General features: G+C 39.0%; 1 pseudogene; it reads right to left on the reverse strand.

The window, feature by feature from the left end:
- Positions 1–30,106: 30,106 nt before the first annotated feature.
- On the reverse strand, positions 30,107–59,646 carry LOC137036193 (sacsin-like; annotated as a pseudogene).
- Between the last annotated feature and the right edge of the window lie 2,548 nt (positions 59,647–62,194).

Raw genomic sequence — 62,194 nt, forward strand, 5'->3', positions numbered from 1 at the left:
ATGAAGACTTTGCTGCTGGGTGCATTGGCCTCCATCAAGAGGGTAGGGGACCTGCAGTCATTTTCGGTCGACGAATCGTGCCTAGAGTTCGGGCCGGGTGACAGCCACGTGGTACTGAGACCCCGGCCTGGCTGTGTGCCCAAGGTTCCTACCACTCCCTTCAGGGACCAGGTAGTGAGCCTGCAAGTGCTGCCCTCAGAGGAGGCAGACCCAGCCCTGGCTTTGCTCTGTCCAGTTCGCGCCTTGCGACTGTACATAGACAGAACTCAAAGCTTCAGGACCTCAGACCAGCTCTTTGTCTGTTATGGAGGCCAGCAGAAGGGAAAGGCTGTCTCCAAGAAGAGGACGGCCCACTGGATAGTGGATGCCATTGCCCTGGCTTACCAAGCTCAGGGCGTGCCCTGCCTGCTCAGGTTGCATGCTCACTCCACGAGAGGTGTCGCATCCTCCTGGGCGCTGGCTCGTGGCGCCTCGCTGACAGACATTTGTAGAGCTGCGGGCTGGGCGACACCTAACACGTTCGCTAGATACTGTAGCCTTCGTGTCGAGCTGGTCCCCTCCCGTGTTCTCGCCACAGGTCAGAGGCACGGAGAGGCCCCGGCTTAGTGTTAGCTTGCTGCGCTACATGAGCTTCTTTTCTCCAGAGAGTCCCTACAAGGCAGACCCTGTCGAGTCCTCCGATATCCCTTCGGCAGTCAACGTGGCGGAGCGTCTGGCGCCAGGCCTATACTCCATTGTATCCTTGAGAACCGGGTTTAGGCTGGGTTCCATATGTGTGACCCTAAGGGGATCCCATATGGTTGGTTCCACGGTTGCTCCTAAACGAAGCCCGTGTCTTTCCCTCTGGGAGAACCTACCCTTCATCGGGTTGGAGTCACCCCAGCTTTTCCATATGTAGCACAGCCCTACAGGGTTAGTCCATATGTACTTCTCCACATAACTCCTTCGGGGAAGGATGTGGCTTCCGCAGCATTCCTTTCCCAGCGTAAGGGTACGCTTTCCCAGCGTTATCCAATAGTCTCACTGAATGGGTTTTGGGGAACAGCAGTGATCGACACTCTCTGTGTTAGCCCTGTCCCACCATTCTCAGGCAGGGGGTTCAGGTGGCTTACAACAGAGCGCTGGAAGGGGGCAGCTCCTGTGGCGCTTTGGTAGGGATTCCTATTCGTCGGTCTGCCCGACGTACGTCGAACGTGACCGACTGAATGGGAACGTCTCGGTTACAAAGGTAACCCTTGTTCCCTGAAGGAGGGAACGGAGACATACGTCCCGTCGCCACAGTCGCTGTACCCCACTGATGCTGCTGCCGATCCGGTTCGGCTCCTCAGCGAAAACCTGAAGATGCAACGCACCTGCTGCTCATTATATACCCGAGCAGCTGATGCATATGATTGCGTGCCAATGTGCACTGGCTCATTTTAGTTACACTCGAAGTAGATTGGCCTCTCTAGCGAGATTCCTATTGGTCGGTCTGTCCGACGTACGTCGAACGTTCCCTCCTTCAGGGAACGAGGGTTACCTTTGTAACCGAGACAATATTCAGCATAATAGTTTAATAGTTATATTTGAAATGTATATAATAGTTATAATTTAATAGTTTAAATTTATATTACATGCAATTAGCTTAACTTTAGAGTGCTTTTTGACCCACTTAAGTAAATCTTAATATGTGATTTCATAATTATTGTCTTTGACATATATGGTTAGTGTACTGCTGAATGTACTGATAAGCATTTATGATAAACTAGAATGTACAGAACTAGAATGTCATTTCTATTAAAACTTGAATGTTGTGTATTTAAATATATTTGTAAATACACATTTGTAATAATTAGTACTTTTAAAATTAACTTTAAATGTAATATCAAATAACACACTACAGTTACAATCAAGTACTTTACATGTTTTTTAGCCTGTTAGTAAACATCAAAATGAGTACTTTAATGTAAAATTTTTACTATTACAAAGAGCATTTTTTAAAAGTGTACTAAAGTTTGTTAAAAGTTGTCATGAAAGTATACTCTTTTTAAACTTATTTAAAAAAAAAAAAATGAAGATCACTACAAGTGCACTTTTAATACAACCAAGCACGCTTATTTTTCAGGGAATGTGGTATTTTTGAAAACTCATTGGTTTTTAATGTGACTGAAGAGTATTGTCTGAAATTTTGATGTTCCAAGATGGCGGACGCGTTGGTGTATCTGGAGCAGTCTGATGTGGTATCTAGGATAGATATCTATGCATACAAAGTTTCTACAATGAGCTTCATATTCACAACCAATTTTAAAGAGCTATTTCACCCAAAAATTTAAATCCTTTCATGATTTACTCACCCTCTTGTCGTTCCAAATGTAATCCATGGAATAAGAGGTAATGTTTAGCAGAATGTCCAGAGTACTAGAGAGACAAAAATGAATTCATCCAGTTTTGGAGGTTAGTAAATGATGACTGAATATTCATTTTTGAGTGCACTGTTCCTTTAAATGATGAAGTGTGTTGGTAAGTAATGGAGGAGTGTGGTGAGACATAATGATAACAATCTTTCAGCACTCACTCTAACTTACACTCTCTTTCAGTCTTGTGTAAAGTCAAGAGGAAAGCAGGGTATCAGCCTTTGTGACATGACATGTGCTGTTCACTTCCTGTCTCCTTGTGGAGCTGCTGGCTGGCAAACCCACCTGGTACAGACAGCTCTTGCTGGCACTGGTCTGCATGACCACGTCCAGAAATGCTGGCATTTCACTCTCGCACACTATTACACCATTTGCATGTGGCTGTCCAGGAAATGCATAATTTTGGATGGCCGTTCACACTGACAGCAATTCACTACGTTTGCTGGAGGTTTGCAAGTCACAGTATACTGTTAGTAGATGTTTCTGCTCGACTGCGGTGTGCGTCAACTGTTTGTGGATCATGTTCGATTTACTCATTTTGATAGTAGGGTCAATGACATGGCACTCATTTTTTTATGATTTCTAATGATTGTTTGTTTGTTTGTTTTTATTCAACTCTTACAGTGTTTTTGGAAACTAAATTCTTTATAAACATGAGTTCCTAAGAGTAAATTGCATCTGTTCAGCCAGGAATGCTACAGATGTGGTATTTTGATTGGATGTTATGTATTTACGGCATTGTGCCTATTAGAAATACATGATCGGTTTTAATTTGGTTATTTTAAAGTGGGGATTTTGTTCGCATATCCCCTCTGTCACCTCACATAGCCCCAGGGGTATGCGTACCCCAGTTTGGGAACCACTGCACTATACAATAAGGTCCCATTAATTAACATTATTATATTAGGCAATATATTAATAATGAATAGTAAAAACAAAAAATTCATTTTTAGCTCATGTTAACTAATGTAGTTAAATAATGTTAAAAAATGAGTCTCACTTACTTTTTACTGGATGGCTAGAGCACATGACATTTTAGAGTAATTCAATTTAAAAGTCAAGTCAAGTCACCTTCATTTATATAGCGCTTTTTACAATGCAGATTGTGTCAAAGCAGCTTTACATTTATAATCAAAAGCACTGTTGAATAAATGTCAAGGATACTGTTGAATATCAATGTCAAGTCAAATTAAATTAAATTAGGGCTGCACGATTAATCGTATTTTATCACGATAACGATATCTGCTTCTCTCGATTGAATTTAAATAATCGTCACGATATTGGCCCGTTCTATGAAAATGAACATAATTTGGAAATATTGGAAGTAATATTAGGAATTTCGCTGTTTTATCTTTTGAAGTTCCTAAAGGTTTTACCAGTTTTCATAATGTTGATCAGCTAGAAATGATTTTTCTTTGCTTTACGAATTTGCCGGGCAATTTGAATCTGGTTTGTCTTATTGCAAACGAATTGTGTTGCTTTAAAATCTAATGTGAATACATATTACAAAGCGCTCACCAAAACCATGTTTTGTATATATTTACCATCTAACGAAGTTATCATAGTTGGTTAAATTTAAGTCTTTGTGCCACCTACAGGCCTTTTGGGTGAAGTGTAGGTTGGTAAAGAACTTGCAAGATAGCCATAGTTTCATTACTCTTTTGATAGAATAAACATGATTAATAATTGTGATTATAATTTTGAGGAACTGTGACACTGGCTGTCGTGTTGATGATGTCTTCACAATGGATGATCTAGTCGACTCGATCTCTGCTGATACAGGGCTGCGTTGTGGTCGTGTCAAGGCACCGGTCCTCGGTCTCATCTGGAAACGGCCCCGAATCCGGTTGACTATGGTAAACCTTGGGATAAACAGAAAGACTAATATTAGCGTAGATGCCATTCTTTTTCTGATGTAACAAGTACATCTGGTGTTATAGGAAGTGTTCCGGTTCCGGCTGAACTAATTTATGCAGCCTAATAATCCTTTAATGGATTTGAAAATATAAAAATACAATGTGTTATGTGTATGCCAGGTTAAAGAGATGCGTTTTTAGTCTAGATTTAAACTGACAGAGTGTGTCTGCATCCCGAACAATGCTAGGAAGGTTGTTCCACAGTTTAGGTGACAAATAGGAGAAGGATCTACCACCTGCGGTTGATTTCGATATTCTAGGTATTATCAGCTGGCCTGAATTCTGAGATCGCAATAAACGTGAAGGACTATAATGCATTAAAAGCTCGCTTAGGTACTGGGGGGCTAAACCATTTAGTGCTTTGTGAGTAATTAACAAGATTTTAAAATCTATACGATGTTTAACAGGAAGCCAATGCAGTGACGACAGAACTGGGCTAATATGGTCATACTTCCTAGTTCTAGTAAGAACTCTAGCTGCCGCATTTTGTACGAGCTGTAGTTTATTTATCAAGCGAGCAGAACAACCACCCAGTAGAGCGTTACAGTAATCTAACCTTGAGGTCATGAACGCATGAACTAACTGTTCTGCATTGTTCATTGAGAGCAAATGTCGTAGTTTATATATTTTTTTAAGATGGAAGAAAGCGGTTTTACAGATGCTAGTAACATGGCCTTCAAATGAAAGATTGGTATCAAAGAGCACACCCAGGTTCCTAGCTGACGACGAAGACTTAACAGAGCAGCCAACAAGTGTTAGACAATATTCTAGGTTATTACGTGAAGAAATTTTTGGTCCAAAAATTAGAATCTCTGTTTTTTTCTGAATTTAGTAGTAGGAAATTACTGGTCATCCAGTTTATTATATCAGCTATGCATTCTGTTAATTTTGTGAATTGGTAAGTTTCGTCAGGGCGTGAAGAAATATAGAGCTGAGTATCATCAGCGTAACAATGAAAACTAACGCCATGCTTCCTAATGATATCTCCCAAGGGTAGCATGTACAGAGTGAAAAGCAACGGTCCTAGTACTGAGCCTTGTGGTACTCCATATTTAACTTGATTGATATGATATCTCATTGTTTACTACTACAAACTGATAACGGTCAGATAAGTATGATTTGAACCATGCCAATGCAATTCCACTAATGCCAACATAATTTTCAAGTCTATTTAAGAGAATTTTGTGATCGATAGTGTCAAATGCAGCACTAAGATCCAGTAACACTAATAGAGAGATACAACCACGATCTGATGATAAGAGCAAATCATTAGTAACTCTAATGAGAGCAGTCTCAGTACTATGGTACGGTCTAAATCCTGACTGCAAATCCTCACAGATATTATTTCTTTCTAAAAAGGAACATAGTTGCGATGAAACTGCCTTTTCTAGTATTTTTGACAGAAAAGTAAGATTTGAGATCGGCCTGTAATTGACTAATTCTTTAGGATCTAGTTGTGGTTTTTTAATAAGAGGTTTAATAATAGCCAGCTTAAAAGTTTTGGTACGTATCCTAATGACAAAGATGAATTAACAATATTAAGAAGGGGATCTATGACTTCTGGAAGCATCTCTTTCAATAGCTTAGTTGGTATAGGGTCTAACATACATGTTGTTGATTTTGATGATTTAACAAGTTTGGACAATTCTTCCTCTTCTAAAGCAGTAAATGAAATGATTTTTTCCTCAGGGACACTACAATGCAATGTCTGACATGGTACTGTAGTAGACGGTTGCACGGTTATAATTCTCTCTAATATTAACAATCTTGCAAGTAAAGAAGTTCATAAAGTCGTTACTGTTGTGCTCTTTGGAAACATCAGAAGTTGAAGCTTTATTTCTTGTTAATTTAGCCACTGTATCAAATAAATACCTAGGGTTGTGTTTATTTTCTTCTAAGAGTTTTGAAAAATAGGCAGATCTGGCAGTTTTTAAGGCCTTTCTGTACTCAGTCATTTTCTCTCTCCACGAAATGCGAAATACTTCTAGTTTTGTTTTCTTCCAGCTACGCTCCATTTTTCTGGCTGCAGTTTTTAGGGCCCGAGTGTGCTCACTGTACCATGGCATTGGATTAAATTCCTTAATCTTTTTTAACGCAAAGGAGCGACTGAATCTAATGTGTTGGAAAAGACAGAGGCAATAGTTTCTGTTGCAATATCGAGGTCTTCTAAGCTGTCTGGTATGCTAAGGCGATGAAACTGCTCAGGAAGGTTATTTATAAAGCGATCTTTAGTGGTAGAAGTGATGATTCTACCATATTTATGGCAGGGAGACAGTTTAGCCTCTTTAACTAAATGTAGTATACACGAGACTAGATAATGATCTGAGATGTCGTCACTCTGCTGCAGAATTTCAACGGCGTCAATATCGATTCCATGTGACAATATTAGATCTAAAGTATGATTACGACAATGAGTGGGTCCTGACACGTGTTGTTTAACACCAATAGAGTTTAGAATGTCTGTAAATGCCAATCCTAATGAGTCTTTTTTATTATCTACATGGACATTAAAATCACCAAAAACAAGGACTATATCAGCAGCTAGTACTAACTCTGATAGAAAATCTGTAAATTCTTTAATAAAGTCTGTATGGTGTCCTGGTGGCCTGTATACAGTAGCCAACACAAATGTCAGCTTACATAATGATACGTAAAGCACCATCACTTCGAAGGAATTATATTTGAAAGACTTTTGACCGATACTGTAAATATTACTATAAATTACAGCAACACCTCCCCTTTTTCCTTTCTGTCAAGGATTGTGTCGATAATCATAACCTTGAGGGCTAGACTCATTTAAAGTAATGTAATCGTCCGGTTTTAGCCAGGTTTCTTTGAAACGCAGCACATCTAGATTATTGTCTGTAATAATATCATTTACAATAAGTGCTTTTGAAGAAAGTGATCTAATATTTAACAATCCAAGCTTTATCATTTGTTTATCATTATTATCTCGATTTTTTATTTGTTGAACATCAATTAAATTTTTTTCCATTAAATGGGTTTGGAAGTTTTTTGTTTTTATTAATTCGGGGTATAGACACAGTCTCTATGTGATAATATCTAGGTGTAAGAGTTTCTATGTGTTGGGATTTATCTGACTTCTGTAATGTTAGGCAGCTAGCAGATGGTCGGTTTAGCCAGTCTGTCTGCTTCCTGACCTGGGCCCCAGTTTGTCATGTTTCAGCTCTAAGACTATGTGCCATATTACTAGAGAGAAAAGCAGCACCATCCCGGGAGGGATGAATACCATCTCTTTTCAACAGGTCAGGTCTGCCCCAAAAAACTTTTCCAATTGTCTATGAAACCTATATTATTCTGCGGACACCACTTAGACAGCCAGCTATTGAGTGATGATAATCTGCTAACTATCTCATCACTCCGACGAACAGGAAGGGGACCAGAGCAAATTATTTCTCCTGACATTGTACTTGCGAGTTTACACACCTCTTTAATGTTAATTTTAGTGATCTCCGACTGGCGAAGTCGAACATCATTTGTGCCAACGTGAATAATAATTTTAGGGTATTTACGATTAGCATTAGCCAGCACTTTTAAATTTGCTTTGATGTCAGATGCTCTGGCTCCCAGAAAACATGTGACTATGGTGGCTGGTGTCCCTATTTTCATGTTCCGTTTAATAGAATCGCCAATTACTAGGGCACTTTCAACAGGATTCTCAGTGGGTGCGTCACTGAGTGGGGAGAACCTGTTTGATGTTCTTAATGGAACGGAAGAGTGGTGTTTTCCGCGACTAGTCCGCCTCACCGTTACCCAAGTGCCCTGCTGCGCGGGCTCTACAGCCGGAACCGAACAATGTACAGAGTTCACTAAGCTAGTCGCATCCAAAACAGTATCTGAAGCCCCTGCATTCTTACTATCCTTGATTAAAGTTTGGATGCGTGTCTCTAATTCTGAGATTCTCTCTGTCAGCCTGACTATTTCCCTACATTTATGACATGTAAATCCCTCATCGCTGACAGAGAGGGCTATGCTAAACATGTGACAGATGGAACACGATATAACACTGGGAAAGGATGACATAACTCACCGTGTTTGTAGACTGATCCGAGTTGCCACAGCTGTTTGATGAACGCATTGGAAGAGGAGCGTGCGAGACTGATGACAAGTTAAACAAGCTAGATGCCAACGCGTTGTAACAGCGATTTAGATTCAAAGATTACAAGCTGGCAACGTCAGATTAATGTGGTGGGCAACAGTATATATATAAAGTAATGATAATATAAGCAACAAAAAGTACGAGATTCAATAAAAGTAAGAGAAAACAAAGCTAAACGGAGATACAAAACACTGAGCAGCGAGGCATAGAGGCAGACAGGAGCAATCGAGCAGGGAGCAATCGATCAGGGAGCAACTAAAACAAACTTGTACAGCAATGTATAAAGGTTTCATTATATAGAACGAACATAGATACAAAGTGTACATGTACACAAATGCATTTCTACTACATTTAAAAAAAAAAAAAAAAAATTCTTTATATTGGACACACTTATGTCACATCATTGCTTATGTCACCTCAAACTCCAACTGGTTGCTTGGTCCCTGCAATTTGCTGTCAGTGTAAACGCCCTCAAGACCGACACCCCTTCAGTAGGTCATATGTACACTGGTGTGGTCTGTTCTTCTTAAAGCAGTGCATTTCCACTGAAATAGTCCATTGTCACTCTGTTTGTCATTATCTGCTGACGTAAGGCTTGTTCTCTGTAGTGCACATTGTTCTGCTTCAGTTCCACAATGTGTAACAAATGTGTTTACAAATTCACTACATAAGAACACATTTCAGTGACCATGTGTAGATACATAAAACTGCATACACTTAAACTGTAGAATTTGATTCTTCTTATTTGGATACTGTGGAGCTGAAACAGTCTTGGCTATGATACATTTCAATCTCAAAAGCAGCAGTGTTTTGTTTCCCAATAACTTTTTTCTTCTTTCCTCTTCTTCCAAACAACAAGAAACGTCAAACGGCGAGGATATGATCCAAATGCTTCTGCCATCTAGTGGACAGAAGGAACGCTCCAATCTCCAGAGCTTCTGTATTCTGGCATTAGTTATACTTGAAAATATTATACATAATAGTGATGAATTCAACCAACAATACCTTAGTTGTGTAGCCCCACCCCCTTTTATAAGCTCCACCCTTCTCTCTCAGAGCCAGTTTATTGATATATCCCCCTCTGCCCCAACAGCCAATCAGATCATTCTTACACTACAGAAGCATGACAACACAACAGCCTGGCCTTGGCACCTCTTTGAAGAGTTTGCATGGCTGATGCCCATATTCAGCAGAATACAGCATAATGACCTTTGAAGAATATAAATGTTGTCAACACGGTCAGACCCCCATCATTTCTCAATTGTTTATTTGACAGAAGTAATTGAGAGCTGCATGGCTTAGCCTTAGAGAGACATGTTGAGTAGAATTATGGGATGGATTTGATTCTACATATAAATGGCCAGAGAGTTCATACAAAAGTAAAAATTCTGTCATTATTTAGTCACCATCATGTTGTTCCAAAACTGTGTGACTTTCTTTATTCAGTGGGGAACTAAAGAGGATGTCAAGCAGAATATGTTGGCAACTCTTTGTATACTGTGAAAGTGAATGGCAATAAGCTCTAATAAGGTGAAAATAACACCGTGAATGTACCATAGTACACTCTGGCATAAGGCACAGCAGAACTACACAAACCAACCTTTATGTAGAAGACACCAGAATGGAGGGTTTGAATACACAGACCAAACGATGGAGCTAAACGAAACACAGGTGATCACAATGGGTTGCACAGAAACAAATGGTCACGCATTAGGAAACTAGGTCAATCTAAACAGGGACAAGGAACACTAAAACTAAACCAAAACTGAACATAAACATGACAAATCCATTCCATTATTTTAATTTAGTAATTTAATCGTGATCTTGATTCAAAAATTAAGTTGTGGGAACAAATTTTGTGGCCGCGATCTCTTGTTTCCACATGTCATGTGCAGGGCTCCATACAAAATAACTACATTTTAGAAAAATCTTAAGGCTACATGATGACAGAATTTTCATTTTTTGTGTGAATTATGTCTTTAAGATGAATAACATAATTTTGTTCTGTCTAATTCATTATTTTTGTTGTTTTTTTTTTTTTATGTTTGTTTATCGTGGAGCACGTTTGGTGTCCATTTTTAAGTAATGTTCATGACTAAATTGTTACTTTTTTTTAACGAACATTAATATAAGTGAAAGTTGGTTTCATACTGTATAAATCATGTTCATTTAATAGTGTGTGTATGTTGTAAGCTGTCTGATATTTGTCATTCTTTTGCTCTGGTATGGGGCTGTGCAGCTAAATATAAGTGAACACATCTATAGATGCTGCACATCACCATCCACTCTGAATGAGGAGGTGACTCTAAGCCAAAGATCTAGGGTAAAAATGTAAGTTTAGGATGTAATTCACAGTGATATTGTTTCCCCTGCTCGGGCGAGGTATTACTATGGTAACTGATCACCCCAAATACATGCAATAACCCTGATCAGTCCTTTAAATATACCTTGTTTCATCCGCTTAACGTAATTGCAATTGTACGCCCAATCTGTTGGTCCAGACATTGTTCAGACCTTATTATATGGCCTTTCTCGTCCATCTCCCTCAGCTGTCAGTGCTGCTAACCCTACTGGAAATGACTGCTTTGCTGCATGAATTCTCTATAGCGGGCATATTACTCTGTAAGTATGAAGGACAAGTGCCCAACCCCATAGGAATATGTATATTATATACAGAGACTGTGCTGTGCTGTTTGTGCATGTGAGCTACAAAATTTTATTTACCGTACTATGCAAAAGAATTTGCTGCACAAAGTGAAGGGTTAAAACAGTAAAATGCCACATTGAAGTATCACAGTTGACTCTGTTTTTTAGCCATGATATGATAGTTATGCTGAGCTTCACATATCAGGAAAAATAACATATTTGTTGCTCATTATCCTTTAATAAAAAGGAATGAATGTATTTCCCTTTGTTAAATAAAAATAATTCCCAGGTTTTTCACATTCAAGGTTTCTGCCTTTCAGGTGCGATTTTGGACACTTGCCTTTTATATTTTCTCTGTTTTCCATCATCTCTGTTCATTAGCCTAAATGTTCCTCCATTTACCTGCTGCTGTTACTCTGAACTATAGAGAAAGTCATCAAAGTAAACAATAAAATCAACAGTATTTTGCACCTCTGCCTGTGGTCTCTCATGTTTATTTAATCTGGGATATTTTCCATGGTTTAAGATGGTGAGTTGTGAATAGTCCATCATTGGTTAATGATCTGGAGAGTGGAGTGCTCTTTTTTTATTTTATATTTTTGTATTCTGAGTTGTTATAACAGCAGTAAGGAGCTTGAGTGCGGACCTAGCATCGGCAACAAACACGATGCCTCCAATGCTTGGAACTGAACGGGGTTAGGAGGTAAACACATGGTTGCTTGTACAGTCTGGCCTTAGTGGGACTTAACCTTCTACTTTTTGTGCCTGAAACATCAGGGCTACTTAGGCTGCTGCTCAGAGTCCTGCACTATCTGAGGACGGGGTCCCTGGCACCTTGGAAAGTGGTAGCTTAGAGCTACAGGAGCGCTGTCCTACCTCGGGTTCTGCCTTGGGCTGGGTAGGTGTAGACACTGGCTTGGCATGCTGCTGAGTCGACGCTGGCCTGGGGAGACGGAAAGCAGCAGTAGAACTAGCCCTCTTGGGAAGGAAGTTGCGCATAGCTTGCGATGACTTCTGGGCAATGGTAAAATGCTCTGCAAAGTCATCCACCGTGGAACCGAATAGTCTCGGGGAGAGACGGTTGAGTCAAGAAGGACTGTGTTGCCAGTGTCCTTGATCTCCGTTAAGTTTAACCAAAAGATGACACTCAAGGAACGCCAAATTCAAAAGCTTGTCTGATCATTTGGGCTGTGGATCGCAGGGCGTTTATCAAGATTAAAGTAGTATTTGATTGCGAAACATAAACTTAACAAAACACAAATTTCATATATATATATAAGGGACAGTAAACAGTTAACATACATGTGTACATAATTTTATTATAGACTACAGTTTGTATTTCCAGTGGCAGATTTAGGCATGAGCGACATGGGCAACCTCCCAGGGCAGCTGTAATGGTATGTGACCACAGGCAGAAGAAGCCGGTTTCCAAAATACTCAAAAGGATTAATAATAACTCAATAGGTAAGCATACACATTCAAAACATAACAGTGACAGGACAAAGAGTAAACAAACCAAGGAGTATTTATACAGAAACTTATGAGGGGACTCATGAGATAATTGAATCAGACACAGCTGGAATTAAAGAACCAATAAAGATGGTAACCATGGAAACAAAGTACTGGTGGGAAACTGAACAAAGGAGCACAGGAAAGAATCAAAATGCAAACTGAAAGTCCACACACGTGACAGCGGCATCTTGACGGGGCAGCATGGGGTGCCCACGCAAAAAGGAAAAAGAAGAAATGCACAATCTGGGTTTTACCGCTCATTTGCACATCACGTCAATGATATCATGTCACCATGTGGGTCATAAACCTGGTCGGGACTCGGAGTGTGCAACCGGAGAAGTACTCTCGCATAGTCACAAGTAATAAGGAGTGGGAGAAGTAGTTTACCTCACCTCAAGAGTGGTTTTAAATCAACACAAATTGAAATTGTGGTTAAGAAAAAAGGTCTAAGCCATCAGGAGCCTTAATTATGAAAATAAGGAGAGGAAACTATTTATAATAAAATTTCAATCATGACAACTCTCTGAAGATTGTTAGCATGGTAATTGATATGATGGCTTTAGAGGAACTCTGAAGTGCACTGCAAACTGCTATAATAAATGTAACCAGCCATTTAAATGTGTGAGCAACAAAGCTCATTGGCTGCAGATGTGACAGCTTTATTTAGTGATGGCTGATTGCAAAACACTGCTTCAGGAAGCATCGGAGCACAAATTGATCAGCATATCGAATCATGATTCGGATCGCATGTCAAACTGCCAACGGCTGAAATCACGTGACTTTGGCGCTCCGAACAGATGATTCGATACACTGATTCATAACGATCCGATGCTTCCTGAAGCAGTGTTTTGAAATCGGCCATCACTAAAGTCATTATTTAGGGTTTGTTTTGGCGCACCAAAAATATTCTCGTGGCTTTATAATATTAATATTGAACCACTGTACTCACATGAACTGATTTAAATATGTTTTTAGTACATTAATGGATCTTGAGAGAGGAAATGTCATTGCTGGCTATGCAGGCCTCACTGAGCCATTGGATTTCAACAAAAATATCTTAATTTGTGTTCTGAAGATTAATGAAGGTCTTACGGGTGTGGAACAGCATGAGGGTGAGTAATAAATGACAGAATTTTCATTTTTGGGTGAACTTACCCTTTAAATATTTAAAGAAAAATACTGACTACACACTTGTTTGTAAGGAAGTTTGGGAATTATTAACACATTTTTGTATTTGGCTGTCATGTCATGTGACAAAAGAACGAACAACTCAGAGTCAGACCCGAAGACAGGAGGTGAACTAATCATTTCTCTTTCCAGTACAGACAGCATAGCCTCTTCTATGGGGCTGTCACGGGATGAACAGATTAAACCATGGTGGGTAATCTTTGTAATTAAATCAGAAATAGACATTTGATATAGAGTGCAAAAAGCAGGATAATTAAACATTTTTAAAAAGCTATTATTCATCTCCTGTATGTATTTTAAGTCTTTGACATAGACTACAGTCGACTCGTGAAATATCCACTCCTGTACGTCCTTTACAAAAATATTAGAAGATCTCTTGTCGGTGGACGGACTGTAAAGCCACAAGATCTGTGATATAACGACAAATGGTGGTAATGAACAAATTTAGTTTGTGATCTAGTAAGAAGAAGAAGCTGCACTGCTTCACTGCATTATAGGCTCATGACTCCTTTGAATGCAAAAAGGAATGTAGCTTTTGGTCGTTCTTCACTGCTACTTGCTGGAAAAAGTAGTTAGCTACTGTCAAGCTACTGAAAAATGTAGTTAAGTTAATAGTGTCACTACTTGTAGCTAGCTTTTTTCTGTGTTATATGATCAAGCTCTTATTCATGCAAATGCTTTTAAACCATTCAAGCATGACAAAACAAAAGAGAACACGCTGTCTGTGAATGTCCTGCCTGTGACACACACACAATGTGCACCAGTAGCTATCGACCTCTCTTCTGCGCTTGAACAAACCGTAACACACAAATTATGGCAAAATGTCAGTTTTATCAAGTGTCCTCATAAGAGCAGTCTCAAATGAGTTAAATTAAGTCCTGATCGTAAAGATTTGTGAGAAAATGGGACGTGTGTCACATCTGCGTCGTGTGCAGCAGCGGCATATCTTAAAGGGTAAGTTCACCCAAAAAATGAAAATTCTGTAATTAATTCCTCACCCTCATGTCGTTCTACATCCGTAAGACCTTTCATCTTCAGAACAGAAATTAAGAAATATTAAGATATTTTTTGATAAAATCCGATGGCTCAGTGAGGCCTCCATTGACAGCAAGATCATTTACACTATCACATGCCCAGATAGCTACTAAAAACTAATTTAAAACAGTTCATGTGACTACAGTGGATCAACCTTAATATTTTAAAGCGACGAGAATACATTTTGTGCACCAAAAAAAACAAAATAATGACTTTTCAACAACATTGAGTGATGGCCGATTTCAAAAGAGTGTTTCATGAAGGTTCAAAGCTTTACGAAGCTTTTGTTTCGAATCAGTGGTTCAGATCGCATATCAAACTGCCAAAGTCACGTGAACTATTGAAATTGCAGACATTACTATTGATATAACGAAGCCTCGTTTACTGAAATCAGTTATTGTTGATATTGTTGAAAAGTCATATTTTGTTTTTTTGCCGCTCAATAAGTATTCTCATAGCTTTATAATATTAAGGCTGAACAACTCTAGTCACATGAACTGTTTCAAATATGTTTTTAGCACCTTTCTGAGCATTGAATTTGATCAAAAATCCCACGGTTTGATTTTCAGTTTTTTATAAACGTTGTGTAAGTTAGCCTATTTGTTATTTTATATTAGGCCTAGCATAGAATATAGCATATATTCTTATTCGTTTTGTTAATAAACGTTTTATGTTTAATATAAGCGAGTTTATCGTTGCACTGTTTTGTTGTGTTTTTCAATAAAAATAATAACCACCATTCAAGCAATTGCTGCTAATTTGACATACGAGAGATGATATGCATGTTGAATGTTCCCTGTGTGTGAGGAGGACCAGCCCAAACGGGCAGAGGAGTGCCTGATTTCAAAAGCAGAATCCAGATTCCAGGACAATTGTATTTTCAAGAGCATGTGAAAATGTGTAATGCATTTCATTTCACTGCATTGCTATTGTGGCTGTAAAAAATGCACAAACCCAAGTTTTGTTTGGTTTGTTCTTTTTACATCAACATGCAAATCTTTGATAAGTGTTTTATCCGGAGACGAAACGGCAATAAGGAAATGGAAATGTGAAATCTTTGTTTGCAAGAAAGCAGTACTGAAGGTGGGCTGTAGTTATGCTGCTCCACGAATTCACAAGCTTATGCATTCCCAGCTAGAGTTTCATCATGAGCCTTAACCCTGTAAAACCCAAATATAGAAGAAATGAGCAAAACATTTTTTGACCTCTCAGATATTGTTTTAGGAGGCCTCTGATGTAGAAATTAAAGATTTTTTTTTTTTTAAATACATTTTAGTATGTTTTTAGGGAAATGTTGTAATATTGCAACGTTGGGCCTAGTTAGGAGCAGAATTTCTGTATTTGTACTCACTTTGTCTGAACAGATATACAAAGCATTCAAGCATTCATTTGCAGGGTTGATTGCTTACTTAGCCCCATAACAGTATATATCATGAGTAATAATCACACAACATATTTTTTATGAATAAGCATTTATTAATAAAAATATTGAAAACAATTGTATTTATAAAACTTTTTCTTCTATTAGTTTCAGTGTGGTTTGAATGAAGTCTGTGTTTTGCAGTGATAGTCCCTAAGACAGTTCTTTTCATCTGAGAAGCACAGGCGAACATTGCACTTACTACAGTGTATTTGTGTATCCATTATTGCAGCATCTGCAGCGTCCTCACTTCGTCTTTACTGGGAAATGGAGTTTCAAATTCCACATACAATGTATTCCTGTGTTTAATTATGGTATAAGCTAAACTAAGTACTAACTTAGTTACAATGAATCATCTAACAGTTTAAGTTTCAATCTGTGACCATGTGAGAAGTGCAGTGTCCTTATGTAATGTGTAAGGAGCACAGGCTATTTTGACTACCACTCTGGCCCAACGTTGTAGAATTACAACATGGACTTAAAAAGCTCCAAATCAAATTTGATGAATGTTTTCCAATATAACTAAACATGTATGTGTTCTAGACATTGTAATAAACAAAAAATATGTAAGGAATTTTACTTACTTGAAACTTGATGACATCCAGTCATGTAAAAAAAAGGAGATGAGCTTGATGCGAAACCCATTACAGTTTTCTCAATTGCTAACAAGCGTTTAGCAATACTTAAAATACTTTCTAAACTCTTAACACAACACACCTACATCACACAATTAGCCAAATAGTTAATTTTCTGCCCAAAACCATATTTTATTAAATAAACACAAACTCCACATTTCAAAATGCTAAAAACCTTTTTCAACACATAATAACTATCAAAACACAGTTTGGTAAGATGGTCGATACAGTGGCTGACTGACAGCAAAAGAAATGGCAAAACTCCAGAAAAAGTCCATGGAAAGTTCTTTATTTTCAGGATCCAAAGATTCAAGTGTCTATACACAGCAAAAGCCAAGGCAACATGTCCAATGGATTGGGCAAAATAACAGGGGAGAAAAAAAAAAAAAAAAAAAAAAAAAAAAAAAAAATACTTAAAGTACAACTCAAGACAACAAGAAAACAAAAACAAAAAAAACTAAACGGTTGGCTACAGACCCAACATACACCAGTTCTCTTGTTCAAGCATTTCCACGTCTTTTATTCTCCTGGCCCCCTCCCTTAGTATTCAAACAGACCAATCCCAACACTCCATTTGTTAATCAGGACATTTCACACTTCACATAGACTTTCAACATCACAAGTCACATCCAAGAGAAAGTTCTCCTTTAACCAAAGGCTTCTCTCCATAATAATTAATCGACGTATACATGTAAAAGACATTTTAATCCACATATCCTTGATTGACTAACTCCTCCCCTTCAGGATGCCATAAAACTGGTTTCCTGTTCGCGGGCCACTCCTTTTTGGGCTTTCCAGGAACCGGTAAGACACAGAAATGAAAAGCATACATTAATATTCACACATTTCTTGATTTCACCACCTTATTGAGTGTTCCACATTACCAGCAGTCACCATGGAATGTGCACCTTCCATGTTACTTCGTAAAAACAAACAAAATAAATATCTTAAACATGTCTAAGGTGTTTTCATTTTAACCATGTGTGCTACATCACATTTTCCCCCTTCTTCCCCCTCCAGATGGCCTAAATTTGGCAAACGGGACAAATAATCTGCAATAAGATTTTTCTTACCTGGACAGTGCTAAATTGTGAATACATAGGGCTGCAGAGTCAGACACCAGCGCAGTATCCTTGAGTTACTGTTTTGTATGGTTTGCATCCACTTCAGGGCACGATGGTCATTCCGTAACATGAATTCACGCCCCAGCAAGTAATACCGCAGAGAGTCCACAGCCCACTTGATAGCAAGTCCTTCTTTCTCAATTGTTGAGTATTTCCGCTCTCTCTCAAAGAGTTTTCTGCTCAAAAATAAAACTGGTCTCTCCTCATGATCCTCTCCTTGGACCAGTACGGCTCCCAGGCCCACATCAGAAGCATCCACCTGTACAATAAATCTCTGAGAGAAATTAGGGCTCTGTAACACTGGTTCATTGCATAACAAATCTTTCAAGGCATTGAAGGCTTCTTCACACTCATTCGTCCAACAAAACTTAGCAGGACTCTTTTTAGTCAAATCAGTCAAAGGTGTAGCCAGTGATGCAAAGTGGGGAACGAATCGGCAGTACCAGCCAACTAAACCAAGAAAAGATATCACCTGCTTTTTAGTTTGAGGACAAGTAATGTTTTGGATGGCCTTAAGCTTTTCCACTTGTGGTCTGATCTGTCCATGCCCCAGCAAATACCCCAAGTACCTCACCTCCGTCTGAGCCCATGAACATTTGCTGGTGTTGATGGTGAGCCCAGCTTCGTGAAGCCTCTTCAGAATGTCCACAAGATGTCGTAGATGTTCTTGCCAGGAACCACTGTATATCACCACATCATCAAGGTATGCAGCTGCATACTGCTCACATCCCGTAAGTACACGGTCCATCAACCTTTGGAAAGTGGCTGGTGCTCCATGTAATCCAAAAGGCATAATAGTGTATTGGTATAACCCTGAGGGAGATCGAAAGGCAGTGTAGGGCTTGCAAGAAGGATCAAGGGGCACTTGCCAATAACCTTTACACAGATCTAATGTAGTCATAAAGGATGCTTTACCCAGTCTCTCAATCAACTCGTCAATACGAGGCATCGGATAAGAATCAAAGCACGAGACACTTAAGTTTTCTGAAGTCAGTGCAAAATCTAACTCCTCCATCTTTTTTAGGGACCAATAGTATGGGACTTGACCACTCACTTTTCGATGGTTCTATAACCCCCATTTCCAACATGGTCTCAACCTCAGTCTTTAACTGTTCCACCATCTTCTCTGGAATTCTATAGGGTTTCGGTCGTATGGGAGCAGAATCTTTCAGGATGATGTTGTGTGTCAAGATCTCGGTCCGACCCGGTCTTTTCTGGAAAAGAGAGGGAAAAGATTGAAGTACCTCAGTTAGTTGCTGTTGTTGTTGGTCATTCAAATTTGAATAACATTCTGGGGCCTTCAGCAATGAACGAACTGGCTCCATATCAGGTTCATCCTCTTCCTCCCGTATGGCCCTCACCATCATCACTTGACCTTTGACATCCTCAGGACCTTTGAGATCAGACACCCTCTCTTTAAATTCTCTCAAGAGATTAACATGTAGGACCTGCTTAGGCTGTTTTCTTTCTGGACACAAAATCTCATAGGTCACTGGACCCAGTTTCCTGGTCACGACATACGGCCCCTGCCATTTGGCCAACAACTTGCTGGTACCTGATGGTAATAATAGCAGAACTTTTTGTCCAGGTTTAAAATTCCTTTCCCTGGCATGAGTATCGTACCATACCTTTTGTCTTCGCTGGGCGGCAGTTAAAGTCTTTTTAGCCAGAGTTCTAAAGTTCTCCAACTTGTCCCGCATCTGTAAAATATATGAAGCGATACTGCACTGGGCTGGTTCCTCTGCTGTCCACCCTTCTTTGAGCACGTCCAGGGGGCCACGAACTTGCCTGCCAAACAAAAGTTCAAAAGGTGAGAAACCGGTTGAACACTGAGGGACCTCTCTATATGCAAAGAGAAGAAACGGGATCCTTTTATCCCAATCCCTCCCAGACTCGTCAACAAACTTCTTAAGCATGTTTTTCAGGGTACCGTTAAACCGTTCGACAAGACCATCGGTTTGAGGATGAAATGGTGTAGTTCTAATTCCCTTAATGCCTAGATGTTTATACAGTAGCTTCATAACTTTAGCCATAAAGTTTGTTCCCTGATCAGTGATAATCTCGGACGGAACTCCAACTCTTGAAATCAAATCTACCAAACATCTCACAATGTGCTTAACTTGTACTCAACGCAAGGGGTACACCTCTGGATATCGAGTAGCATAGTCACAGATCACCAGTGCAAATTGATGACCCAAACTACTTTTAACCAAGGGACCTATTATGTCCATCCCTATTCTATCAAATGGAGTTCCAATAATGGGTAAAGGTTGCAGATAACTTCTATCAGATCTTCGAACAGGTGCTACCATTTGACATTCCGTACAAGTTTTACAATAGTCCTGCACATCTTGGTACATTTTTGGCCAATAAAATCATTGACGGACCCGCTCATATGTTTTTTGTTGGCCTAAATGCCCTGACCAAGGGATGGTATGACCCAGATGTAAGACCATTTGATGCAGGACCTTAGGTACCACTAATCTAAGACTCTCGGTATCAGCCAGATACAAAAGGTTGTTCTTTAAAATATACCGGTCCCCTCCAAAGTTTGGTACCTCTACTGGCTTACCATCCACTTCACACACTTTTGCAAACAAGGGCTGTAAAGCAACATCTTTTTGCAATTCCCTAAAATTATCAGGGACCTGCCAATGGGAGTTAAACTCAGACCCGGGGTCAGGAAAATTTGGTAAGCTCTCTTGTACCCGATCCTTCCCCTTATACTTCTCTTGTAGTCTCTGTCTTTTACTTTTTCTATCTTTCCCTGCATTAGAAAACAGATCAGCATCAGCATTGGGAAGGGGTTGCAATCCTTTGGTCTGGGACCTTGTAACTACTGCACACATTTTGGATACTGAACCCACCAAATCAGTTAAATAAGGAAAATCTTCCCCTAAAACCACATCAAATGCTAGTTTCTCAACCACCCCCACCCTTAACAGGTATGCTTGTTCTTCTATCACTACAGTGACTTCAGCAGTTGGATAAATTTGTTCATCCCCATGTACACATCCCAAGCACACAGTATCACCATAATTCAACATTTCACAATTTAGCAAGTCAGATTTGACCAAAGTTTGTGTACTACCTGTATCAACCAAAGCCTGGGCAGGTTGACCATTTACCGTTACCATTATAAGGTGACTGTTTCTCAGTAGCTGTTGATGATTCACCAATGCACTCATTCCTAGGAGCATAAGACATGTTAGTCACTTTGGGCTTTTTAAGGGGACAAAGAGAAGCCTTATGTCCAGGTTGCTGGCAATAAAAACAAATCAGAGTTGCATTAGAATGTTTCCCAGGCACTCCCATAGTCTTATCTATAGGCTCCTCAACTTTACCCCTGCCCACAGTCACAGTACCTTTGCTGGTTCGTGGTGGCTCTCGATGTGCCGCCATGTACCTCTCCGCCAGTCTAGCAGCTTCTTCACCAGTCAATGGTTGGTTCTTTGACCCACACTCTCACGTCAGGTCGCAACACACGCAGATACTGTTCCAGTATGATAGTTTCTCCCAGCTGTTCCTTGCTCTTCATTTTGGGTCGCATCCACCTCTTATACAAGCCCTTGATGCGGTTGTAGGTCTCTTACACTTTCTCCCGTTGGCACCGTAAGGCTCCTGAAACGCAGACGATACGTCTCCTCAGTCACGTTGTACTTGGCCAGCACCGCAGCTTTGATGTCAGCATAGGATCCAGAACGTTGTTCGTCCATGCCCGCATAGGCCTCCAGAGCTTTGCCCGTTAACAGAGTTACCACTCGGGCTGCCCACTCATCGGTTTGCCATCCCCATGTTCTGGCAATACGTTTGAACCGTACAAAGAAGCGCTCCACATCCTCACCTTCAACAAAATCAGGAATTCGTGGTTCATAACATCTAAAAGGTGCTACTGGTGGTGGGACATACCTGGCAAATGGTCTTCAGGATGAGTTTGAGGAGGTTCTGAAAGCATGGCTCTTCCCCCTGATTCCTGTGGAAATGTTCTCGGTGTAGGTAATGGGTAGTGAGTTTGTTGGCTTAGCTGTTCAACTGATTCCCACCCTGTCTTGGGTTTCTGAAAAATAGTAGCCTTTAAACCATTCAGTTCATCAAATAATATCTTTTCATTTCTTTGCTGTTACTGCATAAACTTCTTCATCTCCAAAAGAAACTCTTGACCCACCACAATTTCTACTTCACCTCGGGGTGTACTAACTTTACTGGTCTTGGGTCTCACCACAGGTTCATTCTCAGTATCCTGCACGTTTCTCCCAGGAAACAAGTCTATCACAGCCTCCTCAGTTGCCCCAGCCTCCAACACCAAATCACCGGCTTGAGCTTCAACAGTGTCCTCTTCCCCCTCATACAGCAGGATTGGATGAGCTCGGGTAATCCTTTGAGGATCTCCATATCCCCTAGAGGTCATCTTGAAGTTTGCGGTTTTACTTCTACTGTCAGTCACTCCACAAAGGCTTCTTATCCCACTTCTGACATCATTTGTGGTAAGATGGTCGATACAGTGGCTGACTGACAGCAAAAGAAATGGCAAAACTCCAGAAAAAGTCCATGGAAAGTTCTTTATTTTCAGGATCCAAAGATTCAAGTGTCTATACACAGCAAAAGCCAAGGCAACATGTCCAATGGATTGGGCAAAATAACACAGGGGAGAAAAAAAAACAACAAACAAAAAAAATAATAATAATAAAAAAAAAAAAACTACTTAAAGTACAACTCAAGACATAACAAGAAAACAAAAAAAAAAAAAACTAAACAGTTGGCTACAGACCCAACATACACCAGTTCTCTTGTTCAAGCATGTCCACTCGTCTTTTATTCTCCTGGCCCCCTCCCTTAGTATTCAAATGGACCAATCCCAACACTCCATTTGTTAATCAGGACATTTCACACTTCACATAGACTTTCAACATCACAAGTCACATCCAAGAGAAAGTTCTCCTTTAACCAAAGGCTTCTCTCCATAATAATTCATCGACGTATACATGTAAAAGACATTTTAATCCACATATCTTTGATTGACTAACTCCTCCCCTTCAGGATGCCATAAAACTGGTTTCCTGTTCACGGGCCACTCCTTTTTGGGCTTTCCAGGAACCGGTAAGACACAGAAATGAAACACATACATTAATGTTCACACATTTCTTGATTTCACCACCTTATTGAGTGTTCCACATTACCAGCAGTCACCATGGAATGTGCACCTTCCATGTTATTTCTAAGTAAAAACAAACAAAATAAAGATCTTAACAAACATGTCTAAGGTGTTTTCATTTTAACCATGTGTGCTACATCACACACAGCAAACCTGATTCAAAATCGAGTCGTTCTGTCAAAACATAGCACTAGTTTTCTATCCAATATGAACATGTAGTCAATCAAAGTGCAATGACTGTCAAAATACTAACAGCTGATGGCATTATGAAAACTGCATTACTTGTCATGTTTCAGTTCTACCTGCAGAAAATATGAAATCCATAGTTCTAAAAATGCAGTTTCCTTTTACTGCAGTAAAAGGAAACTGCATTTTTAAAAAGTATAATGCATGTAAGCCATTCTCCATTTTTGGTTGAGTGTTGAATGTGATCATTCTTGGCAACAGAAGTGAGTCATTATTTTATAGAATGTGCAGTAGAAAAAAAGAAGTAACATAATTGCTCAGGGCAGATGCTGGTCAAATGAGTCCCCATATATGCAGGACTTCAGTTGCCCCCTTGGTTGAAATCTCTTTCTGGGGGTGTGGTGTTGATGTTGCCCCCATAGAGGGTGGGATAGTGTCGCATTGGTAGTTAGTGCCCTACGCAGACCACACATTCTGCATATTTGGAACAGTGATAGTGGAATCGTTGTAGTAAAAGCTTTACATGAAGCTTTAACTGAAATGAAAACATGAAATTGCTGCCATTGATCAACAACAAATCCAACATACATGGCCTTTGGTTATTGTGGAAGCTTTTTTTCCACCACAGAATAAAAAAGTATAAAACATAATTGTGACTTTTTATCTCACAATTCTATTTATTTATTTTGCAATTGTGAGTTTACATCTCACAATTCTGACTTTTTTTCCTCAGAATTGTGATATATAAACTATAAGAACTGAGTTTAAAAAGTCAGAATTGTGAGATAAAAAGACATAATTACCTTTTTTATTTTCTATTCATGGCAGAAATAAGCTTTCATAGGTAAAAAAACAGAGATGCACAGTCCAGCATTCTTCCACCTCTCCCATACCTCTTCTTCTCCCTTGTCCTGATCCAATCCTTTCCTCCCTTATCTGTTCTTCTCCCTTACTCAGATACTATTTTCTCTCTGCTCCTCTGTGTTGTTCTTCATCCACACTGAACAAATCTGATTCAAAGAGTCCTATTTTACTGCGTGTCCATGTAATGAAAATACAGTTTTTTACAATTGCTTACACACTAAAATTAAAAATAACACACAATTACTGAAACTCTACAGTCAAGGAGCAAAACCTCAGCCCAGATCTGCACAACTAAAACACATTCTCAGCCTCACACTTTTTGCAAAACACTAAACACACTTCTCTACATTAGACACAGAAATCAAACATAAAGTCACTTCTTTGTCATTTCAAGACACTGCTTTCCAAAATACCACCCCTATAAACCAATTGATCAAACACAGCCGTCAGGTGTGAAGACACTTAGGTGCTTAACTGTAAACTCAACAATCAGCTGCAAGTACAATAAAAAGGCAAAAGGTGAGTTTATGAGTCTTCATCAAAATGAAAGGCAATGTTGCAGTAAGAGGGAGAGGGAGAAACATCATTTTGAATGTCCCGGGACACTGTGGTGTTGACATCACAATATATGTTGCAGCCCTCCACCAGCATGCCAACTTAGACCGTTACAACACGGCCCACATATTCACATTTCAGACAGACTGCACAAAATCGTCACAGCAGAAGACCAAATGGATTCAGAGCAGATGAGATACATTGTCATATGGGAAAATGTAAATCTGCCCTGGTCAAAAAACTGGTTTCATTAGCATCCACAATTTTCACTCCAATACCTCCCACCATACGGTCCCTTCCTTAAACCCATTGAGGAGTTTTTTGTTTGTTTGTTGTTTTTTTTGGCATGGAAGGTTTACAAACTCCAGCCCTGTGTCAGGATATGCATCATTCAAGCCATGGAGAAGGCCTGACCGAACTGATGCAGGATCTGTGCAAGGATGGATTCACCTTCCAAAAAGATTCTTCCCTCGCTGTCTTGCGTGAAAGGACATCGCCTGAGATGTGGATGAAGCACTATGGCCAGATCCAGCTAGGCCAAGAAATGATGCTTTGGTGTTTTGTCCCCACAAATATTTTTGGTTTTGTAATATATTATATTTAGAATATGTTCTAATTTTCAGTGCAAAAAAAAACCTTTGGAAAGGCATTGATGTATTGAATGGTTTTACAATGTGGTGAGAAATAAATATTTCCATCAATGTGCAGTACTGATCTTGTGTTTACAGTTTTTTTTACGATTGCTTACACACTTAAATTAAACTTTTCCCACAATTAGCAAAACCTTACACTCAAGGAGCAAAACACAACGCTAGATCTGCACAACTATAAGCACATTCTCAGCCTCACACTTTTTGCAAAACACTACACACATTGTTTTGCACAACACTAAACACACTTCTCTACATTAGACACAGAAATCAAACATAATGTCACTTCTTTGAAATTTCAAGACACTGCTTTCCAAAATACCACCCCTTTAAACCAATTGATCAAACACAGCCGTCAGGTGTGAAGACACTCAGGTGCTTCACTGTAAACTCAACAATCAGGTGCTATAGTACTATAAAAAGGCAAAATGTGAGTTTATGAGTCTTCAACAAAATGAAAGGCAATGTTGCAGTAAGAGGGAGAGGGAGAAACATCATTTTGAATCATTTTGAATGTCCCGGGCCAACACGGTGGTAACATCCCAATGTATGTTGCAATCACGCAGAATGTGGTCCTCCACCTGCATGCCAACTTAGGCTCTTACAACACGGCCCACATATTCACATTTTAGACAGACTGCACAAAATCGTCACAGCAGAAGACCAAATGGATGCAGAGCAGATGAGATACATTGTCATTTGAGACAATATAAATTTCCACCTGGTCAATCTGCCCTGGTCAAAAAACTGGTTTCATTAGCATCCACAATTTTCACTCCAATACATCCCACCATAAAGTCCCTTCCTTAAACCCACTGAGGAGTTTTTTGTTTGTTTTTTGTTTTTTTTGGCATGGAAGGTTTACAATCTCCAGCCCTGTGTCAGGATATGCCTCATTCAAGCCATGGAGAAGGCCTGACCAAACTGATGCAGGATCTGTGCAAGGATGGATTCACCTTTCAAGAAGATTCTTCCCTCGCTGTCTTGTGTGAAAGGACATCGCCTGAGATGTGGATGAAGCGCTATGGCCAGATCCAGCTAGGCCAAGAGATGATGCTTTGGTGTTTTGTCTCCACAAATATTTTTGTTCGTGTAATATATTATATTTAGAATATGTTCTAATTTTCAGTGCAAAATATAACCTTTGGAAAGGCATTACAGTTTTTTACGATTGCTTAAGCACAATTTTGAAAACAGGGCCCGGTTTGTCAAAACACTACACACAATTAACACAACCCTACACCGAAGTAGCACAACACTTCAGATCATTTGCAAAATGAAACACTTCATTCAAAACTTTACACTAATTTAACAAAACCCAACTTTGACACCGTAAGGAACACACATGGTTCATACGTTCTGATTCTGTTTGATTCATTTACACACTGCTGTGCCCAATCTTAAACACTTGTAACTTTTATACTTTTCTAATTATATAGTCTGGGTTTGATTTTTTCAGAGATATTGTTAGAGTAAAGTACATGGATATAAATATATTTCTCACCACACTGTTAAACCATTCAATACATCAATGCCTTTCCAAAGGTTATATTTTGCACTGAAAATTAGAACATATTCTAAATATAATATATTACACGAACAAAAATATTTGTGGAGACAAAACACCAAAGCATCATCTCTTGGCCTAGCTGGATCTGGCCATAGCACTTCATCCACATCTCAGGCGATGTCCTTTCACACAAGACAGCGAGGGAAGAATCTTCTTGAAAGGTGAATCCATCCTTGCACAGATCCTGCATCAGTTTGGTCAGGCCTTCTCCATGGCTTGAATGAGGCATATCCTGACACAGGGCTGGAGATTGTAAACCTTCCATGCCAAAAAAAACAAAAAACAAACAAAAAACTCCTCAGTGGGTTTAAGGAAGGGACTTTATGGTGGGATGTATTGGAGTGAAAATTGTGGATGCTAATGAAACCAGTTTTTTGACCAGGGCAGATTGACCAGTGAATATGAATGTGAATATGTGGGCCGTGTTGTAAGAGCCTAAGTTGGCATGCAGGTGGAGGACCACATTCTGCGTGATTGCAACATACATTGGGATGTTACCACTGCGTTGGCCCGGGACATTCAAAATGATTCAAAATGATGTTTCTCCCTCTCCCTCTTACTGCAACATTGCCTTTCATTTTGATGAAGACACATAAACTCACATTTTGCCTTTTTATAGTACTATAGCACCTGATTGTTGAGTTTACAGTGAAGCACCTGAGTGTCTTCACACCTGACGGCTGTGTTTGATCAATTGGTTTAAAGGGGTGGTATTTTGGAAAGCAGTGTCTTGAAATGGCAAAGAAGTGACATTATGTTAGATTTCTGTGTCTAATGTAGAGAAGTGTGTTTAGTGTTGTGCAAAACAATGTGTGTAGTGTTTTGCAAAAAGTGTGAGGCTGAGAATGTGCTTATAGTTGTGCAGATCTAGCTTTGTGTTTTGCTCCTTGAGTGTAAGGTTTTGCTAATTGTGGGAAAAGTTTAATTTTAATGTGTAAGCAATCGTAAAAAACTGTAATGTATTGAATGGTTTTGCAATGTGGTGAGAAATAAATATTTTCATCAATGTGCAGTACTGATCTTGTGTTTATATATATATATATATATATATATATATATATATATATATATATATATATATATATATATATATATTCATGTACTTTACTCTAACAGTATCTCTGAAAAAATCAAACCCAGACTATATAATTAGAAAAGTATAAAAGTTACAAGTGTTTAAGATTGAGCACAGCAGTGTGTAAATGAATCAAACAGAATCAGAATGTATGAACCATGTGTGTTCAACACGGTGTCAAAGTTGGGTTTTGTTAAATTAATGTAAAGTTTTGAATGAAGTGTTTCATTTTGCAAATGATCTGAAGTGTTGTGCTACTTCGGTGTAGGGTTGTGTTAATTGTGTGTAGTGTTTTGACAAACCGGGCCCTGTTTTCAAAATTGTGCTTAAGCAATCGTAAAAAACTGTAAACACAGCAAGTCAGAAATGAAGACCTAATGTTCCAATCATTAAATATAGGATAAAACCTATACTTCTGCAACAACAGCAGCTCATAAGTATTGAAAATATACATATAACACATACTGAAACAATTGATAAGTATTTTTAATTAGCAGATCACTTAAATATTTGGCAGATTCCAGTCTCAGTAAAATAGGACTCTTTGAATTGGATTTGTTCAGTGTGTATGAAGAACAACACAGACGAGCAGAGAGAAAATAATATCTGGGTGAGGGAGAGGAATTGATGAAGGAGGAGAGGAGAAGTTTGATCAGGACAAGTGAGAAGAAGAGGTAGAGGAGAGGAGGAAGAATGTGTGCTGGATTGTGCATCTCTATGGTTTTCCCCCTTACACATGATGAACCTAGGAAAGCTTATTTCTGCCATAAATAGAAGATAAAAAAAGGTAATTGTGACTTTTTATCACAATTCTGAGAATAATAAAAGTCATAATTGTGAGACATAAACTCAGAATTGCAAAATAAAAAATATTTTTGATAAAAAGTCACAATTACCTTTTATGCTTTTTTATTCTGTGGTGGAAAAAAAGCTTCCATAATAACCAAAGACCATGTATGTTGGATTTGTTGTTGATCAATGGCAGCAATTTCATGTTTTCATTTCAGTAAAAGCTTTATACTACAATGATTCCACAACCATTGTTTCATATTTACACAATATGTGGTCTGCACAGGGCACTAGCCTCCAAGTGGACACCATCCCACCCTCATGAGTGCACCATCAACACCACACACCCACCCCCAGAAAGAGATTTCAACCAACAGGGACACTATAGTTCTGCATAAGGGACTCAATTGACCAGTAGTTGCCCTGAGCAATTCTGTTACTTTCTTCTTCTTCTTCTTCTTCTTCTTCTTCTTCTTCTTCTTCTTCTCTTTTTCTACTGCACATTCAATAAAATAATGACTCTCTTCTGTTGCCAAGAATGCACACATTCAACACTCAACCAAACATGTAGAACGGCTTACATGCATTATACTTTTACTGCAGTAAAAGGAAACTGAATTTTAAAAACTATGAATTTCATATGTTCTGCAGGTAGAACTGAAACATGACAGTAATGCAGTTTTCATAATGCCATCAGCTGTTAGTATTTTGACAGTCATTGAACTTTGATTGACAATATGTTCATGTTGGATAGAAAACTAGTGCTAGTGTTTGACAGAACGACTCGATTTTGAATCAGGTTTGCTGTGTTTTGATAGAGTTTGTATGTGTAGAAAAAGGTTTTTAGCATTTTGAAATGTAGAGTTTGTGTTTATATAACAAAATATGATTCTGAGCAGAAAATTAACTATTTGGCTAATTGTGTGATGTAGGTGCGTTGCTGTGTTAAGAGATTAGAAAAAGTACTTTAAGTATTGGTAAACGCTTGTTAGCAATTGAAAAAAACTAATATGTTTTAATAAAAAACATGCTTTTTTAAATGATTGAAGTTGAACTTTTATTTCTAATGTAATTTTTAATGCAAATTGTGCAGACACTCCATTTAAAGCAACTTACATTGCATTCAAGATATACAATTTATTTCATGCATTTCCTGGGAATCAAACCCATGACCTTGTATGCCCAGTATACAATAATATAAATGTTGCATATAATTGTATGTAAGAGGAGAAAAAGGCTTGGAACCAGAATTATCAAAACAAAGAATTAAGAATTTCCAATATGTATGGTAGCAGTATAAAATGTAGTTCCAAACGTAGGTTCGGGAGGAACCTAAACATTCAGTCCTGTCAGTCATCATAATGAGCGTATATAAGCAGCAGTCACTGCGTCATCCCAGTGACAATTCTTCCAGAATCTCTCCTCCTCCCCATCTCCTCTATTTCTCTTATTCTCCCTCTGCGCAGTACTGTTATAGGGGGTTTAGCTCAGAATTTGTACCGAGCCTCGGGCTCGAGCCTCCTTCAAGGACAGCAAGCTAAGTCTGTTTACCATTTCCAATTAAGACTGAATGGGCTGGTGAACTCATGATTCTCTCAATGAAACATAGTCAGTAGTTTCAAGAAATGTATACTTCTATTTTTTCTAAAAGTTGTGTTGCAATATCCAATGCCTGTCTGGCATTATTAAGGCTGAACTGCTTGTTTGGAATGTGAGGAAATTGGTGATGGTTCGGATACTGGGTTTTTTTGCCATCAACACCAAGTTCAGTCAGTTGTCTCACAGTGTTGGGTAAAGAAGTCAGCTGTGAGCTGTAATGGGACACCTGCTGAGCAAGGCTAGTTATTGAGCAGTTGTTGGGATGTTGTCCACTTTTGTTGTACATTGCTGCTATCAGGGATTTTTCCACAGCCTGATGCACCTTGAACAGACACCACTCTGAGCAATCTCCTCCAGTGTCGTTGTGAGCTGCTCTGATGTCACATTGAGCCTGTTCAAACCAGCGTTTTGCCTCTCCTCTGTTTGGCCTTGGAGTTTCTCTGTGGTATGACCAAAAGTTATAGTGGCTTCTAGAGTAGTTCTGATAGAACCTCTCGCGTCCCCTCCTGTGGCTCTGTGCCTCTGTGTTCCAAGTGTCATAGAAATCTCGAAAGTCTCTACAGGTTGAGGATGTGCTTTGTGCAGTTTTCCCTTGTTGTAGTTCCTCAATTCTGTTTTGCAGGTATTTAAATGCCTCATTGGCAAGTTCTTCATTCCCTGGATTCTTGTCTGGATGCCACCGGAGGTAGAGACGTTTAAGGGCTTTTTGTTTGTCCTCACTTGACATATTCCAGATTTCATTTAAGCTTTGGTCAATTTCACTTTTGATCTCTGCAAATGTCCCTGGAAAGACTGTTTTGGGTGGAGGTCTGGATGTTAAAAAACGTTCTATATCTGTGCAAGAGGATTCTGTGTTGGGTGGAGGCCTGGATGTCAAAAGAACATCTTTATCTGTGCAAGTGGACCCTGTTGACACAGTTGCCTTCTTTTCCCGTTTAAATTGGTAAAGGTCAAGAGAGCTTACTTCAATGAAGTCATCGCTGCCAACTTGTATTTTATATCTGGCAAGAAAATGTCTCATTGAATCATCCAGTCGGTTGATAACAATGGCATAGAAATATTCACCAGATTCGTCCTTGCTGAAGCCAACATACTCTCCACTTTCAAAGTTGTTAAGATAGTTCATATCAAGGCAGTCGTGCCATTCTTCAGGAATGCGGCATCCAGGTTTTGGTAAAGCACTGTGTCCTTCCTCCTTGTGACCACTGTTATGAATGCCATGATTTGCCAGGGTTTTCTCAACATCCTCCATGTTATCACACAGCAGAAGTTGCCCAAGCACTAGAAGGCTTGAGATGGTCAGACAGTTCTTTAGAAGAGCATTGATTTCTTTAGTAAGACACATAATAACTTCATTTACTACTTTGAAGGCCATGTCATCATTGTGTTTCAAGTAGAAATTGCATCCATCTTTCTGTTTTTTCACATAAACATCTGTTTCAGCCTTACTACCTTCAAGTGGCTCGTGGTTTAACAGAAGTTCAGTTTGAAGAGTTTTGCAACAGATAATTTGAATCTTAGAAAAGATTTTTTCACACTTTCCTACAGCTTCAGACTGTGAAACTTCACCTTTGCTGTCTTCTCTGATGAGACAGACTAGCCCATGAAGAAAAGCAGCAGAAGATAAGTGTTTGTCAAACCAGCCACTGAATTCACATTCCCCTTCATCACAGTACTGGACACTTGTTTCCTCCAGGTTTTCAGAAATTACATCTGAGAGAAATTTGGGGCGAACTTGCTGGGGAAGGAGCTGCAATAATGTTTGATGTTCATAGTGATCATCTCCAAGATAGCAGCAGTTTAATTTTTCAAGCAGTTTCAGCTTGGTTTTCAAAGGACCCTCAAGTCTTGCAGGCTGGAAGACTATGTCATTGAAAAACAAAGTGCTGGATTCATAGAGTTTTCCATCTGTTGATGGAAGATAAAGTTGATTGTTTTGGAAAGAGGTTTTGTCCTGTTCCTCTTTAAGCAGGCAAAACAGCTGTTGTACAACACGCTTCACAGCTTTCTGCTGATTTGCCTGAAGGCTGTCTTTGTCACAACTATCAGAATAGATTTCTTGAAGAACAGTGATATATTGATTGACTGTGGGCCTCTCCTTTACACCAATCTTTTTGAAGAATTCTTCAAATTTCATATAATTTGAGGGAATGCTGTACAAATAAGGCCTAAACTCAAGAGCGCCATGTAGCAAAAGTGATGTCTGTTTAGCCTTCACAAGTTTTGTCCTGTTTTCCACTAAGATAATGGGAAGGTCTGAGAACAGACAGGCGTCAAAATTTATTGACTGTAGGTATGCGTATGATTTGCTAAATACTGTGTTTCTTGTTTCCAACAATCTGTCACTGTGACACTGAGACCTACAGATGTTTTTCAGATTAGCAGCTATTTGTTCAGGAGGTGGAGTCTCCAAGGCTCCGGCATCCTTTATTTTCTTTATGTGACGTGGAAAGCAGCGTTCTGAAGGTAGGATTGGCATAGAAGTCCATATCAGAAAATGGTGATCACTGTCTCTGTCAATTAATGATCCACTGATTGCAACAACCTCCCTCTCTTGAGCAAAGGCCTTATGATAATCACAAAGTGCTTGCTGAATTTGTATTGGGAAGATGAATTTAATGTTAGCAATACTGTTCAGTATATTTGAGTTTTTGTCATTACTCTTTGACAAAACAATCCTAAAGAGCAGATCTGATCTTTCCTTAAGAACATCTAGAGGAGCGTTGCCTCTAGCTTCAGATTCAATTTGTTTTGCAAACTGAATGATCTCCTCATTAGACACTTCATGTTTCAATCCAAGGTCCTTTAAGAGACAAAGTGCTTCAGTACATTTATCTCTGAAAATCTCCCAAAATGTTTCCGGCACAAATCTCTCTTTTGGAAGCATTACCCTGTAAAGGGTTACATTGTCATCATAGAAGTATGAAGCCACCTGAAGAGAGCCATGGATGTCTCGAATAAATCTGACATCTCTCAATGCAGAGACAACTCTGGGGTCCACTGGTCCAAGTTCCACTAAAAATTGCATTAAATCAAGAAGCTTGGCCTCATTCATCATGTGCACAGAAGGAAGAATAAACTGTACACAGAACTCTAAATCATTTAGAGTCTGTATGTTTAGATGTTCTGCCAATTCTAGGTTCACCCAGGTGTACTTGAGGAAAATACTGTCACATTCTTCAACCTGGTACAAGTTTGGAAAATCAGTGTAATGCAAAGAATTCAGAATGAATATCATTTTGTGTGAATCAATCTTTTTCCGTTTTCCAGTTATTAACTCAAACAGGGGCAAGGACTTTAGCATCCACACATGTTGACTCTTGTTATTGGAATCTCTGATCCCATGTTGTAAAAAGCATTGAAGATCTACACATTCTTCTTTAGACAGTTCCTCAAATTGTGACTGAGGTACATGATAAACCTGCCCCAAAACAGCACTGCTGTCTCCTGTTTGCAGGAGTTCTGGATTCATATACTTGAGACGGAACTCAAGTGTGAGGTCACTGAAAAAGCTGAGGTCTAATTTCATGAACCCCAGTTTTATGAGAATGGATGCTATTTTTTTCATTTTGATAATCAGTTTTGATATGTTCCCCATTGTTTGTAAGAAATGTGCATTATTTTGACTGGGGCAGATTACTGGTAAGATAGGGCTGTTGTCAAAGTGCTTCTTTATCTCACTGAAGACATTCAGACATTCATTTTGGTTGCTTTTCTCTTGATCATCAAAGAAGCTCCATAATGTTTTCAGCCATTGAATCGTATCTGTCTCTGCTTTGTAAAGCTGGCACCTTTGATCAGGTAATGAGTGACTGAGCAGTTCATCAAGTTCTGGTTTCAAATATGTTGCTGCTATGTCAATTGTTATGTCATCAATAAACTCTCCCTCATGTAGAATTTGGACATGATTTTTATTGACATCATTGTCTGCAAACATTTCCTGATGTCCTTGGAAAAGACTGCTAAATCTTGATATCAGCTTTGGGGATTTAGAGTCAAAGACTCTTAACATCTGATCTTGTGTGAGGAGAAGAGGCAGCCCATTGAGGTCATGGGTATTTTTTTCATTGGCATTTGTCAAGCAGAAGCTCAGAAGTTCTGAACATCTTGTTTTGTCTTTGATCCATGTCTGGCTGATGGGCAAAGGCAAATCACTAGTTGTCTGGGAAGGATCATTTAAAGATCTATGCTTCAAGAAATTAATCACCGTTGAAGCGCTGACTTCTGTCACATTCACACCAGCTGATTTGAAGTTGTCTTTTATTTCAGGCATTTTGTAAGTGTTTGGCACTAATTTCATCCCAATATCATCTAAAATTTCGAAAATTCCATCATTTTCTTCACTTGAAAAATATGGACAATTTTCTGAATGTTGTTTAGATGGACTGCACCAGGTAACTGTGTATTTTTGTAGTGAAAGATGTGATGACTCAGAAACAGCGTGTACAGTGGGTATAACAGGAAGGTCACGTTGGCTGACTGATTTATAGACCTCATGGATCATCTCATGCCAGACTTTGTCTACTCCTGGAGAAATGCATGGAAAGTAATTAAGGCAAGATGTTGCTAGCTGTAACTTGAGGGATTCAAGAGTTGTAGTTGTATCCTTCTTCATGACTGAACACAGATGTAACAGGAGGTCAGCATAGAGTGGTGAAATGATGTTTACTTTCAGTGACTGGTTCCACTCTGTCTTTAGACTATTACCATCTTCTTTCCACAAGTCCCTTCTAGAAGAATCTACTTCAAAATTTGCATTCACATGAACTGGTAAACCAGTTTGTCCAGGTAAGGGCAAAGAACAAAATGCCCTGCCAGTAAGTTGCCCTGTGTAGTTAAATGAGCTGCTGCTCCTACATACAGCCAGAGCAGCTTGAGGAACTTTGGAATCATCTTGCTTGTTTTTTTGCATATAGTTTTGTTTTGAAAAGCTAAAGCACTCTGCAATTATCCAATTCCACTGTTTATTTCCAGATAAGATTTGCATGTCATAGATGGTTTTGCAGGGTTCTGCTGTTCCTGACATGAGGGATTCTCGAACATGTCTGTGAAAGTTTTCCTTGCTTACCATGTTCTTCTCTGTGAATTTCTTTTCAATAAGGAAAGGACATTTATGTGTTCCATCTTCACTGATCTCCAAGAACTGTATTTTTGTGATGTGTTTCAAGAAGAGTATTAGTTCTTCAGGATCTTCAGTCAAGGCACAGTAAAGTTCCTTCATGTCACGGTCTGTGACTGTATGTCTAGATATTTCAGATTTTTCTGCCATTTCCTCTGTCCTGAGAGGGAGCCTAAACATTGTTCCAGAATTGAGTACAAACATTTCTGGAAGAAAAGTATGATAAACATCCTCAAAAGACTTTTTTAATTCATCATCAAGTAAAAACTTGCAGCCTGGGGACTGTTCTGTTACATCTTCCACATATTTTAAATTTGGATCAGAAATGCAGAGCCATTTGTCACCAGTCAGGATGGATGGACAATCTGTCAGATGATACAAAGAATTGAAGCCAAGTCCATATTTACCAGTTCTCCCTAAAGTACCATGTTTTCCTCCTTCCCCCAGCTGCTGGATACCTTCCAGATCAGCATCAGAAAATGTTCTGTTGTTGTACATACAAAGAGCTGGACCTTGAACCAGTTCCCATTTCTTTCCAAATATCTTTTCTGTCTTATGTTGTCTTTTGTCCCACACAAAGTGAATTTCTGTTGCCTGTGCATCATCAGCATTTTGAATGAGCTCTTTCAGAATATCCTTTTTAGATGGATATGCACCAATTAAATTTTTTATTCGGACAGTAAGTTTCTCAGTTTGTCCAAATTCTTTGGCATGAAAGGGAAACGCACTGACTAAATGATTCTTCAGAGTATGGTGTCTTGTTGTCATTACACCAAAATGACAGGCCACGGGCCGAGGTATCAGATCATGGGCAAGCTTGACACCAGCTGAGACAGGCATCCATGGGCTGTCATTAAATCTCAGCTCTTTAGAAGAGGTCAACACACCTCTCTCATCAGGTATGAGACAGTCTGTAATCTTTTCATCTTTGATTTTGTATAGTCCTTTCATGAGTATTGCAACACACTTTTGAAGGTCTGACATGGAAAGAGGGTGAGATCCATTTAAAGCCTCAATTTCATTAAGTGCAGCAACAAATTGCTCTTTTGTGAATTGTTTATTGACACCAAGGCAGTCCCAGAGCCTCTCAAATTTGGAGAAGATAGCTGGAAGCACATAGAGATATGGTTTCTCTTCAAATTCTTCACTTTTGGCCACTGACCTCACATTTACAAAGTGATCCTCAATGAAAATGAATGGAATTGATTTTGCATGTCCAATAATGGGATTGGGATCTTTCTGTTCCAACAAGTAATTGTTGAGATATTCATAACAAGACTGGACAATGTTGAAGAGGGCAGTATTTTCAAATGCATTGCAGTGTTGGTGTGCTTTTAACAGCTGCTGAAGCACAGTCTCAACTGATGGATTTGTCAGTACTCTCAATTTTTGGAGAGCTCGATCGTAATTGTATATTTGAAGGGCTGAATGATCAACTGTGAATTCTGTCATGCTTACTAAACTGCGACAAATGTCACTGTAAACTTCAGAGGGTTTTTTAAGAACAGTGGCATTCTTGTTTTGCTGAACTAAAGGAACTAAGGCAGGAAGAAATGGAATTTGAGACAGTGTGTGCCAGTGCAGAGAATTCACATCTTCTGAGGAGTCTTTTATTATCTCCACAAGACACTGAAGATGTCTAAGACATTTAAATTTATTCTGTTGCCAAACACTGGATATCATTCCTGCTCTTTCTATGATGTCCTCTAAAGGGAGGTGGTCACTCAGCATTCCCAAATCTGAAAGTCGTTGAATCCTTTTTGGTGAGAGAAAGTCATTTGCTGTTCCTTCAAGAAAACGTCCTTCCTCAAGTTCATACAAACAAGCCATTTTGCCAGAACGATTCACAAGTCGCTTGATAAATTGAAGGTTCTTACAGCTCTGTGTTGGAATGCAAGGGTAACTTTTCAGTAGGTCATCAACAGCAGGATCATTCAAGTCAATAGCATTCAGCACAAGAGTATTTCTACTGTGTGTGTTCAGAGAGCTCAAGTTCTTAAAAACAATGTTGTAAAACTCAGGCCAGTTGATTGTTCTCTGTTTGATCTCTGTCTTGAAGCTACAATCGATGAAACTCTGTCTTACCCATGATGGAAGAGAAACAACACTGGAATATGAAGCTCCCAAGCTCAAGAACACTTTCATGGCAATGTCTCCAATTACTTGGTTCTCCTCAATTTTTGGATTCAGAAATCTCACATTGTCCATTGAACACCAATTTTGTCCATTGCTAAAAAGTTCCAGAGATTTACCATTGGCATTCTGCACAACTGCTGAGTAGAATGACTCAATCATGGGTAAAAATGCTTTGCTTACTGTCTGTGTGTTAGGCCAGAATGTATGGAAGGAATAGTTCTGGATATGACCATTTTGGGCCATTTTTTTCAGCTCAAGCAGTGTAGTAATGTAGGCAGAGGTTACTGCATCTTTCAGTAAAGCTTTGTTCCACTCAGACTTTACTCCTTTTTCCCATAGACTTTTCCTATTAGATGTGACTGCAAAAGTTCCATTGATATGGACTGGAAGACCTGTCTCAATTGAAAGAGGAAGAAAGCAAAAAGCCTGGCCAAAGAGGTTTTCATCAGGGGACCATGTGTTAGTTTTTGCCTCTCTATGCAAAGGTACAGCTATACCTCCCATTGGAACTGAAAACACATGTTGTTGTTCATTTCCTCTCTGAAACATTTGCAAATAATCATGCGTCCCAAAACATGAGTACAAAAGCCAGTACTGGGTGAAAGATTTATCTGACTGCTCTTGAACTATTTTAACAATGTTTGCTTTGTTGACATCAATAATGTTGTGGCATTTGATATCACTGATATTTCTGAAGGTGTTCTCGATCTCTTGGAGAAGTGTGTCAATCGAGACTGGAAATGAATTCATGACTTCTCTGGATATTTTGAGAGGAGTATGAATCTGATCATTCCTTGGAGGAGTTGATGCGTTTTCAGGGACAATTTGAAGGGACATAGATGTAATGCTTTTCAGAAATAGTAGGTGTGTTTGTGAGTTGTCAGTCAAATGATTTTTAAAACATCTAATTCGCTCTTCATCATACACCTTTGAACTGATCTCTGACTTGTTGGCCTCCTCCAGAGTGCGAAATGGTAATTTGATCAAAGTGCCGTCGTAAACTTTCTTGCTGTTTTGCACTGACAGATCACAATCAAAAATTCCTTCATAAGATTTAAACTGTCTGGGAAACCTTTTGTACAGTCGTTCCTGGAATGGGTCGAGTTTAATTCCTGGGTTTCCTTTGCTGACTATGTGTTTTTCCAAATGGGTTACATTTGGATCAAGTATGAGAAGGGTATTCCCACTCAAAATTGAGGGAATATCACTCACATGGTAAACAGCATTAAATCCAAGCCCAAACTTTCCAATCATCTTGACCTTTTTTTCCTTTGATGCTGATCCCACTTTGACAATGTTTCTCCAATCTTCTTCTGAAAAAAGCTCATTGTTGAAGATCCAAAGGCATGGTCCATTACATATAGCCATTCCATCATCAAAGAGGGTTTCAGGGGGATCTCTATGTTTTCTGTAGTCAAGGAGGAATTTACACGTGGTTGCCCCAGCATCCTCAGCATTTTGAAGGAGTTCTTTGAAAATGTCACTTTCTTCATCATACTCTTTAAGAATGTTTTTAATTCTTTGAGTAATTGGTTCAGATTGCCCACACTGTTCTATACCAAGGGAATCTTGCTCTGCTTGTATGAACTCTGGGTTTAAGATGCGAGTACTTAAGAATGGGACTTTCAACCATCTTGCAGTGATGGGAAGAACTTCTTCATGAATGACATAGAACTCCTCATTGTCTTGTTTCAGGTCATCAAGTCCTTCGGCACTGATGTCACAGAAGACTGTTTTGGACAAAGACTGCAGAGTAAAGTTTTGATTTTGTGCCATAACAGGCACAGGGGTACTGTCCTTTAAAAGCTTCTCATTCTTTCGCATCCAGTCAAGAATGGCAATTGACACTTTAAGTTCTGTCAAGTTTCCATGAGGAGGACACCTGCAGTCAATTCTTTATTTTATGTCATGGAGTATGTCTTCAATCTCCTCATCAGACAGAGTTTTTGTCACACCAAATTTTTTTAGCAGTTTTTCATATTGCAAAAACTCTTCAGGCACTTTCTTGATGTAGGGGCTTAGATCCAGTTCAGATGGATAGGTTACTATATCTACTATAACTATATCTCCCGGACAGACAAACTCACTTTTATTCCAAATCCAGGGGTTGCTTTTTGTGTCCAATACATCTGTGAAATTTCTCATGTTGTCTTGCATGAATTTGTAAATATTGTGCAGCTTGGTTTTAAACTGGAAATCTGAATTTGGGTTGACTATTGATCTCAGTGCAGTGAGGTTCTCCAAGACTTTTTCAGCAGGAGGGGGTTCATAAAGTCCAAGATTTTTGCAGACATGTCCTGTTAGCTCAGAGGTAAGTGGCATTACATATCCAACAATTGAAGAATACTTTAAATCCCTTACTTCAGATGGCTTATAGAAACTATTCTTAATGTTACAAATGCTTGCATTTGAGAACTTTGGATTTTCACAGGGAACCCACTGTCTTTGCTTCAGCTCTTCTATCTGTGCCTTGGTGAATTTTGAAAGGAAATCATTCTCATTAAGGACTCGAACAAGAGTATGTGCTTTTTTGAGTGCCTTATCTGGTGAGTGGACACAAAGCCTTTCAATATGATTAATGACTTGGAGTATGTTTTCTGTTGATATTTCTTTTTGCTCTGTCTTCAGGCCAAGGCGTTGCAAACTCTGAAGCATTTCCTTGGTCTTTGTGTAAATAGGTGGGGGAAAGAAATCTGCCTCAAAGAGATCCTGAAATGTCCTATTTCTTGGATCAAAAACATCTGAAGCTTGTTTGTGTTCTCCATGAGTTGTCTCAATAAATTTGAGACTTTTAGTTTTCATGAGAAGCTGCTCACTTTGTGAGAGTAGAATGCTACCATTATTCAATATCCAGGTCATTACTGTTTGTTCCTCATTTTTTTGGAAAGAGGCTGTCTCAATGCATTCAACCAAATGAACAGCCACATTAGCTGCATCTAAGAGTTCAATATTCAGAAGAGTCAAAAGTCTGCGATCTGCTTCATTTGCACACCGTACAATGGTCTCAGGCATTGGCAGATCATTTGGAATGGCTGGATTGGTGGTTGAAACAACTGCTTGCTTTGATTGAACTGCAACATATTTCCCAGACATCATTCTAAAGATTGGCAACATGGAAAGCAAGTTCTTTTCAGCATTTGAGAGAGAATCCAAAGAAGAGAGGTAAACTTTCAACTCCTCTATTTCCTGTGATGAAGCAGAGGCAATGCCTTTGATGACCTGATCTCTGTGTGAGTTTACAAAGACTTGTAGGACATTTCTTGGTGAAGCTGGAAGAACATACCTCTCAATGTCATGATGTCTAAGACACTCATCTCTTTTTATGACTGTACACCCCACCATCCTTAACATTTTCTGAACATGATCTGACAAGCTAGATGCTGTGCTCCTTTGAAAAATCAAAGTTGTGTTACTCTGCAACCTTGCTAACAATACAGAATTGCCTGAACTCTGTAGTGGCTCCAGTGGTATTAAAGGCATGTCAGTAAAGTCATTTAACTCAATCCATTCAGTGCTAAGAAACTTCCAGAATTCAGACAGCCAGCTCTTTGGTGGATGATGATCTTCTGCTGTTTTCCATGTCACATGACCTTGGGTCATCTTCCAGTCCAAGGGTAAGTGCTTCTTGGAGAGTGCAACAACATGATTTGCATCCAAATCGATTATGTTGTATATGCCTGAAAAAAGTGAAATGATTGAGACCAAATTTCACAAACATGTATAATATTAATTTTATATTATTATAAGCATACACAATGAAACATATGAAAACAATTTTCTCACTCATTGTCGCTAGTTTCCTTAGTTGCATAGTGCAAAAATGGCTCAGATCATTGGGTAAAAATCCTTCTTTACAAAATGGCAGCAATGTTCTAAACAAAGAAAAAACAAACAAACAAACAAACAAACAAACAAACAAACAAACAAACAGATCATTATTACTTTGACAACACAATATAAAAACACTAAAGAATTCAAGAAGAAAAGAGACAATTATATCACACCTTACCTTTGAAACTTCTCATTGTCGATCAAAACAGTGTCCTGCACTCCATTGCTAAATGAAGTGAAGGTTCCATCGCTGAGAGGCAGAAGCTTAAGGCCTTGTAGTTCTGTGTACTTCTCATCACTGAGAGCAAATTCAAGAAGAGAGTATTTGTCATCTTTACTGAGGTTTTCAGCCTTACTTCTGTGAAGGACATCTCTAACATAAGACGGAGTCACCCATGTCAAGGTGTCACTTTTAGGAAAGATTTCTTTAACATCTTTCAAAACATGTTCTGGGAGTGTGACCAGGTTCTCTCCTTCAGCAATCAGTAATCTTGTCACTGCAGACATTGTGTCACTATATATATTGTTGACTGGAAGAACTGCATCTGAGGGAGACACCCAGATTTTCTCATCTTCGGCAAGGTGAAAGATCTTGTTTTCAATTAGACCATTCAGAGTATATGTTGCAACTTCATGCCATCTGTCTTTATGTACAGTCTTGGATAGGTCAGGCCAAAGATTGTACACAGTGGCAGCAGGCAGGGTTGAGTTTTTGGATAACTGAATGGCATCCAGGATCATCATAAGATATACATGAGGAAGAATATCTTTTACAAGTAGCTCATTCCACTTTGCAGACTCATCATTCTTCTGATCCTCCTCTTGCCACTTAATGAACCTCCGATTATCTGTCAGGCCAAAGCAAGCATTGATGTGAATGGGAAGCCCAGTTTTGTTTGATTCATTATTTGGAAGTGGCAGAAAGCAACCTAGTCGCCCATTGCAAAGTGATCTGTCTTCATCTAATCGAAAAGCTGCATCAACTTGAGGGTAGAAGCTCAGCTTACTGGCTAGAGAGTCAATCTCTGGTTTATATCCATGTTTCAGAAGGCAAGTTGTCACAAGCCACTGGGACTTTGTTTCTTCCATTTGCTGGGAAATGTGTGAAAACTTTTTAAAACAAGTTTTTCTGTCAAAAAATTCCTGCTTGACATGAGAAAGGTCAGTGTCAAATTGATTCGACACTGAAACTTTTAGCCTGTTGTTGCAGAAGCCATCAGTGTCAATATGCAGCAAAGTAATGGATGACACATTTCTCAGGAAAAGAAGACTGATGTCTGCATCAGCAATGAAACTGTCAAAAAGCTGTGTAACTTTTGTGGTGTCATACAAGTTATCGGAGATCTCAGAAGCCTCATTACGCAGAGGGAAACGGAAAAGCGTTCCTTTGAAGTATTGCTCCTCGCTGATGACCTTCTCCCAGGAATAACTGTTGACTTGACTGACAACACTTTGAAAGGGCTGAAACTGATCTCTCAAGTTCAAAAGGCTCTCTCTGTCCTCTTCATCATTCAAAGACCATCGATAGCCTTCTTCATCATCTCCAAACATTTTCTTTCGTGGGTCAAAAATGGCAAGGTGTTCAGAACTGAATACACACGGCAAGTCTGTAAATAAACAATAGTAATAATTTTAAATAGTGTTAGCATTGCCAGTGTTGTGCCAATTCCCATGTCAGAATCCGACACCACAAGTACTCTGAGAGGCAGTTATTTAAACTGATGTTGCAGATGATCAGGGTCAATCCAGTCAATAAACACATTATTAAACAATCACTGAGTGCTGATACACTATAATTAGGGATGCACCAATATTAAAATTTTGCCCACTACAATAAGTCTATATTAAACTTATTAAAATTCTTCACTATTTTGTCTAAATAGATTAAAGATAAAACTGTAACATATACAATACATTTTATTTTTAGTGCTTCAAGTGAATTTAGGAATCAGAGCAACATTATAATGTACAGTTTTGAGATTGGCTAAATATTACATTAGTTAGTATTAGTTAGAGAAAAGAATAGAGAACTCAGGGAAAAATTAAAAGTGCTAAACTTAAATTTAAAACCAAAACTGAAGGTTAATTTTTTGAGGGCAATGCAAAGCAAGCATGGGAGGGACTGAATGTGATGATGGGAAGGGAGGGAAAGAAATTGAATCCCACATATTTCCTGATACACTCACATTCGTTCTGGGAAAATGTATGGAAAGGGTTATTATGAGGCATTTAACGAATTCTGTGGAATATGTTTTAGATCTGCTGCAATTTGCATACAAGAAAGCTAGAGGTACTGATGATGCAGTGCTAACATTACATAATTCAGTTGCTGAGCATTTACAACAAACGTCTAATTATGCTAGAATTCTGTTTTTAGATTTTAGGTCAGCTTTTAACACAATGAAGATTCATATTTTGATGCAGCAATTGATTGATTTGGGGGTTAATGGGGGACTTGTTTGGTGAATCAAAGATTTTCTTTCTAATTGCCCACAAAGAGTGGCTATCAATGGCAATATGTCTGGAACAATGATTTTGAATACAGGAGCTCCGCAAGGAGCAATTTTATCACCCCTACTTTTTTTCTTTATACATTAAAGGTGCTACAGATGATGTTTTGTTTTATATATTTTTGCAATATTACTTGAAATTGTCTTTACTAACTGATAAAAGACTATTTATTCGGTACACTGAAAAGAATAATATTAATATGTGCACGAGGTAATATGTGCACGATCATCGTGTAAACGATTGACGCTCTGGCTTGTCAATCACATGACGTTCCTTGTGAGAGACGTTCGTGGCTGCGCACTCCAGTAACTTTCCACACTTCACAGGCGCTGCATACAATGTTTTTGTCAGGAGACAGGAGTAACAACTGCAGATTATGAGTTACCTGCAGTGAGTCCGACATAATGAATCCACTAACACGACACAGTGAATGCCGGTGGTAAACACTCGTGTTCCAATACTCGTGCACGAGTTTTGGGAGGCATTCCCTCGAAATGAGCTGTGAAGGAGGGGGGTTGTTCTTACGCATGCGCTCATTTAAAAAACTCAGTAACAGTCTTTGGTTTCTCAGTCGACGAAAACATCCTCTGTATCACCTTTAATGAGTTTAAAATTAAAAACAAGGTTTTCAGTCTTTTTAAATATGCTGATGATATGGCTCTTGTGGGTCTTCTGTGTGTTTGAGGTGATATTCTACATATCTTGAGCACATAAAAGCCCTTTTTGAGTGGTGTCAGTTGAGTGCACTTGTGATAAATATAGAAAACACTAAAGATTTGGTAATTACTGGAGACCAACGGAACACCTTAGAGTTGGAACCTTTAGTACTTAACGGGAATCCAACAGAATTTTTTTATGTAAAAAAATTTGTGTAAAGTATTTAGATTTTTAACATGACTTCATGGTATGGTAGTCTGAGTATTGTAAACAGAGTCAAGTTGTCCAAGATTGTGAATGAGAAGCAAGATAATTGGTAAGACGCAGAAAGAGCTGAATGATCTCTACTGATGAAAAGTTAAGTAAAAGGCTTTAAAGATTGAGGATGTGTCTCACCCCCAAATTCACCCCCCACCCCTGAATTTCAACGGTTGCCATCAGGGAGACGATTTAGGCAACCACGAGTGACAAGGAAAGTTTACTAATTATCTTTTGTGCCTAGTGCTGTCAAAATTTTAAATGAGACTGATGTGTTTTTTTTTGTTTGTTTTTTATGAATTGCATGCTTCTTCTTATGTGTATTTGTGTCATGTGTTATGTGATGTACTGTGAAGCCAGAGACAATTTCCCACAACATGCATAATAATAAAGTAAAGTAACATAATTTAAAAAGACATGAACTGACATATTGTGATATTAACGCAACATAAATCAACAAGCGATATTGTAGGATTTCTAATCAGCGGGCACTTAGTAGAATACCCCCAAAAATTATAGCCAATATGTTAATGTAGCATATTTCACCTGTAATGTGATAGACAGAGTTGAAGCCGATCCCAAATCGCCCAACTTTTGTTGGGTCATCCTGCTTGATGCTTCTGCCAACTCTCTGAATTCCCTCCCAGTCTTCCTCTGTGAAGGCTGCATCATTGAAGGCATAGAGAGCAGGTCCTGCCAGATCAAAGATACAAACAGATCAAACAAAAATGAACAAACAACTTTTAAAAAATGACACACTTTGCCTTTAGCACAGTAAAGACTTTCAATATCTGGTCAAATACTGGTGATGACAGAAAAAATGAGTTCCCTTTCGAAAGGGAACTCACACTGCGTTTAGCGCTATGGGGAATGCCTCTGCGGGAACCGGTGTCTGAAACGCTATCAAATCAGCCTATGACGTCACTACTAGTGCGACCCGACCGCACTTAAGGGGTGTCTAGAGAACAAGTCATCATCTTTTCGTCTTCAGGGACTGTTTTGTCTAAACACTGTTCAAGGTAAGAATGGCTTTTTTAAACAGACGTTTCAACCAGTGTCTACATCCGTGCCATTGATATTTAATGCTTAATGACACTCATGACTTTTGCGTCCTTTGTTAGTGCATGCATGTTCAGTGCTTGAGAGTTCTTTACATGTTTTTGTGAGAGCTTTTCCCGCTGAGGAAGCTCCACTCTCGTTTGTCTCTCTTCCAGTGGGAAGAGGGACAATCTTTTGTGCTTGATGCGCACAGAAGAAGTTTGATTTAAGTGTTTGTAGGTGTTTATTTCGTAGGTTTTTGTAGGTGTTTATTTTTGTTATAAGCTTCAGTGGCTGACGAGAGTGTTGTGCTGTTTGAGGATGCGTTGTCTTTGCATCCTCATTATTCGCAGACTGTGCTCTTTACGTTCGGGTGATGTGTGGATTAGTTCAAATTTAATCACTTAATCACACACATTAATTTTTGCGTTGTTTGTTTGGGTGAGGAGCGTGCACGTTCAGTTCAGTCAGGAGCACTTACAGTTTTTTACAGACGCTAGGACACATTTCTCAATACTTAGGTCACTTTTGCAAAACTCTTCACACAGTGAGCACAACAGAAGTCTATGTGGGCTAAACTGATGATCAGTTATCATTGCTTTTGCACAAAATGCATTCAATGACTACATCTCTCAAATTTCATGAACTCTTTTCTCACTCAGCCACAACAACTGGCAAAAATCTTTGTACGTACAGGCCAATTTGCACATGCTTACATACTGTTTTCAAAACTGTTAAACTTATGTTCAAAACAGTAACATAATACAAAACTGAATAAGACAGCAATTTGCTACATTCCTACAGTAATATTTTAATTAAATATATTTTAAATCTTAAAATTAAATGCTATAAAAAACAATTTAATTGTATCTGTATCAGTGGATGGTGTGTATACAAATTCTTGTATTTTGGAATTATAAAAAATTATAAAAATAAATAAATGACATAAAATATTGATAAATTCTGCATCATGTCTGATTCATTCCAGTAACATATATTGCAGTGAATTATAAAAAGAAATGTGTCCTTGTTTTACACAAGAAAACATTGTATAATGCTACATGTTGTTAGTGTTTTTTAGGTCAGTGTTTTGTGGGTGACAAAGTGTGTTTGTCGGCTGTCAACCTTTGCTAGTGTTCTGGAAGAATGAGTTGATTTGAGACCTGAATACAGTGTTTTGGTAGATTTAGTGCATTTTGAGTGTGAAATGAACTGCTTTGCCAAGATGAAAGTTGGTTAGGGGAACTGTGTGAAGAGTTTTGCAAAAGTGACCTAAGTATTGAGAAATGTGGCCTTAGTGTCTGTAAAAAACTGTAAGTCAAAAATTACAAGAGACAAATTTTGGTCAATTTTTTATTGGCATATTTGCTAAAGTTACAATTTGGCGGTATGACTCTGTTCTAAATTTCCTGTCCTTTCATGAGCTCCATGAAAGCCAAGACCGGTAAACAGCAGCAGCTTCTGGGGACAACATCCCATTTTTTAACTGGGAGAGCAGCAGAAAATCCCCCTATTGAGAACAGAGCATGCATCAATGACAACAGAATGACACTGATTAAGTTATACACAAGTTTAAGGAGGAGCTGGGTTGTAAGCAGCGTGCAGTGGAAGCAGCCAAGCAGGCAGAGAGACGGAAGCTGCGTTTAAGTAATGCGCCTTATTTTAGAGTTGCCAATGGAGTCCATAGTAATTGGATCAGCTGATAGGGACGGGGTTGGAATTTGAGAATCAGCTGATAGCAGAGCTTGACTACGAGGCCTGCCTGAACTAACGCTGACGCTTAATTTTTTGAAGAAACTGTTTGCTTGCACTGTGTGTGTTTCCCATGGCAACCCCAGTCACGTGTTGTTTATCTGTACCCGCGTATATGAGCCTTCCTTTCCCTTTTAACCTTCTCTTTTAGATTGACAGGTCATGGAAGAATCTGTTTTTGTCCTGCATCCATTAAGATAAGCATGTAATTTATGCAGATGGCATTGCGTGAGCTTAGTGTCGATGACCATCGGACGAGATGTTTGCGAGTTATCGAGTGGCTGGAGTGGCATCGACGTTGAAAGCTCATTAGGAACCCTTCTGTTGGTCCGGCATCCTTTCAGTCTGCATGAGTATGACAGGCCTCATTTACATTAAGTCCTCTTCTATTTGTAGTTATAGGTTGAGTTTTGTAGGTGACCTCACTTTTGTGAGAACCTTTATAGTTTTAGTGACCTCAGCTCCCTATCCACAAGTTTCCTATGCCACAAGAGGCCTTGCGTCAAAAATGGGAGTGTCTTCCGGTTCGAAGTAAACAAGCTGGACATGACACTCATTCATTTAACAGTTGACACAGTCATTCAAGATTTAGCGATCCAAACTTGTGAATGTTTGACTTTTACTTTAAGATTCCAGCATCAATATTTGAACAATGTTTTACAATAAAAAAAATGTTACAGTAACAATAATTTATTAATTTATGTCAGGAGTGCGGATCAATCATGCTAAATCTAACTGATATTTATATTGACATAAAAAGAAAACGCATACCTATTCAGTTGCACCTGCTTCATTTATTTACGATTACAAGAATGCACAAAACAACTGCGTTATGGCTTTTAAATCCAAAGGCTTACACATTTAGAAATATATTGATAACATACCCTATGTTTGCGTCACTTTTCTGTGCATTTCTATTAATTGTCCTCTAAATTATGCAATGATTGCAATCCGAGGACGTTTGCGCGATCTCTCCTGTCTATCTATCCTGATCCTTCGCAACAGAGGGAGCTCAAGAGAAGACAACGGGAGTTATTATACGAGTTAATCAAGTATGTGTGAATCTGTGAAAGATATGCATTTGTGAGGAATCAACAAAGGCACAGGTAAGAGACAGAAAACATTAAACCAAAAAAATAAACGATTATAAATCATATAAGAATTGTCTACGTTCCTCAAGCAGTCTCTAGTATTTCCCATAAACGAGTGTATTTATTATCACAATGGTTAACATAACCATCGCATAGCCTATATGACAGTGGAAACGCGACTGGCTCTGGCACGCACGACAGGTTAGGAGTAAAATATAACATTATAAGACTTTGGTGCATCAGTGACAGGTGAAGAACAGACAGCAGGTTGTTTGTGTATTGCAGGGCCATGCTCTTGTAGTCATGCAGCAGCACTTTTGTGGAAGGTCAGTAAAGTAAAGGGCAATTAAGGGCACGAAAACTGTTTATTGTATTGTGATATTATTAACTAATAATTGTACTAAACTGAAATGTTGTCCCTGAGCACCGTAACGATATCTTTCATAAAGATTTGCAACTTTACAAAGTAAACAATGATCCGAAAAACACTTAGCCTCTTTGCTAATTAACACACAAAATACCATTGGTATGCTACTTCTGCCACCTCACCGGAAGTTGTACCCACATTCTTTTTTACAGTAGCGTCCCGCGGAAACAGGTGGATAGAAAGGAATAAATAAGAGCTTGTTAGTGAGCGCATCCTTTCAGACTGAAGAGTATAGCAGGCCACTTTTACATTTAGGCCTCTGCTCTTTACAGTTTTTTACAGACGCTAGGACACATTTCTCAATACTTAGGTCACTTTTGCAAAACTCTTCACACAGTTCCCCTAACCAACTTTCATCTTGGAAAAGCAGTTCATTTCACATTCAAAATGCACTAAATCTACCAAAACACTGTATTCAGGTCTCAAATCAACTCATTCTTCCAGAACACTAGCAAAGGTTGACAGCCGACAAACACACTTTGTCACCCACAAAACACTGACCTAAAAAACACTAACAACATGTAGCATTATACAATGTTTTCTTGTGTAAAACAAGGACACATCTCTGTTTATAATTCACTGCAATATATGTTACTGGAATAAATCAGACGTGATGCAGAATTTGTCAATATTTTATGTCGTTTATTTATTTTTATAATTTTTTATAATTCCAAAATACAAGAATTTGTATACACACCATCCACTGATACAGATACAATTCAATTGTTTTTATAGCATTTAATTTTAAGATTTAAAATATATTTCATTAAAATATTACTGTATGAATGCAGCAAATTGCTGTCTTATTCAGTTTTGTATTATGTTACTGTTTTGAACACAAGTTTAACAGTTTTGAAAACAGTATGTAAGCATGTGCAAATTGGCCTGTACGTACAAAGAGTTTTGCCAGTTGTTGTGTCTGAGTGAGAAAAGAATTCATGAAATTTGAGAGATGTAGTCAATGAATGCATTTTGTGCCAAAGCAATGATAATTGATCCTCAGTTTAGCCCACATAGACTTCTGTTGTGCTCACTGTGTGAAGAGTTTTGAAAAATGTGTCCTAGCGTCTGTAAAAAACTGTAAAGGGATAGTTCACCCAAAAATGAAAATTTGATGTTTATCTGCTTACCCCCAGTGCATCCAAGATGTAGAGGACTTTTTTTCTTCAGTCGAATGCAAATTATGATTTTTAACTGCAACCGCTGGCGTCTGTCAGTCCAACTTCGTTCAACTTCCGGTTAGTGAGGTCTGATCGCGCTCTGACAACGGAAGTGATGTCTCGCGCTCATTGAAGTATATGGGCGAGACATCACTTCCGTCATCACAACGCGTTTTTTTGACCTCACTAACAGGAAGCTGAACGAAGTTGGACATAGTGGTGTATTAGAGGTAAAAAATTATATAAATAATGTTCAGTTTCTCGCACAAACCGATCGTTTCGTATCTTAGGACATTAATGTGTCGTCATGAGCCGCAGGTTTTAATTTTGATTTGTCTAAGCAAGTTTTATTTACTGTTATAGTTGAAGTTCCCATCTACTGCTATTATTTGACTGACAGACGGCAGCGGTTGCAGTTAAAAATCATAATTTGCGTTCGACTGAAGAAAAAAAGTCACCTACATCTTGGATGCACTGGGGGTAAGCAGATAAACATCAAATTTTCATTTTTGGGTGAACTATATCTTTAAGGTCTTAGTTTGAGCTTTTAAGTTCTCCTTTCGTGAGAGCCGTTAAAAATTCAGTGACCTCAGCTCCCAGTTGAGAGGAATAAGGGGGTGTTTATTCTATACATGTGTTAGATTATGATATGTATTGGGTAGGGCTGTAAATCTTTGTGTATACAGCAAATCGATTCGATTCACGATTCATGGGTGTTTGATTCGATTCAAGAAAGATTTTCGCAAATTCAGAAAAATTAGATTTGAGACGATTCACATTAAAATTCGATGCGATTCGATTCGATTCGATTCTCCATTTTAATATGCATTCATAGGGTTATTTAAATGCTTCCCCCAATGTGTCTTAGTTAGGGTGAGAATTACACAGCGACCTTAAGGCGGTTAGAGTGGGGGCAAAAAACAAAACAAACAAACAAAAAAAAACTTTTGTCCATTATTCATGTTAGTTCATGTTAGTTCTTAATGATGCTACATAACTTTATTTTAATAGCCTATAAAAACTGGCATTTGTGGAAATTTATATAAGCCAACATTTTAAAAGGTTGTAAAAGTATTGTTAGGCCTAGTTCATGTTAACAATAGTGTAGGATAGTGTTAATGGCTACACAACCTTATTAAAGTGTTCCAGGTACATTAAACATACTAATGCTTATATGGAGAGACTACCTTAGAATATCATGCACTTTTCCAACTAATCCTAAACTAACTTTTCTCCACGGAATAGTAAGAAAAGCCCTCTTTGTTCTACGGAACATTTCCTTATGATGATTCTGAAAGAAAATGCGCTGATAGTATAGATAAACCACGTGCTCTTATGTCAGTGTTGTTAAAGGATTAGTTCACTTTTAAATAAACTTTTACTTATAATTTACTTATTTTTTTACTTATTTACTTATATTTACTTATAATTTTGAATCAGTATGAAAGTGAATGTGGCTGATTCCCTGATCAGTGCCCTGACTACTGAACTAAGGAGCTGATTGAGACACACGCTGTTTACAAAAAAAAAAGGTAAAACAACTAATGGTTCTTCCTGTGTCAATACCACCAGACTGTCATATCCTTCTCCATCAGAACAAAAACACCTCTAAAGGGGGTCGCACACCGGCCGCGCACATTATATACGCGCGAGCTCAATTTTGACTCGACTCCTGATAGAAGAGCTGCACAATGGGGGTGTTTTACATCAACAGGGAAACGTTACATATGCTTTAATATTCCGCACTGAGGTTAGTGTACATGGAAAAATGGCACAACAAAGCAAAAGGAAAGAAAAGGCTACGTTTGTTATACATTTTTAGACTTTATTCAAGCTGTTAAACTAAGAATGTAAAACTGATGTATCTTGCAGCACAGGGTGAAGTCAGTATGTACATTAACGACGATTTTAGAGAAATATAATATACATTTAATGTAAACAATGTAACGTTACATGGCGCTCTGTGGCGCAACAGGATTTTGAACAACTTCCTGGGCGCCGCGGACAGGCACCGAATGTTGCCGCCGGTGTGTACACTCATAGAAAACAATGCGTTCGAATTTTAAAGATGTGGCTCTGCGCTGAGCTTCGTGTCCGGTGTGCGACCCCCTCGCTGTTGCTCAGTAACGGTGGAAATCCATTTTGTCCGGTAATGCAGCGAGATGGAAACAGGGACTCACCGACTGATTCTAATGGCGTGATTGAAATTGTCCAGTCGTGGCAGCATCTAGATTCTTCCTCTGTTGGCAATGGTTGGCATTTGCCACATGTGCACCACCACGTCTCGTTAGATCTTCGTCTGCCCGATGCTGGAGAGGTGTGTGTCGCCGCAGCAGTCTCTTCCATCTGCCTAATTTCTTCCTCTGTGTATTCCGGTTCAAAAGGTAGGGCAGGCGAAAAACTCATCTTCTCCTCGTCCGACATTGTTGTTTTACCTTTTTTTGTAAACGGCGTTTGACTTGGTATTTGCACGTTTAAGTTGTAAACACCGAATCTGTACTTCCGCCTATGTCAAGCGTGACCTTTTCAACGTAATTGAGTATTACGTGACGTCACGAACGCGCATCCGAGAACAGAGCAAGGAGAACATTTGTGCTTATAAAACTTTTTTATTTTTTTTATTTTTAAAAAATGACTGATCGTTTCGCTAGATAAGACCCTTATTCATCGTCTGGTATCGTTTAAAGCCCTTTGAAGCTGCACTGAAACTGTCTTTAGGACCTTGAATCGTCTGGTGCCCACTCAAGCCCATTGTATGGAGAAAAATCCTGGAATGTTTTCATCAAAAACCTTAATTTCTTTTCGACTGAAGAAAGAAGGACATGGACATCTTGGATGACATGGGGGTGAGTAAATTATAAGCAAAAGTTTATTTAAAAGTGAACTAATCCTTTAATGTTGTAGTTATTTCATCAGTTTCCTTCGTGCATTCAGTTTAATGACATTAAGTTCACAATATAATTTATCATTCATTGGAACTGTGCGTATGTATTTAGACCATAGACTGTAAAAAAAGATGGACGCCGCGACGTCGCTTCCTTCCATTGTATTGAACTGAAGGTAAAACGGGCGATGATGAGCGTTGACATGTTACTCAAAAATGTCAGTTTTGGAGCCTGGGCATGCGGAGAAAGAATCGTCAGTGGAGCCCGGAGGCGGAGTCGTGGTATAAAACTTCCACCCAGACGTCTGCGTCATCAAGATCAGATCACCTATTTTTTTTTTTTATCTATTGTTTATTATATTTTTCTTTTCCTCCTCTCTTTTTCATTTGGCTTAAACGATGGCTTAAAAACTTAAGTTAAAAACTTAAGTATTTTATCTTATAGAAAATAACAGTGATGTTTCCACGCAATAAAAGTGTTTTATTTCAACAGTAGTGACCAAGCAATGACTTGGCAGCTTTATCAATGGCTTGAGCAATGTGACTCAGGACTATTGCTATTATAATAGAGAGCGGTCATCTGCTCATGTGAATAACAGTGGCCGTCCTAAGGAGAGCTCAAATGTAGGCTTCTCAAAAATATGTCAATGAGAGCTATGGATGGAGTGCGAGCGCAATCCAGTGAGAGGCGGTAAAGAGTGCAGCGCGTCTGTGTGAAGGAGAGCTGTGAGAGCGTGAATGATGGCGCACAACGTCTCCATCAATTTGCGGATGTAGTAATTTAATGTTTATATATTTTAAAGCACTGAATCGCTATAGAATCGCTATAGAATCGCGATTAATCCGATTCTTAACATTTTACATCGATTATCCGCTGAAATTAATGATTCATGATTAAAAAATCGTCAGGAATTTTAATCAATGCATCGAGAAAACGAGTGAAACGTTACACCCCTAGTATTGGGGTGTTTAACTGGGGCCCTGGAGCTCCCATGATTAAGGAAGGTTATTGTGACACCCTTACTATGTGCCTCCTCTCTTTGTGAAGTTTCTATATAGTGTGTAATATTTAGAATGAAATATCACCTGTAGTGAATGGCATGGCCTCCTCTCGATCTGAGAGTCAAGTTTCTAGGCCACCACTCATCTGAGCTCCAGATAGTTGATATGTCAGGTGCTCAGGCCTTCAGGGCTGCCCTGATAATCCTTCTGGTTGAGTGAGTTGGCTTCCTCTCATTGAAGAAAGTCAATTAGCTGAAGCCACCGCTCTGCTGAGTTCCAGGTCATATCACGATTTGAGGTGTATGGTCTTTGTTAGGCCCCCTTGATAACTTCCCTAGGTCGAGTGAAGTGGTTTCCTCTCGCTGAGAGAGTAAAGGGTGATATGCTGAAGCCTCTGCTCCCACGAGCTCCAGATAGATCATGACTGTAGGTGTCGGCCCTCTCTGGGCCGTCTTGACATTACCCTGTGGTGAATGAGCTGGCTTCCTCCCATTTGAGTCTCTATTCAAAGCTACCACTCCATTGAGCTTCAGATGGTGAGTTCACCTGTGTGTTGTGAGCCAGCCTCCTTTCTTTACAGTTGTTAGGCTGAAGTCCCCGCTCCATTGAGCTCCAGGAAGGTCATGAGTGCGTGTGTGTCGGCCCTTCTTTTGGGCCGCCCCTATATCCGGCCTAGGCTAGTACTTTAGGAGTGTCTCTTAGACGGAGGTGGTTATGCTGTAGCTCGGAGTAGGTTACTCCTAGGAGAGCCTCTCCAGCTTAGGACTGGCAGCTAGTGATCTTAGTATGCCTCCTCTCACTGTGAGTGTCGTCCCTGGCCGGGGGCCCGCCTTCTGCATTAGGCTATTAATGCGAGTAGCAGGTTTTTCAGCCTCCTTAATTTGCTTAGGTTTAGCTGAGACTCCTCTTTATATTAAAGTTAAAGCGATATGCTGAGCTTCAGTTCCCTAGTGGTGTTAGGCACAGACAGATAGCCAGGTTGTTAGACTTCCTCCCGTTTAGAGAGTGGAAAGCACTATGCTGAAGTCTCTACTCTCTAGAGCTTTGGTAGTAGCTTTATCTGGTTCGAGCTTAGAGCAATCTCTCAGCCAAAAGCTCTTTGATTATTATCAAGTTGTGGGTTCGAGTGTTGCAGGCCCCTCCTGTGGAATTTCTTCCTGTTGAGGCCTCCATTCCTCCAGAGCTGAGCTCAGATTGTCGTTCTCATCTTGAAGCAAGGGTTTATCCTCAGGCTTTCACCCTTAAGCAGTGTCTCGGGTTTAGCTCACTTTGCTCCCAGAGCTCTGAGCCCCATATGTGCCCATCACCAGTGATGCTCAGGTTGAGCGTATCAAGTACTCCCTCCTTTCAGGGTGAGTTGAGCATGCTCCCTTAGAGCTCGAGCTTTGGAGTTCTAGGCCCTATCTGAGGCTTCCTTGTAAGCCCGGTTACATAGATTTGTACTCACCTTGTTTTAAGGATAGAAAGCATTGTGCTGAGTACACTGCTCGTTGTGGCAATGCAAACGAGTATTCTACGCCTGCAATACCTCTAGTGGCTGTTTCTGCTGGAGTTAGATTTGCTACCAAGTAGTTGGCCCTCGTTGGGTCTCCTTGAGAGTAATCCTCCAGGTTGAGCTAGGTTCCTCTGTCCTAGTTCCCTAGAGTTGAGCAGATGGTTGTCAGGTAGCTCAGGCTCCAGTGGAGCCTCCCTGATACTAGCCCTAGAATTCTAGATTTGCTAGCAAGCAGTTGGCCCTTGAGCGTGCTACCTTGAAGGCGATTCTCTGGGTCGAGTAGGTCCTTAGCACTTCCAGCTAAGTTCCAGCTAAGTCCCTAGTGTTATATCAGAGTGTAGGCTCTTCGGGAGCCTCCCTGGTACTTGTGTTGAGCTTGGTCAATACTCCTTTCGGTTGAGTGCTGGATGGAAGGTTGAAGGTCTCTCACGAGACCTCCCTGGTAGTTCAGTATATTTTAGGCTGTAGGTACTCCCCTCTCTTGTGTGGGTCGTCATATGAGGACCTCGCTCCCTGAGTTGGTCTTAAAGGTTTAAGAGATTCTTTTTGTATGAACTCCCTTGGTATATCAGCTCCTATTGGAACTGGAGGTATGCCTCTCATTAGGGACCCTATGTAGATTACTCAGCCAGAGTGTCTTGTTTAAGAAGTGCTCTGTAGATCCTAGGTTGAGCAGAGTAACACCCCTCAATTGCAAGGGTTTTAAGTCTCTATGATCCGGTGTGAGTTGGTTACCGCCAGTTTGCAGTACATGTTTAACAAGCTGAGTCGATCAATTTCTTTGTTGGAAGAGTGTAACGTTAAATGTTAGTGTAGTTTTAATGTTGTCTTTGTAAATATTCACTTCCCTATATGACCACGGAGGAGAATCGGAGGGGAATTCAGCGGACAGACACCCTTTTTTAGTCTATGACTGACACCGATACTTTTTTTGTATTTATTTCAACAAATGACAACCAAAATCAAACCCATAGATGCCCGTGAACAGTTTTGAAGTGGTCGTGTTTAGGTTATACTCATTCACAAGCCGAGTGAGAGTCATACTTGCAAATGTAATGTTAATTATTACACCAAAACAAAATACAAAACTTTCAAAAACTCTCAGCAATGTGATTATTGTATTGAGTGATAGGGAGTGGGTTCAATCAGTGACATTACATTTGCTATACGTCGTCGGCCGTCACCTCCTCAGCCTGCTTAGTGTGTTTTTACGATGATGATGTGAGCTCCTGTTGCAATACTCGATTCAGCATAAATGACCTACAATGGTGATATTTTTCACAATTACGAAAGAAAATCAAAATACTGCACTAACTTGACTAGCAGAAAGGCAGCACGATATAAACAAACCCAGACTAGAAATGAACGCGTCTTTCAATTCAGTGGAAAAGTCGCTCCTTTTCATAACATAAGGATCACATCCAACATATTTTGTGATTTTCTGTTTATACCTTTCTAAATCAGCACAGAAAGGACTTTTCTCCATCTTTTTCATTCTAATTTTCACTGCTTGCCCTCCACTGGAATTTTGCGCGTCACCAGAACCACGTGATTGCAAACAACCTATTGGATAAACTGGCAGCACATGGTTTCGCACGGAACAAAACAAAGACAGACATTCCGACATGGAACGCACATTTCAAAGTAGAATATCTGGCTGTAGCATTGTTTTTCTGAGAAACAAGTAGGTGAACTTAGCATGTTTCCTAAATATATGCAAACATATCAGGGTATTTTTATGCTTTATTAAAGTGAAAAGTTTAGCCCCTTTAATCTTGCACAAAAAACATTATATAACACTTAATTTTAGTATGTATTCTCCCTTTCGAGTGTCATGGCAAAACATGCTGGGAAATTTAAGTTAAATTTAAGTTTGTCTAATGAAAAGAAACAAGTTCATAAAACTCAAAACAATTAAACAATTCAGATTACTTAAAATGTGTCAGTTCCATGAACTCAAAAGAAAACTTTCAGAATGCAAAACTCCTTTACAATTAAAAAAAAAAAAAAAAAAAAAAAAAAAAAGGTAAAGTTGCAAAACTCTTCATGGTTGTGAACGAGGACAAATGTAAAGTCCTATAGTGTAATTTCTTTGTTGCAGGCTCAAGCAGGTGTGAGTTGGAGCTAAACTGTGCAGAGCTGTGGGCCTCCAGGAAATGAGTTTGAGACCACTGTCCTAAAGGGTTAGTTCACCCCAAAATGAAAATTCTGTCATTAATTACTCACCCTCATGTTGTTCCAAACCCGTAAGACTTTAGCTCATCTTCAGAAGACAAATGAAAACCTTTTTGATGACAGAATGCTGTCAGATTTCCTCCCATTGACTGCCTTTGTAACTACCACTTTGACGCTTCAAAAACTTCATAAAGAAATCGGAAAACTAATCCATATGAATCAAGCAGTTTAGTCCAAATTTTCTAAAGAGAATCAATCACTTGTTATGATGAATTGATTTAATTTAGTCTTTTAAACATTGATCAGCGAACATAAGCAGAAGCTCAACCTAACTTGAATAACGCAAAAGAACATACCTCTTCCGGAAGCTCAAATGTGCGGTGTAACCAATGAGGCTCATTCTCGTGTTACGCAGCATGTTTGAGCTTCCGGAAGAGGTTTGTTCTTGTGTGTTATTCAAGTTAGGCTGAGCTTCTGCTTATGTTCGCTGATTAATGTTTACCTGCCAAATTAAGCCTAAATTAAATCTGTTCATCATATAAAGTGATCGATTCTCTTCAGAAAATGTGGTCTAAACCTTTCAATTCATATTGATTAGTTTTCCGATCAAGTTTTTTAAGCTTCAAATTGGTAGTTACAATGGCAATCAATGGAAGGAAATCTGACAGCATTCTGTCATCAAAAAGGTCTTCATTTGTTTTCTAAAGATGAGTAAAAAGTCTTTTGGACTTTGGAACAACATGAGGGTGAGTAATTAATGACAGAATTTTCATTTTGGGGTGAACTAACCATTCAAATCTGCTCCCAGTGTTTACAACACAAATACCTTGATACTGTCCGAGCTCTTCATTCCACAGGCTCTGAGTCCCATAATGCCTCTCATCATGAATAAACACCACACGTGAAGCTCCTGCATCATCTGCATTCTGTATCAGCTCCTGATATGATACAGCATAAATATTATCAACAGATACGATGAGATATAAGATGCATACTGTTTGACAATGATGCAATATTTAATATTTAATGCTTTTTTTGACTACCTTCAATATTTGTCCCCCATCTGGGTACCTTCTCAAAATTTCTTTCAAGTAATCAATGAACGGTGGAGACGTCGCACCAAATTTATTTCTGCATTGAACAATGGAAAGTTTATCACAAGCTGTACAAAACACATACAGAGCAAATTCAAAGTTCACTGTGCAAGTAAAAAATCAGCTTAATAAGTTAATTGTTAGTATGCTTGAGATCATTTGTAAAACATAAACATGCTTTATCTGATGACTCGGTGTACTTTAACTCTCCACTCCACCATATTAGTTCTGGGGTAAAGCATAAAACTGTCACAAAGTGGCTGTAAGCGCATTATCTCTGAGGAGATAATAAACAAAAACCGTCTGTAATAAATCCGAACAAGGAACACTTAGGAGTATCTACAGGAAATATAACAAAACCACAATATAACAACGATGATAACAGACAATTGAACTAGGAAAAAACAGGGCTTAAATACAAACAGGGATAATTAACGTAACCAGGAACATGTGAACTCAATCAAAAACCACAGAGACAAACTAACACAGGCAAACAGGAACATAAACTGAACATAATCATTACAAAAACATGCAGTGAATAAAACCACATACTTCTTTTTCTTCTTTTGCCTCGATGCTGAACTCATTGTGCTTCTTTACATTCTCCTGTGTGGTTAAAAATGAAAACTGTTTAAAAACAATTAACTTCCATATTCTCAAAAGAAGCCTTTTTTGAACAGTTATTCCGTTGTTATAATAATATTGTAAATGTATTTTTTTTTTTTCATACAAATTTAAGTAGCTAGTTAGCCTTGCTTTCTTGGGTTTCATGTGACCTATAGCTAAAGTCTGCTCATAAGATTACATACAGCTGGAAGAATCTGCAAAATGTTAATAATTAAAAATAATAATTATAAAACAAAAGGGGGGGGGGGGGGGAATTGCATTTTGTCCTTTATTTTGTACTGCCCTGAATAAGCTAAACTGATTTTTCCATACAGTCACAAGACAAATTTACACAACTGAACCAGTTCAAAACTTCACATACTGCACACTTGAACCTTATACTGTGTGTTTTTACCTGGATGATCTTCCACTGTTTCATGTTTTGTGATAGTTGTTCAAGAGTCCTTTGATTGTCCTGGGCTGTGTTTCCCAAAAGCATTGTAAGCCTAAGTTTATCTTAGAACCATTGCCACCAGTGGTCTCTACGATCAACTTAGGCGTAGTATGCTTTTGAGAAACGCATCTCTGAGCAGTTAAACTGCAGGACTCATACACAACTATTACAAAAGCTGCAAACATTCACTGATACTCAAGAAGGCTAATGTGTCACAGATACACATAGAGGCTACTTACTGCAGAGCCAATGGGTGGAGCTTGACGTCAAGCTCCCTCTCTCTCCCTCTCTGGACCTAATCAGTGGAGCTCGACCGTCCATCTAGACCTTAAACTCCACCCCTTAGATTCACAGAGGTGAAGTTGGAATAGGCCAAGCTCCACCCATTTGGCTCTGCACCACTTGCATACACATTATTCAAATCATATGTTAGATCTCTTTTTGCTGAACACCTTTGCCACAAGAACCTCTGTTGTCAATCAATTTTAAAATATTTGAAATTATTATTGTTTTTGAAAAAGGGGAAAAAGGCACACTCGTTTTTCTCAGCAAAACCAGTGTAGTACAAATTTCGTTGGTAAATTAGCGTACTTTAATTGATGAAAATTAAATTGATAAATACTTTGACGAAAATTGGGTCACACTTTAGATTAGGGTCCAATTCTCACTATTAACTAATTATTAACTATGACTTTTGCCTCAAAAAACTCCTAATTACTGCTTATTATAAGTACTAATAAACAGCCAATATCCTAGTAATATGCAGCTAATAAGAAAATAATTAATAGTGAGAATTGGACCCTAAACTAAAGTGTTACCGAAATGGTCATTTTAGTCTCTGATTAAGGTGCTTACAAGCTTGATAATACATAATATTTTTATGCATGCACTTAAAGGTCTTAAAGTGCTTGAACCCCGACAACTGGTATTAAATACATTTTAAAGATTGTTTGAAAAGACAAAATCAATAAGATCAATAGTGGACTTTATGTAAAAAATCTTTTATGTAAAATAGCTTATTCATACTTGTGATAAATAAAAATATTGAAACAAAATGCCATTTTTATAATCCCTCTTTTTTATTTTTTTGAAGAAAAATACATATATTTTTTGTTGCGATATATGATAGCCTATTACATTATAGTATTATATTACATTAGTGACATTTCAAAAACCTGATGTGGTTATCTCCTACCTTCAGTGGTCCTGATGCAGAGTGAAAGCCAGCGATCAGAATGAGACTGATAAAGCCACTCAGCGCATGCGGATTCTCTAGGTTTCTATTCACTAGAAGCAGACTGTTTAGCCAAAATGAAACTCACACTCCTCCTTCATTCATAATTCAGTGAATGAGTTAAAAAATAAACCAGTTTTCAATCAAAATGGCTCTATTTAACTAAACCCGACACTTGAATTTACTGTCACAAACCAAAAAAAAAGAAATACTTGAAAACAAAAGCATTACTTTGTATTTTTAATTCATCATATTTGAGGGGAAATCACACCTAGATAACTGAATAGAAAAAAGCAAGAAAAAATAAGAAAAGGAGCCGTATTCACAAAACATTTTAACTGCTAAAAGTAGCTCCTAACTTGCCTTTAATTCCAAGCGGTTTATGTGCCACTTGCCTTGCAACCACAAACCTTACGTCGGTATGCCCATGCACACTGCTCCCCAGCCTGAGGTCGACACATCTTTTGTAACTACAGTACGACCTGTCACCAGTCCCAAGGGCACCCCTCGACTGAACATACCTGGGTTGTGCCATGGCCTCAGAGTGCTGACGCAGCTGTGTGTGACCAGAATGTGTATATGACCCAAGGTCCACACCCTCCAAGGGCGTGCAGAAGGCTCAGATGGCAGACTGATGAAGCCGACGCCATAAGTTCCAGAAGCCTTTGAAATCCCCTCAGGAGAACAGACCAGCCCAGTCAATTAAATGGCCTCTTTGCATTCTTGAGAAAGGCAGGCCGCATCGCCACCGAGTCAAAATACACACCCAGGGTGAACATGCTATTCTGCGTATTCACACGCATCCCCAAGGACTCCAGATGGCGAAGCAGTGACTGATTAG

Source organism: Chanodichthys erythropterus, chromosome 14, assembly GCF_024489055.1.
Source record: "Chanodichthys erythropterus isolate Z2021 chromosome 14, ASM2448905v1, whole genome shotgun sequence".
In the NCBI taxonomy this organism is placed as follows: domain Eukaryota; kingdom Metazoa; phylum Chordata; class Actinopteri; order Cypriniformes; family Xenocyprididae; genus Chanodichthys; species Chanodichthys erythropterus.